This window comes from Zingiber officinale, chromosome 6B (genome assembly GCF_018446385.1).
Source record: "Zingiber officinale cultivar Zhangliang chromosome 6B, Zo_v1.1, whole genome shotgun sequence".
In the NCBI taxonomy this organism is placed as follows: domain Eukaryota; kingdom Viridiplantae; phylum Streptophyta; class Magnoliopsida; order Zingiberales; family Zingiberaceae; genus Zingiber; species Zingiber officinale.
Window position 1 is genome coordinate 24,790,803 of NC_055996.1, and position 72,089 is coordinate 24,862,891.

At 36.5% G+C, this 72,089-nt stretch overlaps 2 protein-coding genes, 1 long non-coding RNA gene and 1 pseudogene across 5 annotated transcripts; 2 read left to right on the plus strand and 2 right to left on the minus strand.

Annotated features, from left to right (window-relative positions):
* Positions 1 to 17,251: 17,251 nt before the first annotated feature.
* On the minus strand, positions 17,252 to 18,872 carry LOC121990851. The gene is made up of 2 exons (XM_042544912.1): positions 18,475 to 18,872; positions 17,252 to 18,386 (listed from the first exon to the last, which is right to left on the minus strand). Exons 1-2 carry the CDS (start codon positions 18,870 to 18,872, stop codon positions 17,252 to 17,254), a joined length of 1,533 nt encoding a protein of 510 aa, XP_042400846.1.
* Positions 18,873 to 39,593: 20,721 nt separating this feature from the next.
* LOC121990852 lies at positions 39,594 to 42,169 on the plus strand (annotated as a pseudogene).
* Positions 42,170 to 47,758: 5,589 nt separating this feature from the next.
* On the minus strand, positions 47,759 to 48,145 carry LOC121990854. Its single transcript, XM_042544913.1, has one exon. The coding sequence runs from the start codon at positions 48,143 to 48,145 to the stop codon at positions 47,759 to 47,761; it is 387 nt and encodes a 128-aa protein (XP_042400847.1).
* Positions 48,146 to 56,933: 8,788 nt separating this feature from the next.
* Positions 56,934 to 59,317, plus strand: LOC121990017. Of its 3 annotated transcripts, XR_006114407.1 has the most exons (6): positions 56,934 to 57,073; positions 57,237 to 57,275; positions 57,408 to 57,471; positions 57,822 to 57,896; positions 58,104 to 58,287; positions 58,380 to 58,441. It is a non-coding gene; the product is annotated as an uncharacterized LOC121990017 (long non-coding RNA). The 3 variants fall into 3 exon arrangements; XR_006114408.1 differs by adding an exon at positions 59,275 to 59,317 and having other exon boundaries at positions 57,822 to 58,440; XR_006114406.1 differs by having other exon boundaries at positions 57,822 to 58,287.
* Positions 59,318 to 72,089: the final 12,772 nt, after the last annotated feature.

Here is a 72,089-nt window from a genome sequence, read left to right on the forward strand (position 1 = left end):
GGACATGTCAAGGGCATTATTTGTGTGCATTATTGTATGTATAAAATACAACAGGAGCTGTATTATTTTTTAGAATTTTATTTTTGTTCGATCTAAAATACATGTACATTCCCTTGTGGAATATAGGATCGATATATGTAAAATTCTATTTTTGTTGCGGATCGGATTCTTGCGAGGCATGGTACTTTTGGAGCACCAGAGGCGCAGTGGAATAAGAAGCAAGCTGGATGCGACAACTCGACCCGATGGCGGTGGCTAAAGATGGCAGCAGCTAGGGTTGGAGCATACTGAAGACAGTGATGGAAAATGCCATAATAGTTGGAAAATTAATTTCTAAATTTATTGCTTTTATTTACTGTGATGTTTATATGCATGTGATGTATGCTAGGATAGGTTAAAAATCCTCATTTTTAAATAACTAAGTGGGAGAGGAATTTTAATAAATCTCATGGTCTCCATTATTGGTTTGTAAGTGATGCAACAAGCCTGCGTGTTGGCTCTGAGTACCTCCCTCCACAACGGATGGGTTTGTTGTGGATCACTAGATCAAACTTCCTTTTATGGATGGTTATAGGAAATTATTTAGGAGGGTGTGATCTTCTCCAACTGAAGGTACACAATCTTATTTAATGGACTTAGTATCAAGTAATGGTATACACTTAGACGCATTCAATAGTATCCTTCCTAACGGAGTCACTGCTATTGTCTTGTGTGACCAAAGTGAAACCTACTATTAATTTTATTTGTCATAAAGTTAGGATGACAAGATAATAAAATTAATGGGTCACACCCTCCTCTTACAAATGATGAATTTGTATACGTCCACACTAACGTGGCATGCAATATTCACAGTGATTTGAGGTGTTGGTTAATTTAAAATAGTATTGTTTGAGAAATCAATATTATTCTAAATTTAGAGTCTTGACCAAAGTTTATTTTTTGTGATTCTTAGGATGACTTTCAACCCACTAGCCATTATACCGAAAGAGAACAAACTTACTGGTCCCAACTATATTGATTGGAAAAGAAACCTGGACATTGTTCTTACTGCTGAAAGCTATAAGTTTATACTGACTGAGGCTTGCCCTGATGCACCTGACGGTGACTCTACCCCAGAGGAGATTGAGTATCATAAGAAATGGGTAAAAGTTGATGAGATGGTGCGGTGTTATATTTTGGCATCAATGTCAAATGTATTGCAACATCAGCATCAAGATTTACGAACAACTTATGATATAATGAACAATCTCAAAGAACTCATTGGGCACCAGAGTCGGACTGCTAGGCAAGAGGCAATGAGAAAGCTAATGACAGCCACCATGTCTAAGGGGACACCCGTAAGGGATCATATCCTCAAAATGATGGCTTATCTGAATGAAATACAAGTCCTTGGAGGAGAAATCGATGGGGAAACCCAGGTTGATATAATTCTCCAAACGCTACCCAGAAGTTTTGAGCAGTTCCGCCTGAACTATAACATGAACAAAAGAGAGTATACGTTGGCGGAACTTCTGACAGAACTACATGCAGCAGAAGGAATATTTCGTCACAGTTCTCAGATTCACTATGCTGAAAATGGTTCTACTTCTAAGTTGAAAGGCAAGAAGAAGAAGAAATAGGTCTTTTCAGCAAAGAAGGTGAATAAACCTCAGAGTACATGACAGAAAGCTGGAATGCTGGACATTGGAAAGCGGACTGTCCTCGTAGGAACCAGAATAATAAAGGTATATCTCATACTCTAGTAGTTGAAACATGTTTAGCGGTGTTATCTACCAGCACCTGGTGTATAGATATGGGAGCCACTGATCATGTCTGTAATTCTTTGCAGGGGTTCCAAAAAACCTGACGACTATTTGATGGAGAGATAACTGTCTACATGGGCAATGCTACTAAGGTGGCGGCTGTTGCAGTGGGAGACGTCTACTTATCTTTTGATAGGAATATAAATTTGATTTTAAGAAATTGTCTTTATGTATCTAGTTTTAGAAAGAATTTAATTTCAGTTTCTAAACTGTATTTGGATGGATATTCAGTTTCCTTTAGTAACAATGTCGTTATAAAGAGAATAAGGTGATTATCTATTCTGGTGCATTGGTTGGCAATTTATACACTTTAAATCCAATTTCTCCCACAAAGCAAAATATGGAAATTAATAACACATCTTCTAACTCTAATAAGAGAAAAGAACCTTCAGAGATGAACCAAACGTATCTTTGGCATCTAAGACTTGGACATATTAACTTAAGTAGGATTCAAAGGTTTGTAGCCGATAGACTCTTGGGTTCATTAGAGTTGGAAAACTTTCCAACATGTGAATCTTGCTTGGAAGGGAAAATGACCAAGAGACCTTTTAAGGCCAAGGGGTATAGAGCCAAAGATGCATTAGAACTGGTTCATTCTGATTTGTGTGGTTCTATGTCTATCCAGGCAAGAGGTGGTTATGAATACTTCGTCTCTTTTATAGACGATTATTTAAGATACGGATACATTTACCTGATGCGCCGCAAGTCTGAATGCTTTGACAAGTTCAAAGAATAAAGGGCTAATGTGGAGAAACATCTTAGTAAAAGTATCAAGACACTACGGTCTGACCGTGGTGGCAAATACCTCTTTGGAGAGTTTATGAATTGACTGCACCTGGTACACCCCAACAGAATGGTGTGGCAGAACGAAGGAATAGGACTCTTATGGAAATGGTTAGATCGATGATGAGTTATTCAGAATTACTAAATTCGTTTTGGGGATATGCTTTAGAAACAGCAGTGTACATTTTGAATATGGTACCTTCTAAAACAGTTCCTTCTACTCTCATGGAATTATGGAATGGGCGTAAGCCTAGTTTGAATCATATCCGGATATGGGGTAGTCCAGCACATGTGCTGAAGGGAGATACTGACAAGTTGGAATCATGTACAGAAGTTTGTCTGTTTGTGGGATATCCTATGGGAACGAAAGGTGGTTTGTTTTATAATCCTAAAAATCAGAAGATCATTGTTAGCACCAATGCTCGATTTTTAGAAGAAGATTATGTAATGAACCATAAGCCCATGAGTGAAATAGTTCTAGAAGAAATTAGAGAGGGCACGTCTACTTCAGTACCAATAGTACAAGATGAAGTACCACAAGAGACTGCAACACGTGTCACACATGATACACAACCACAGACGATGCTTCATCGTAGTGGGAGGGTTGTATGGCAACCTGAGAGATTAATATTTTTGGGAGAGTCTTCGGACTTGATCCCGGGTAAACATGAACCTGATCCCCGGACATATGATGAAGCACTCCAAGATATAGATGCAGTATCTTGGCAAAAGGTAATGAATTCTAAAATAGAGTCTATGTACTCTAATAAGGTCTGGGAGCTTGTAGAACCATCTGATGGTGTAAAAGTCGTTGGATGCAAGTGGATCTACAAAAGGAAAAGAGGGATAGATGGGAAGGTAGAAACATTCAAAGCAAGGCTTGTTGAGAAAGGGTATACTCAAAAAGAGGGAATCGACTATGAGAAGACTTTTTCGGCGGTAGCCATGCTTAAGTCTATCCGGATACTCTAGTCTATTGCTGCTCATATGGATTATGAGATTTGGCAAATGGATGTCAAGACATCTTTCCTTAACGGAAGTCTTGAAGAAAACATCCATATGAAGCAACCAGAAGGGTTCATTGAAAAAGGCAAAGAGCATCTAGTGTGCAAGCTTAATCGGTCCATTTACGGATTGAAGCAAGTTTCAAGATCTTGGAACATCCGGTTTAACGAAGTAATACAGTCATATGGATTTATTCAGTGTCCGGATGAGTCTTGTGTATACAAGAAGTGTAACGAAAACGTGGTGGTATTTCTTGTACTATACGTAGATGATATTTTGTTAATTGGCAACAATGTCAAGGTATCATCGGACGTAAGGGTATGATTGTCCAAACAATTTGATATGAAGGACTTATGAGAATGTGCACACATTCTTGGGATCAAAGTTATAAGGGATTGTAAGAAAAGAATGTTGTGTCTATCCCAAGCTTTATATATAGATACAATCCTTGCTCGTTTTAGCATGCAAAACTCCAAGAAAGGTTTCTTACCTTTTAGGCATCAAGTAGTCTTATCTAAAGAGATGTCCCCGAAGACATCAAAGGAGATTGAGGACATGAAGGCAGTTCCTTATGCTTCGGCTGTAGGAAGCCTTATGTATGCAATGCTGTGTACGAGACCTGATATCTGTTTTGCCGTGGTCATGGTTAGCAGATATCAAAGTAACCCTGGACAAGGACATTGGACTGCTGTGAAGCATATTTTAAAGTACCTGAGAAGGACTAGAGATTATATGCTAGTCTACCAAGCAGACGATTTGCTCCCTGTGGGTTACACGGATTCAGATTTCCAATTAGATAGGGACAATAGTAAGTCTACGTCAGGCTATATGTTTACTCTAGGAGGTGGAGCCATTGCATGGAGGAGTGTTAAGCAGAAATGCGTCTCGGACTCAACCATGGAAGTTGAGTATGTGGCAGCCTCTGAGGCAGCCAAAGAAGCTATATGGCTCATGAACTTTCTAATGGACTTAGATGTGATTCCTAGTTTGCCCAAAATCATCATAATTTATTGTGATAATAGCGGTGCAGTTGCAAACTCGAAGGAACCACGAGCTCATAAGGCAAGTAAACATATAGAGCGTAAGTACCACCTGATACGAGACATCGTCAAGCGAGGAGAAGTTGTCGTCGCCAAGATTGCATCAGAAGATAACCTAACAGATCCTTTCACAAAGGCCTTTCCGGCGAAAGCTTTTGATCGGCATGTGGAGGGGATGAGAATAAGATGTAAGGCAACAAATATGGCAGCTTAGTCTTTTAGTATAAGTGGAAGATTGTTAGAGTGTATACTAAAAGTCTAGCTTTTGTAAACATTTATTTGTTGAAATAAAAGAATCACATTGGTCAATATTTGTATTTATTTATTAAATGTAATTGTTCAATTAATTTATATAGTAGACAACATGGAGTGTGGTGTTACACTCAGAAGATCATGTTGTCGGTTCTCTATAAATTATAAATAGTTGCTCGCGACTAAGATGGAAAGGAACAAACCATCAGAATAGTCGTAGTGTAATTAAGTATTAGTTTATCTTGACTAATAAATTACACTGATACACTTTAAGTGTATTGAGTAGGATCATTTAAGTAAGTTCTTTTTGTACTGACTTAGTAAAAGAACTAAACCTTAGTTATTATGGAAGTGTGTGCTCTTAATCCTAATATAATAACAAGCACATATATTAAATATTTATTTCTTTGACTTATCAAAGGGTGAGGTTTAGCTAGATAAATCAATATGCCTGATAAGTTGGGAAATGATATTACTTATAGTGTGTGTTGTTGATTATAGAAGGAATCTGTGTCCTAGGTATCTAGGTTGAGAATGTCCCCAAGAGGAGCTCATAAGGATTGCCATGTTAAACCCTGCAGGTGGACCTAGTCCGACATGATAATAAAGTTGAGTGGTACTACTCTTGTAGCTAGATATTAATTAAGTGAGTTGTCAGTAACTTACTTAATTAGTGGACATTCGTAATCTTAAACACAGTGAGACTAACACACTCATGATAAGAAGGAGTCCATAATGTAATTTGGGATTGGTGCGGTAGTGCAGTAATAACTCTTTAGTGGAATGAGTTATTATCGATGAACTTGAGTTGTGTGTTCGGGGCGAACACGGGATACTCAAGCTCATCGGAAGGTCAAAACCAATTTCTCCTCTAGGTCCCTGTCGTAGCCTCATTATAGCGTCAAGTCCATCCAAATGTAAGGCTCTTTTTGGTGTCCAAGAAGTGGGCCGGTCCAATGCTTGGTGACCAAGCAAGGGCCGGCGACATCCTCTCCTATAGGGGTCGACCCTTTGCTTGGTGACCAAGCATGAAGGGGCGGGCCACAATATTCAAACAAGGAGGGTTGTTTTTGAATTTTTAAAATCTTCTCTTTGTAGAAAACTATAAGTTTTAAAAGAGAGATTTTAATTTTTTAAAATTTTCCTTATTTGAATTTGACCACATGTTTTAATAGAGAGTTTTAAAAGTTTTAAAACTTTCCTTTTTTAACCATCCTCATGGTTTAAGAAAAAAGGAAGATAAGTTTTAAAATTAAAATTTTCTATCATCATGTTAAAAAAGGAAATTTTATAAGAGAGTTTTTAAATTTAAAACATGGTTTTAATTTTTAGAAACTTTCCTTTTTTTTAACTCCTACTTTAGGAAAGAGAGCTTGTAAAATTTTATAAGAGTTTTTTCTTGTAAAATTTTATAAAAAAATTATTATTCCTTTCCTAAATATAGTGGCCGGCCACCTTGCTTGGTCCTCAAGCAAGGGGTCGGCCAAACTTAATCCTAAACCATATAGGATTGATCACAACCATTGATTGGTGATTGATTCAATCAAGAGGAAAGAAAAGGAAAAATAAAAAGGGAAAAGGAAAAACTCTTGGATGATTTTATTTTTTGTAAAAGGTTTTTCCTTATTTGCCTTGGGCAAGTAATATAAAAGAAGGAGTGAGGGGACTTCATGGGAGACAACTCTTATTCTATTGCTTGGAGGTCATTTGGTGGCCGGCCCTCTCCCTTCTCCCTTCTCCCTTTCCCTTTGCTTTCTTCTCCTTGGTGGTGGTGGTGGCCGAATCTTAGAGGAAGAGGAAGGACTCTTTTGGGTGGTGTTCATCTTGAAGGATCGTCGTTCACACGACGTCCAAGGCGAGGTGAGGAATACGTCAGAAGATCTCGAGGTCATTAGCTTACAAAGAGAAGATATAACTAGTAATTTTCTTCTGCATCATACTAGTTATTTCTTTGTAAGAATTCTAAATACAAGAGGCAATTAGATCTAGTTTTTCGAATTTATTTTTCGAGTTTGTGTTTTCTTCTTTTTCGAACTTGTGATTCGATTGTTCCTTTTGGTTAACCTAGAGTTATTTAAGGAAATAAATATTAGTTTTCCTTAAAAGGCTTTGCCTAGGCGGTGGTGGTTGCTCCCATATCCAAGAAGGCCATGTGCCTCGCCATGTAGTCTTGGAAGCCAATTTTGGAAATTAATATTTATGGAATTAATAACCTAGGTAGATTTGAATCAATAGTGTTATGTTCCGCTTACAATTCAAATCTAAACCATTAAAAACATATAAGTTAAATTTGGAGTCAATGATGTTAAGTTCCATCTACGATTCCTAATTTAACTTCTAAAGAACACAATAGGTTATTTAAGGAAAGGTTCGACACTTGTACAAAAATTTTTGTACAGTGGAACCGGTACATTTTCCTTGGATTAACCAATAGCAATCATGCGAGATGATGCATGACACTAAGCATGGCAATATCTTAAACCTATCCATCTACATAATGTGTACCTTAGGACAAAGAATCAAATCAAAGGTCTAGGTACACAGATCAGATAAGGTATAAAAACCTAGGTCCTGAACATAATGAAGCATGGTTATGTCACTACCCCTATAAGCATGTATAATCTGGTAGGTACTAACATGAAGTGCATAACAAGTAACAAAACAAGCATGTAACAGGTATCGGATAGTGACCAACTAATGCAGATAAGAAACATAATCATTACTATTTGTTAAAAATATTACTATGCATATCAAATGACAAATCTAAAAAGATAAGTCAAAGTACTCGCCTCCAATAAGAGGATCGTATCCGAAATAGATCCCTCATCGAGACACCGTCTCGAATCAAAGTCCTGCATTATCAAACATATAATTTTAGCTAATTCTGATTTGTATCCAATAGCTAAATTAAATTCCTATTAAACCAAGAACCCTAATCCACATCACACTATTATCATCCTTTATAGAAATGAAATAATATTAAGACTCACCCAAATCCGTATACCCGGCTGTTGAGTCACTACCGGAGACGCGTGCCTTGGGGGTATAGTGATCGGATCTAGGAGTTGCTGCTGTGGAAACAAACAGTGACAGAATCCACTGTGATCAGCCAACAACTCAACACAAACATCTCTAATTCAATAGTTAGGAATTCTAACAATAATTTTCCCTAATTTACACTGCTGTGGAAGTTAATAAAAATCTTTACGTAACTTCCTCTTCTTCGGTGATGGCAGCAAGAAATCAGTTGCTGGTGGTGGCATAGGTCAAAAGACGCCAACACACAATGAGCTCCTGTCCGAATATGATTCTCTTCGGCAAAGGCAGAGGGTAAGGAAGGGGAAAACAGCGATGCTAGGTCAAAGTTGGTGGCTACTGAGGAAGTGAACCGGAGCAGAGGGACGACGTCGACATAAGGACCTCGAATAGTGGCCACGGCAAGGGCAGAGGAGTTGAAGCTTGGCCGGCGATGGCTCGAAGAGCAAGAAGGTCAGCACAGCGAAGGTCGGTGACGATGCTGCTCGGCGCTAGGCGGTGGCTCGGCTTCACAGAGAAGAGGAAGAAGAGGAGATAGCCGACGGTGTCGTCGGGTGGAGAAGGAGAGAAAGAGAAGATGGCTAGGGCTCAGTGAAACAAGCGGTGGCTCGGCGCTTGGGCAGGGACGGAGGAGAAGAGAGTGAGAGGATTAGGCAGAGGCGAGGAAAGCGTTCGGTTTCGACCACGAAGAGGAAGAGAAACCCTTGGCCGAGGGGTTTAATAGCGAGGGGAGGAGCGTCGCGGCAACAGCGGTTGGAGAAGTTAAGGCACAGCAGGGTTTGGCGGTGGGGAAGTGGTGTCTACCATATTACATGTCACGTGGTGCATCAAATTAATTAAAATTAGAACGTTTCAATACTTAAGATAAAAGGTGTAGTATGGAGTCCCAAGTCGTATTTTACCAAGGGTAACTAATAAGTGTGTGTTCGAATTGGATTAAAAACTCTTTTTGATTTTTTTTTTTTAATTTATTTATTGCCTACAGAAGACAAAACATTTAAGCTAAAAATCAAATGACACAATCCTGCACTATTGCATTATGATCCCTACTCATAAATCTTGGTTGTTCCTAGCCAATCAAATTGTTACATGGAATAAAAACAATTCAAGACATTACATTCTAAGATGAACTAACTGAATGAAGCTATTAGAAAACTTAAACAACTGAAATGTAGTTGACTAGTAAAAATTAAAATTCATGAACTGTAAAATTCCTAATCTAGTATCAAGAATTGAATTCAGACATTAAATCTAACTAAATTCTCAACTAACCCAAAACTAAAACAATACTTACCCTAGAGACAACTAAGGAAAACAAAAGAATCTAAAACTTAGAACACTTAAGCTAAATGACTCTTTAGACACTTCAATTTCAAATCGGAAATTAACTGGTACTAATTAGTTGATTAAAACTAAGGACACCTGACAACTTTCTCTAACAAAATTCACTGTTAAGTTGCAGAAATCAAAAGATGTAGGAATAATAATTCAGAAATAAAGTCTATCCTAAAAACGTATTAACCTTGAGCTCAGAAATTAGCCTAACTACTGTAATTCCATAACAAACAAACTTAAGAACACTCTAGATCAATTAAACCAGCTAAGACCACTCAATTTACTACTACATATTTGATGTAAAATGAAAAACTGCTAGCTAAAAACATAAACTGTGGACAATGGCAATCTAATTTCAATTAAACAACTGATCTAAGTGCTAGTAGACAGACGCATACTAAACTTCTAATCATCATATCTAAAACAGAAACTAAAATTCATATCGACTGCAGCTTCTAACTATTACAGAAACGAAAACAGAGTTCTAAAATCTTCTCATCTAGACTTTCAAATTTCAACTGGGATATGTTTGTATGGTAAGAAATACTAAATCAACAACTCTTCTGTAATCTGAATAAAGATCTAGGTCATGAAAAACATTAGAAAACATTCACAAACTCCAAATCCCAAGACTAAATTCCTTCTCGTCGCTGATCTGCGAAGGAGACTCAGAGAACGCCCATATAGCTCTCAACAACATCTTCTGAAATCTTCAGCCAGTGATTAAGGATCTTAGGAGCTGTAGAGAACGCCCATCTAGCTCGGGATCCTGTCGTGTGAAGAACAGAGGAAGAAGATGGCGATCGGAGCTTCAATCGGGTGATCGGCCCGATTTTCAACAGCTCCGATCTAATGTGGAAGCGGTATGATTGCTGAAGCTTCAGGAGAACTCCTGTTAACCATTGCAAATGCTGAATCCTCAGATCTAGAGAACGCCCTAGGATCTGAGGAGGAAGCGGAACTGCGGAGGAAGAAGGTGTCGCGGATCTAGAGAACACCCTTGGATCGCGATGCTGCTCTTCACTTGTTGATTGCCGTTGATTCCTGAATTCGCCGTTGAAGTTGGAATCGAGACCGAGATCGGGAGGAGGTGAACGGGGCCTGCGTCGCGTGCGCGGAGGAGGAATCGGCACGATGAACAGTAGCGCAAGCCACTGTTCACCGTGCCATTCCTTTTTTTTTTATCTCAGTTTCAAACCTGGTTCAGTAGATTGGTCCGGTTCAGATGCAGCACCAGCAGTTGATTCAGTCCACCAAGTTCAACAGTAAGTCGGTGCGGTTCAACTCCATGTTCAAGCTCACTACTTGAGTGCATCCAATGTGATCTATGAGCCCTAATTCTTCACCTACAACCAAGATTCAAATGTATAAGGCACAAATCATTCATAAAAAAAAACTAATTGAACTAGCTCAAAATGTAACTTGAAGAACAAAATCTAGTTCCAAAGTCAATTACTTAAACTACACAAACCCAAAAACCCATCAATTCGAATCAAAATATAACGCCAATCTAACAACTCATCAAAATCCCCCACACTTATTCTTGCTTGTCTCAAGCAAGTTAAGAAAACTAAAGTCCTATTTCAATGGCACCCCCCTCTAAACAAATTCCTAAACATGCTTAGAAAATAAAGAAAATAAACTATCAAAGATTATCACATTCCAACATTTCAAGCATTCATGGACTTAAAACTTTACTCTCGGTTAACAACATAATACTTTTCATCCATCATGAATAAATTGAAATTGATTTCAAACTAAAAATCTCACAAGATAGAGTTTTGTGGCTCTCATCCTATTTCACATGTAATCACAAAAATGGAGAGCACTCATGCTACTTGTGCTTCTTGCAATACCATATGCTTGCTTATCTTCTACTCTCTACCATGATCATGAATACAAATCATGATATAAAGGTTAATCATGAACAAAGAAATGTAAAGAGTATGAATTAAGTGCACATCAAAACATTAATTGCAAGAAAAGATTAGAAAAGGAAGAATTAATTCAAAAGAAAGATAAGAAAGAATGTATGGATTTAAGTTCTAGTGGAAGACATGGATACAAAGAATGCTATCTAATGAATACCGACCATTCTTCTCTTCGTCCTTAACTTTATTCCAGTTGCACCAAATCAACATCAATAAACAATTCAGTTTCTCATTTCTTTGGTTTCAATGAATGCATCTCTAAGAATTCAATTCAGCTTAGCAAGGTTATTCTTCTTTTCATATTCAGAATTTTGCTGAGATTACATCCCTAAAAACTAACCCATGAGAAACATTTCATTCCTTCCCAATTCCAGTAATATTCATAAGCCAATTCCAGTAACTTCAGTTCTTAATCTTTCACAATTCCGGCACAAAAACTGCACAATTTCATAAGCCACACTACCTTCCTGAGCCTGTAAACTTACTGTCAGCTGCCCACTTCTTGTACCAGACAACATTTACCTTCAAATAGCTCCTCACTGGATTTAAGATTAATGATATCAAGTTGATACAACTTTGACATTCCTTGACACTAAATTCTGTTTTGTTTCTTGAAATTTAATTCTGTTTTCAACACTGGATTGAACACTGACAGAAATTACAAGTTTTCTGATTTCTGTACAGTTTCTAAATTTTATATCAACACATCATTTGGCCTCTTAAAATACCTATCAACTCATTCTCCACAGATTTCCTGATTAAATCAACTTAAACTTACTGCACTTATTTTCCAGAGTTTGTACAGAATCTGAATTGTTTCATTTCTAGCATCAATTAATTCCAAAATTCAAATCCACTTCTCAAACTCTCCCCCACACTTAAACTTCATTCCGTCTCGGATTGAATTAAGATGACATCAAATGCTATTCAGTTTAGATTATAAACAGACTCAGCAGCAAACTTCAACTCCAGGTCTCTGTAAATTTCCAGACTGTGAATTTTTTTATTTTTTATTTTTCTGAATTTCCTGAATTCTGTTTTTTTTTTTTTGATATTTTAATACCATTTGTCTATTCATGTTGACAGATTTCCCTTGAACTCTATCTGATGCTTGATGCTACTTTCAAATCTTGATACACATTTGATACATAAACTTCCATTTCTAAAATATGCAAAACAACTTCAACATCTATTCTGCACATAGCAGTTTCTGCATTTATTCTGCTCACTACTTCTCTTCAGAATTTCTTTATCCATTCTTCAAAAACTTTTGCTCAAGATTGATAACACTTTAATATTCTTCTAATCTGAATGACTGAACTCAAATTTGGATTCCCACTTGCTGTGAATTCAGTAACTAGACAAACTTTGGTGCAGAAATTTCAGAATTGAAACCAGCTACTATAATCCCAGTGTCAGAAATTTCAGTATTACCATTCTAGGATTTTAATTGTGTATCTTAAATCTATTGCTAGAAACTTCTTTACTACAACTTAAGCAATCGAAAGGAATTAACAATAGTGTAGTTGAGCACAGAATTATCCACCATTTGTACTGTGAATACATAAACTTCATTGCTTTTCCCTCACTCTTTGAAAACTGAAAATTCAACCACACCAACTCTGTTACACACCTCAATTCCATTCAAGATTTGATTGCTTAGTGTATCAATCCCCATTTTTCCTTCCTGTACTAGATTGGATTTGGCACACAACAATTGCAAACTTAACACCATTTCTTTCCTGCATTTTGATCTCTCATATCTCTGGAATTACAACTTCATGTCCAGCAAAACATGGCCTGGATCCCCTTTCAATTCTTGCATTCTTTTAAATTTGAAACTAAGCTTACAGCAGGCATCCAGTCCCAGAAATTGGAGTTTCAGAATATACAGAATTCAGCGCATCAAAAATGTAATATACTCATATCATCCAAAACTCTTCCCCCACACTTCAATTTAATCCACCTTGGCCAAAATATCCATCATATAACAAACAATGTGTCCATATCCAAAAGATTTACAATTGAGAAGACATAAATTGATATGATGATTATCAAGAAGAATAGCAAGAATTTGTGTGGAAGATAGAATTAAGCAAAGTTATTAACCTTCACAAACATGATTCAATCCATTGAATTGTGGTTTTGAAAGAATCAAAGCAAGTTTTAGAATACAATAACACAAGTGCATCACTTAATTAAGGCTCATCCTCACTAGGCATGAAAAAATATCAATCCAATTTACCAATCAAGTGTCTATCATTAGGTAGAAACTTTGAGAAAATTAAAAGTCCATTTATGACATTAAGCCCAAAATAACATTCTCAATTCTAGCTCACATTCTCTACTTCTAATATGCTATAGAAACATTGCTAAGGGGGGTGCCATTTTGATTCAAACTCTCAAAACTAAGTTCTATAAAGAAATTATTCACAGTAGAGAATTTATTTTCCTACACTAAACTATTATTTGTAAACCACACATGCAATAAGGAACGAACGAAAATCTAAGTTGTGAAAGCAAAGGATTATTATTGTGAAAGCAAAAATAACAGCTAAGTTGAAACGAACTCCCCTTTAATTGGGTAGATGGCATCAACGTGCTTCACTATCTCCATTTCCATTTGGTTATTGGCTTCATGAAAAACTTTAAGTCGATGCCCATTCACCTTGAAAATCCGGCCCGTAGACTCCTCCCTAATCTCAATAACTCCATACGAGAAAACATTAGAAACAACAAATGGTCCTTCCCAACGAGATCTCAATGTACCTTTTATAAATTTGAGCCGTGACCTATATAAAAGCACCTTGTCACCAATATGAAATTCCTTACCCACAATGTGCTTGTCATGAAAGTTTTTGGTCTTCTCTTTGTAGATCCGTGAGTTCTCATAAGCTTCCAACCGAATTTCTTTCAGTTCTTGAAGTTGTAACTTCCTTTCTTCTCCTGCTAGGCTAGCATTGTAATTACAAGCCTTAACCGCCCAAAATGCCTTATGTTCAATCTCCACTGGAAGATGACAAGCTTTATCATAAACCATCCTGTAAGGAGACATTCCTATAGGAGTCTTAAAAGCCGTCCTGTAAGCCCAAAGAGCATCATTCAATCTCTTGCTCCAATCTTTTCTATCAGGCCTCACAGTTTTCTCAAGGATTGCCTTCACTTCTCTATTTGACACCTCAGCTTGTCCATTTGTTTGAGGATGATAGGAAGTAGAGACTCTATGCAATACCCCAAATTTACTCAGCAAAGCCTTCATGTGTCTGTTACAAAAATGTGTCCCTTGATCACTAATTATCGTCCTAGGCACTCCAAACCTGCAGAAAATGTGTGACCTAACAAAACTCACAACAACAGAAGAATCATCAGTCCTGGTGGGAATGGCTTCCACCCATTTAGAAACATAATCAACTGCTAGCAAAATATATGAAAATCCAAAAGATACAGAGAATGGACCCATGAAATCAATGCCCCACACATCAAAAATCTCACAAAATAGCATGTAATGCTGGTACATTTCATTCCTAGGTCCTATGTTCCCGGTTCGTTGACACCTATCAAATGATTTACAAAAGACATAGACATCATGAAAAAGAGAAGGCCAGTAAAAACCACATTCCAAAACTTTCCTAGCAGTCCTTTAAGGTCCAAAATGCCCACCAAACTCAGATGAATGACAAAATATAAGTACAGACTAAAACTCACAATCGGGTATGCATCTCCTAATGATCTGATCACTACAAAATTTCCACAAATAAGGATCATCCCACACATAATATTTTGAGTCACTTTTCAATTTATCCTTTTGAATCTTTGAAAATTGTGCAGGAAAAACATGACCTACCAAAAAATTTACCAGATCTGCATACCATGGTAACTCACCATGCATCCGAAAGAGCTGCTCATCTCTAAAGTCATCATCGATAGCCGTATAGTCCATGTCTCCTTCAATTCTGCTCAAGTGATCTGCAACCAAATTCTCCTTCCCACTTCTATCTTGTATCTCCAAATCAAACTCCTGGAGGAGAAGCATCCATCTAATCAATCTGGGCTTGGCATCTGGCTTCTTGAGGAGAAACTTCAAAGCTACATGATCAGAAAATACAACCACGTGAGAACATAATAAATATGATCTAAATTTATCTAAAGCAAAAACAATGGCAAGAAGCTCTTTTTCTATCGTAGTGTAATTTGCTTGAGCCGAATCTAAGGTCTTCGATGCATAACAGATCACATGTGGTGCTCCCTCTACTCTCTGTGCAAGTACTGCCCCTATGGCAAAATTCGAAGCATCACACATCAGCTCAAAAGGTAAAGCCCAATCTGGTGGCCTGATGATAGGTGCAGAAATCAAAGCCTCCTTCAATCTCTGAAAAGCTTCCTTACACCTCTGATCAAACTGAAACTCCACATCTTTCTGAAGTAACTGAGACAGTGGAAGAGCGATCTGACTGAAATCCCTAATAAATCTCCTGTAGAATCCTGCATGGCCCAGAAAAGCTCGAACATCCCGCACGCATGCGGGGTAAGATAAAGAAGATATAGCACTAACTTTAGCAGGATCTACCTCAATACCTTTCCTAGAGACTATGTGTCCTAAAACAATACCATGCTCAACCATAAAATGACATTTTTCAAAATTAAGTACCAAGTCAGTCTCAATGCATCTATCTAAAACCCTAGACAGATTTTCTAGACATGCATCAAATGATGAACCATATACAGAAAAATCATCCATGAAAACTTCCATGCAATGCTCTAATAAATCACCAAATATGCTTACCATGCATCGCTGAAAGGTTCCTGGAGCGTTGCATAGTCCAAATGGCATCCGTCTGTAAGCAAATGTACCGAAAGGACAAGTGAAGGTGGTCTTCTCCTGATCCTCTGGGTCGATGCAAATCTGAAAATATCCCGTGTATCCATCAAGGAAGCAATAATGTGACTTGCCCGCTAGTCTCTCCAACATCTGATCAATAAAAGGTAGGGGGTAGTGGTCCTTTCTGCTTGCTTGGTTCAACTTCCTATAGTCCACACAAACTCTCCAAGAATTCTTCACTCTGGTGGGCACTAACTCATTCTCTTCATTAGCCACAACTGTCACCCCTGATTTTTTTGGAACCACATGGATGGGACTTACCCACTTACTGTCAGAAATAGGGTAAATGATACCTGCCTGTAGAAGTCTAGTCACCTCTTTCTTTACTACATCAAGGATCAGTGGGTTAAGTCTCCTCTGGGGTTGTCTCACTGGTTTCACATCCTCCTCCAAATAAATCCTGTGCATACAAATAGAAGGGCTGATACTAGGAATATCTGCTAAAGTCCATCCAATGGCCTTCCTGTGCTGTCTCAGAATCTCCAATAATCTGCTTTCTTGTTCTGGCTCTAAATTCTGGGCTATGATGACAGGCAATTGCTGGTTTTCTCCTAAGTAAGCATACTTTAAATGTGAAGGCAATAGCTTCAACTCATCCTGTGTCTGATCAATAGAAGGCAATCCTAGGGGTAATGCTTTTCCTAAGCAATCCCCTACGCATACTTCTTCTTCTCTGGGCGATCCTAGGGATAAAGCTTCTCCTAAGCAATTCCCTACGCATAAATCATCTAACTCCATCGAAAATAATTCACATGACTTAACATACACCCCCAAATCTGAAACGTCTTCAAAAGCTGTAACCGAAACATCACCGGAACCAATCTCTACAAAATCTGCATCAATCTCTGAAAAGAAATCCACACTATCCAGCTCCTCTGAGATATCCAAACTAAGAATAGAATGATCCTCTCTAGGATGTTTCATAGTGTCAAAAATACTGAATTTGACCACTGTATCACCTATCTCCATAGAAAGTGTGCCCGCATGAACATCAATTTTTGTCCTCGCAGTCTTCAAGAATGGTCGTCCTAGAATGAGTGGAGATCTACTGGCCAGATAGTCTCCCTCCATATCAAGGATATAAAAATCTATAGGAAAAATGAGTTCTCTCACCTTAACCAATACATCTTCAATAACTCCAGCTGGATGAGTCTGACTGCGGTCAGCTAATGGTCCAATGCCTAAAGTCTAAAAAATTGATTTTGGCATCACATTAATTGAAGCTCCCAAATCTAGCATGGCATCCTTAAAAAGACTACTTCCAATCTCACAAGGGATTGTAAACACACCAGGATCTTCACATTTATGAGGAACTGGTTGAAGAAGTGCAGATACATTTTTTCCCATGCTAATCAACTCATTCCCCTTCAATTTCTTCTTGTGCACACAAAGATCCTTCAAAAATTTTGCATATTTTGGAATTTGCTTGATCATTGTGAGTAAAGGAACATTTACTTCCACCTTGCTAAATAAATCCACAAGCTCTTGGAACTCCTTTGCTTTCTCCTCCTCTACATTCTTCCTTGGTTGAACTTTGCGTTGAGGGAAAGGCAATGGAATGCTCGGCTCTGAATTCTGAAATCCTGCATTTCCAGATTTGCTACTTTCTGGAGTTGCTGCTGCTGGAAACTGCTCATCTGGAGAAAACTTGCTGGAAATTTCCGGAATGCAACTATTTCTTCCTTGTTCATGCTCCAAATCCAAAGGATCCTTATGAATTTGAGTGGAACTCGACATTGGCACATTCCGAACTTCTGGAATTTCTTCACTGCTGAAATTGAATTGCTGCATTTTTGGAAAATTTTTAGCAACATCCCCTTCTCTGGAAATATCTGAAACTTTTCTCCCACTTCTCAAAGTCAATGCACTAACGTTTCCTTTAGGATTAGGAGTCGTTTGTGAAGGCAATTGACCAGATCCCTGAGCTTGAATTTGATTAATGCTGGAAGCTAATTGTCCAATCTGCCTCTCTAAGTTTTGAAGAGCAGAATCTGTTCTTTGCTGGTTCTGATTTTGCAGAAGAATTTGCTGCATCAATTCCTCCAATCTAGCTTGTTGTGGATCTGAATTTGAAGCATTATTGGAACCTCCTTGAGTTAAACTCAACCTTGTAGGTGCTGGAAGTGCTGGAATTGCTTGCTGGAAATTCTGATTTTGAGATTGATAATGCTGATTCTGATTCAAATTGCTGATAAGGTTGATACGATTGCTGATATTGATTTGCAGGTTGGTAATGATGCTGAAAACCTTGCTGGAAATTCTGATTATGCTGCTGGAAACCTTGCTGAGGTTGCTGGAAATTGCTGGAAGTGTGGCTGAAATGCTGATTTGCATATGGATGTTGATAGAATGAATTGCCATACTTCAAATTTGGATGATCTCTCCAACCCGGATTATATGTAGATGAATACGGGTCATGTTTTTGTTGGAACTGGGCTCTAGAGAATGCTGCCAAAGATTCATCTTGATGGAGATTTGGACAAAGTTCTGAAAGGTGATCTTGACTCGAACAAATGCTACAAACTATGCTTTGTTTACATGGAAATTGCATATTTGGAACAACAAAAGGTTGAGTAGCATTGTTCAAGGATAATTGTTTCACCAAGGTTGTCAATTCCATCAATGAATTCCTTATCTCCTTTTGTTCATTAGAAACCATTTGAACTTCACCAACTCTTCTAGTAGTAAGTGCTCTACTTCCAAATTGCTGTGAATTTTCAGCCATATTCGAAATTAGCTCCCGTGCTTGTTCTGGAGTTTTGTTCACTAAAGCTCCTCCAGCTGCTGCATCTATCATACTTTTGTCCATAGGTAATAAACCTTCATAGAAATATTGGACTAGTAACTACTCACTAATTTGGTGTTGAGGACAACTTGAACATAGTTTCTTGAATCTCTCCCAATAATCATAAAGTGTCTCTCCCACCACTTGTTGAATCCCACAGATGCTATTCCTAATAGTTGCAGTCCTTGAGGCTGGAAAGAATTTCTCCAAGAAAGCCTTCTTCATTTCAATCCAAGAAGTAATAAATCCCGGTGGCAAATAATACAACCAATCTTTTGCTACTCCAGTAAGTGAAAATGGAAAAGCCCTTAGCTTGATATCCTCTTCTGAAATTCCTTGTGGCTTCATAGTTGAACAAACCACATGGAATTCATGCAAATGTCTGTTTGGGTCTTCTCCAGATAATCCTTGATATTTTGGAAGCAAATGGATTAATCCTGATCTCAGCTCAAAATCACCAGCTAGAGTTGGATAAGTGATACATGAATACTTGAAAGCCTCATCAGGAGCTGCAAGCTCCTTCATTGTTCTGCTATGATCAGCCATGGGGGTATCTGAAGATGATAAAGAACTTCCTGAGTCCTTTGAAATTTTCTCCTGAATTCTCAAAGCTCTGAAGGTTCTCTCAATCTCTGGATCTAACTCAAACAATTTGTCTGTCGAAGATCTGGTCATGAAAAATAATTTAATTGAACATTCAAGTAGATATCTTATAAAAACAAAGGAAATGCAGAACAAAGAAACTAAAGAGATGCACAATCTAAATACAAACACACATTACTAGATGTTCCCCGGCAACGGCGCCAAAATTTGGCGTCTACCATATTACATGTCACGTGGTGCATCAAATTAATTAAAATTAGAACGTTTCAATACTTAAGATAAAAGGTGTAGTATGGAGTCCCAAGTCGTATTTTTTCAAGGGTAACTAATAAGTGTGCGTTCGAATTGGATTAAAAACTCTTTTTGGTTTTTTTTTATTTATTTATTGCCTACAGAAGACAAAACATTTAAGCTAAAAATCAAATGACACAATCCTGCACTATTGCATTATGATCCCTACTCATAAATCCTGGTTGTTCCTGGCCAATCAAATTGTTACATGGAATAAAAACAATTCAAGACATTACATTCTAAGATGAACTAACCGAATGAAGCTATTAGAAAACTTAAACAACTGAAATGTAGTTGACTAGTAAAAATTAAAATTCATGAACTGTAAAATTCCTAATCTATTATCAAGAATTGAATTCAGACATTAAATCTAACTAAATTCTCAACTAACCCAAAACTAAAACAATACTTACCCTAGAGACAACTAAGGAAAACAAAAGAATCTAAAACTTAGAACACTTAAGCTAAATGACTCTTTACACACTTCAATTTCAAATCGGAAATTAACTTGTACTAACTAGTTGATTAAAACTAAGGACACCTGACAACTTTCTCTAACAAAATTCACTGTTAAGTTACAGAAATCAAAAGATGTAGGAATAATAATTCAGAAATAAAGTCTATCCTAAAAACGTATTAACCTTGAGCTCAGAAATTAGCCTAACTACTGTAATTCCATAACAAACAAACTTAAGAACACTCTAGATCAATTAAACCAGCTAAGACCACTCAATTTACTACTACAGATTTGATGTAAAATGAAAAACTGCTAGCTAAAAACATAAACTGTGGACAATGGCAATCTAATTTCAATTAAACAACTGATCTAAGTGCTAGTAGACAGACGCATACTAAACTTCTAATCATCAGATCTAAAACAGAAACTAAAATTCATATCGACTGCAGCTTCTAACTATTACAGAAACGAGAACAGAGTTCTAAAATCTTCTCATCTAGACTTTCAAATCTCAACTGGGATATGTTTGTATGGTAAGAAATACTAAATCAACAACTCTTCTGTAATCTGAATCAAGATCTAGGTCATAAAAAACATTAGAAAACATTCACAAACTCCAAATCCCAAGACCAAATTCCTTCTTGTCGCTGATCTGCGAAGGAGACTCAGAGAACGCCCATACAGCTCTCAACAACATCTTCTGGAATCTTCAGCCAGTGATTAAGGATCTTAGGAGCTGTAGAGAACGCCCTTCTAGCTCGGGATCCTATCGCGTGAAGAACAGAGGAAGAAGATGGCGATCGGAGCTTCAATCGGGTGATCGGTCCGATTTTCAACAGCTCCGATCTGATGTGGAAGCGGTATGATTGCTGAAGCTTCAAGTGAACTCCTGTTAACCGCTGCAAATGACTGAATCCTCAGATCTAGAGAACGCCCTAGGATCTGAGGAGGAAGCGGAACTGCGGAGGAAGAAGGTGTCGCGGATCTAGAGAACACCCTTGGATCGCGATGCTGCTCTTCACTTGTTGATTGCCGTTGATTCCTAAATTCGCCGTTGAAGTTGGAATCGAGACCGAGATCGGGAGGAGGTGAACGGGGCCTGCGTCGCGCGCGCGGAGGAGGAATCGGCACGATGAACAGTAGCGCAAGCCACTGTTCACCGTGTCATTCCTTTTTTTTTATCTCAGTTTCAAACCGGGTTCAGTAGATTGGTCCGGTTCAGATGCAGCACCAGCAGTTGATTCAGTCCACCAAGTTCAACAGTAAGTCGGTGCGGTTCAACTCCATGTTCAAGCTCACTACTTGAGTGCATCCAATGTGATCTATGAGCCCTAAATCTTCACCTACAACCAAGATTCAAATGTATAAGGCACAAATCATTCATAAAAAAAAACTAATATAACTAGCTCAAAATGTAACTTGAAGAACAAAATCTAGTTCCAAAGTCAATTACTTAAACTACACAAACCCAAAAACCCATCAATTCGAATCAAAATATAACGCCAATCTAACAACTCATCAGGAAGCGAGGCGCGGGTAGAAGGGAATCAGCGACTAAGGAAGAGGAAACGAAGAAAAAAAAGAAAAGAAAAATCAAACATTTTCTCGCTAAAACGGGATGGCCTAAACAGGCTCTCCAGGGGTCCATTTTTATCCCCGTAAACTCGTCCATACGGTCTCCGAAAAATTCCAGAAATTTCTCTTATGGTTATTCACCCTACATAATTCATCCAATTGTCCACTCACGACTAATTGTGTAACAGAACTAATCAACTAACATGGATAACGAATTAATCAAGTAAATCTCCAAATAAGTCCTCCATAAATCTACAAATCTACCCACTAATCCATGCATTATCACAAACCTCCATTTACATTAACTTGTACAATCAAATTAGTAACCTAAATCAACTTGTACAATCCAACATTACTAATGCAATATAATGTAGAAATGGAATCACCTCTAAAACTCACCTAAATCCGAATGTACCACTGTTGATCCACCACCGAAGAAGTCGTTGCTGAGGATTCATTGCCAAAGCTACATTGCAATCGCTGCCCCAAAACAAACCAAAGTAGCAAGAAGAACAAACATCCTTAGCTATACTTGAAATCACCAAAACTTCTATCCCGGAGCTCAATTCATCAAGAGGAATCGATCTAAACCAAAACTGTAAATGTCTTACCCAACCTCGGTGTCCACAGCGCCCTCTCCGGTTGGAACCCGTAAGGATGGCGACGAGGAATCGAAGCTAGGGTTCAGGCTTTCCCCCTCTTGGACGAAGGTCAACCCGCGAGTGGAGGCGATGGGGTCGGATACTATTGCGGCTGTGGTGCTCGCGTGAGGAGAAGCCGGCGGTGTCCAGGGATGCTCGTGCGAGGGGGAGCGAGCGACGAGGTGCGGGAACTTACGAGAGGGAAGGAAAGGCCTGTGGGGTGCGACGTTGCTGGTGCTCGCGTGAGGAGGAGAGTCGGCGGCTGTGGCTCGAGAGAGAAGAAGAGGTCGGCGGTGTGGTGTGGGATCTCGCGAGGAGTGTCGGCGTCGGGAGCACGGAAGAATCGGGAGAGGGAGAGGGAGAGGGGGTTCGGGCGGCGGTGTTGGCTAGGGCACGAGGAGGATTAAAATAATTAATTTAAACTTAGGTCTGTTTAATTGAGGCCTAAGTTCTTTTCTCAATCAACTCCTAACTAAAATAAGTATTCAAGCAGGCTTTCTTACAACCCATTAATTGATCCCCTTAAGATGTGTCATATGAGGTCTGATTAAATCTCAAAAAATTTCTAAAATTTTCTAAATATTCCATTAAGATTATTTTCTTAAATAACCCTATTATTTAATTATTAATTGTTCAGTATTTTACATTCTCCCACACTAATAAAAATTTGATCCCCAAATTTACTGCTCCACTCAAGGATCCTCATCCATGGATAGCAATCATGCAACATACTCATATACTATTCTATCCAAGTATCATGAACAACTCTCCAACCGTAAAGGATGACTCTGTGGGTTATGGACTCATCTTGCTTCCACTACGCCATTCTGATATTCTGCCTTCACTTGTTGAGACACAGAGAATCAAACTTCAAAGTTCACAATATTATCCTTTGCATTTTCCCTTTCCATAATTGCTATATATATATAGGGAGCCTTAGACCTATGAAAGAGTAAGTCGGTCTCCTATTGATCAAGCTAATAAGAGTAAATCAGTCCTCTACTAACCAAACCAACGTGAGTAAATCGATACTCTATACATCGGGTCCATAAAAATATCTAGGGCACTGCAAACCTGAATAGCAATATCAAGGACTCCTCATGTCTGTACAACAACATACCCAAAATAAGATCACTGGCACAAAGTCTGTAATCTAACCTTCAACTAAAATCACCAACTCTATAAATATCAAGGCATTATACTCTTTGATTTACTATCAAAATCAAAGACTAAATAATAGATCATCAAGTCTAATATCCACTAATAGATCATCAAAATACAACATATCACCATATCTGATCTAACCAATGACTAACACCACACAAATCATACATGGTATAAACACATGGTACAAACAACTACCCAAGTACTAATAAATATGTATGATAATAATTTACAAACATACCTCCTATAGCTTGGAGATGTCCTGCCGCTGCCTGGTCCCAAAAGTCAAAAATCACATCGCGAAACCAACTCACGAAAATCCATAACACGAGAAACAAAGAACAGACATCGTGACCTGCTCTGATACCACTAAATTGGTATCAGATTAACTCGAAAATCGTAATCAAAACAAGATCAAAAATCCCCAAAACACAAAACCCAGCATTTGACTTGAACCATGCTCTGATACCATAAAATTGGTATCAGATTAACTCGAAAATCCAAAATACGAAAAAAAAACAAGCATCGCAAACCCGCTCTAATATCATAAAATTGTCATGCCCAGAGGAGTCCATGTCCGAAGAAATTTTGGCAACATCTCTCCTGTATGGATGACAATCTGAAGCATTTCTACATACAAAATATACATCAGCCACATTCGGCTGGAATATATACACAACCACGCAGTTTATATCATCAGCCCACTCAGCTGGAACAAAATAAACACAACAACGCGGTTTAATAAGCCTACATGGCTGAAAGTAAACACACAACAACGTAAACGTAGCGGAAAACACAAAACAATATGAACATAAGACCAACAACGACACTAACAAAAATACCCGCAACCACCAGACTAAACTCCAAAAAATCCACATTGACTTGTTCAAAAGCAAAATACGCAAAATTAACATGTCACCCAAACAGTAACAAAATCCAAAAAGAGAACTATCCTCGTGTGTGACGTGGGACTGGCAGCCGGGACTCTCCAAGCATCCATGACTCATCTACTTGTTACCTGGCAAAATAAAACCAAATTGCGAGGTGGTGAGTATTGGAACTCAGCGGGTAAAGATAAGATAGTGCATGAATGTAATATACAAATAAAAAGTGAGCCAAGAGTTTACAGTCTCATAAGAGGAAATAGCAGATACTACAATAGAATCAAAATAAATGCTCATACCTGAAACCATATCCTAGACTAGGTATAGTAGATCAGAACTGGTACTAATCTGCTACAGTACTGCTCATAACTACAGAGGTAATAAGCAAGGTATATACAAATTTCCAATAACTAAACATCTACGATGAGAATATATCTCAACACAAGTAAGCATATTAGCATATGTGAACAACAGTAGTAAGTAAGCAATAACAGCATATATAGACAGCAGCAGTCAAAACAAATATAATAACAACAGCGTATGCATGGATGGTCACTCCCGCCCACCTCTCTGCACCATGCCCCTGTATGGTCGAGAGGTCAGGTAAGTGATAGATTGTACACCACTCCAACTACCACTCACGTGAGTAGCTGAGGGGACAGTTGCATAGTAGCTAACTAGCTACATCTGCGATGGGGTCCCTGCTGCTCGTACTCCATCTACCACTACCCATGAGTGGCCGAGTGTGGCACGACAAGACAAGCGGCATCAACTCCAGCTACCACCCTCTCAAGTGGCCGAGGATGCGGCCCTGGTCAATGACTCTCTCGACCGCAAGAGAGAATTGGTCGTTGGCATGCATGCCATGACATGATGCACTAATGCAACAATCATCATACAAATATAAGTAGAAATTAGGTATGCTACATGAAGCCAGCATGCTCAATACGGCACATAAACAAACAACAGTAAAAGCATACAAACATGGTATCTAGTATATATTGGTTGCTACTCAGAAAACCTAGAGGTTCAACTGTACAAAAATTTTATACAAAGGTCTGAACCTTTTCCTAGCTACCATGTGTTCTTTTAAATTAAATTTTGGATCGCCTGCGGAACTTAACACGTTTGATCCAAAACTTAATCTATTCGTTCTTTTAGGTTTTGACTTGGGTCTCCTGCGGAACTTAACACGTTCGACCCAAATCACCTTAAGTTATTAATTCCATTAAATATTAATTTCCATAATTGGTTCCCAGTACTGACGTGGCGAGGCACATGACCTTCTTGGATATGGGAGCAACCACCACCGACTAGACAAAACCTTTTATGGAAAGCTAATATTTACTTTCCTAAAATAACTTTAGGTTAACCGAAAAGAACAATCAAATCACAAGGAAAAAAAAACAAAAGAACACAACATCGAAAACATATTGAAAATACTAGAACGTAGCCTCTTGTATTTGGTATTATTTCCAAAAATAACTAGTATGATGTGGAAAGAAAAATTACTAGTTATACCTTTTAGAAAGACCTCTTGATCTTCTACCGTATTCCTCTTAACCTCGGACGTTGTGTGGCAACGATTCCGAGATGAGAAACCACCAAGCACCTTCTCCTTTCTTCAAATTTCGCCAAGCACAAAGCTTCCAAAAGATGAAGATCTTTCCACCAACCAAGCTCAAGGGATATAAGCTTTCTCTTTCTCAAGCTAGATCCGGCCACCAATTAAAACTCCATGGCGTGAAGAGGTTAGAACAGAGAAGAAGAAGAGAAGAAGGAAGGCCACACCACCAAGGAAAAGAGGAGAAAAATAGAATAGAGGCGTTAGCCTTGAAGCCTCCTCTACCCCTCTTTTATAATCCTTGGTCTTGCAATAAGGAAAATTTAATAAAACCTTCCTTAATTTTTTTTGAAAAGGAAAATTTATTTAATTAAAAATAATTTTCTTTTCTTAATTTCAATGGCCGACCACAAGAAATCTCAAGCAAATAAAATTTTAAACACCAATTAAAACTTCCTTATTTGCTTCGAAATTTATAAAATTTCTCGAATAATTTAATCCTTTCATGATTGGTTTATAAAAGGAAATTTAATAAATTAAAATCTTTCTTTTAAACATGGATAAAAGAAAGTTATCTCTAAAATTAAAATCTCTTTAATCTACAAATAAGGAAAAATATCAAATCTTTTGTCAATCTTTTGTAGAACCTAATAAAAGAGAATTATTAATTTTAAACTTTCTTTAAATCGTGAACATGATTAAAAAGGAAAGTTTTCTTAAAATTTAAAATCCTCCTTTAATCAACAAATAAGGAAAGATTTCAAATTTTAAACTCTCTTTTAAACACGTAGATGATTTACAAATAAGAATTTTTACAAAAATTAAAACCATCCTTTTAAACTACAATAAGGAAAGAGATTAATCTCTTCTCTTAATCTTTTATGAAAACTATAAAAGGAAATTTTAATTTTAAACTCTCTTTAAAATCATGATATCCACATAAGAAATAATTTTAATAAAATCCTTTTAATATTCTAGTGGCCCCACTATACGTGCTCATCCATTGTCTGGCCAGCTTGGGTTCCAAGCTGGCCCCCATTGGATGAGTAAGAAGGTGGATTGCGGTGGTATAAATCTCCATATACTAGAGGCTACGATAGGGACCGAGAGGAGGAATTGGTTTTGGTCTCCAGAAATTAGCGTCCGTGTTCGCCTGAACACAAACTTAATTTCATCAATAATAATTCGTTCCACTAAAGAACTATTATTGAACTACCGCAATCCCAAATTACATTTTGGGGCTCCTTCTTATTATGAGTGTGTTAGTCTCCCTCTGTTTAAGATAACAAATGTCCACTAATTAAGTAAGTTCGACAACTCGCAATTAATATCTACTCCAAGTAGTAGCCACTCAACTTCATCGCCACGCCGGATAAGTCCACCGCGGTTTAACGACAATCATGAGCTCCTCTTGGGGACGTTCTCAACCTAGATCACTAGGACACAGGTTCCTTAATCAACCACACTATAAGTGATATCGTTTCCCAACTTATCGAGCTTATTGATTTATCGAACTAAATCTCACCCATTGATAAATTAAAGAAATAAATATCAAATATATGTGCTTGTTATTATATTAGGATTAAGAGCACACACTTCCATAATAACTGAGGTCTTTGTTCCTTTATAAAGTCAGTATAAAAGGAATGACCTCAAATGGTCCTACTCAATACACTCTAAGTATACTAGTGTAATTATATAGTTAAGATAAACTAATACCTAATTACACTACGACCTTCCAATGGTTTGTTCCTTTCCATCTTGGTCGTGAGCTACTGTTTATAATTTATAAGGAACCGATAACATGATCTTCTGTATGTGACACCACACACCATGTTATCTACAATATAAATTAATTGAGCAACTACATTTATCATAAATATAGACATTTGACCAATGTGATTCTTATTTCTAGATAAATATTTATACCAAAAGCTAGGCTTTTAGTATACACTCTAACAGTATATGCGACTAATCATGGACAACAACAAGACACTGTATCGATATGGAAACGAATATCTCAAAGATCGAGTGGAAGTATCAAGCACTAAGCTTGAAAAATAAGAGTGGAGTCAAGGTAACAGACCTTTGTAACACCCACTAAGATTTTAAGATAAATATGATAATGATGAACTTGCCTTAGAAAAATATTAGTAGAATGTTGAACCAAAAAGAAATAAAAATAGGGAGTGGTCAAGGATTGAACCTTGAAACTCTCATGATGTAAATGATAGGATTAATGGGTGATAACCAGTTGGGATAGGAATAATATATTGATAGCAAAGGAGGGAAACTCATGATAAGGGTGAGAGTAAAAGCTAGCCAAAAGAAAAGAAGCAAGAGAAAGGCAACTTGCCTTCCTTCTTTTCTCTCCTCTTCTTCTTCTTCGAGATTAAAGAGGGAATTAAGGATTCGTTCCCCTTGTTTCATCGTGAATGATGAGAACAAATAAATAAATAAAATAAAAAGAAAAATAAAAAAGGGCTAAGGGAGAAGGAAAGCAAAAACCAATTTTACTTTCCCCCATAACATAAAAGAGAATATGTAAAGAGAAGATGTTATTTTTCTCTCATTTCTCTCATTCTCTCCTCTCCATCACCGAGAACCTCAGTCCCCTCTCCTCCATCTTCGGCCCCAAGCCAAGGTTTTCTCCTAAGAAAGCCTAAGATACAAGGAGGACTTAGTAAGAGAATCAAGGGAAGGGAACTAGAAGAAGAGGCTACTTCTTCCATCACCACACCTTAGATCCACAAAAGAAAAGGATGTAAGCTTCCTCTCACCTGTGGTACAAGGCGTTTTATGTACTTTTCAGATTTTATGAGGATTAGAAAACCTAGAATAGAATTTAAGAAAAATTCGGCCAAAGAAGAGTTTTCAAATCTAGGAAGGTTTTCCTTCATGTTTTTATACCTATATGATGCTTGGTCAGAGGAGTACCTAACCCTAGAATTTCGGCCAAAAATATTTTAAAGAGGTTAGGGAAATCATTGTTTAACCAAACTAGTACAAGATTCCCTCCATGATTTACTAAGGGTCTTTTTATTGATTTTTCTTGCTTGAAAGTTACTTGGAACCAAAAGAAATCCACTCATATGTTTCGGCCAAGAAAAGAGCTTAGGGTTAGGAAGACCTTTAAATTTAGGTAACCATGTTTATATGATAGAATATAGAGTTCTCTTAAAGAATTGCATGTCGAATATTGCTAGAAATTCATGAACTCTTCATTAAGATTTTCGGCCATGATAAGATGGATAGCTTAGAAAAGCTTAAACAAAATTTTAACATGCTCAAGACCTCTGTGATATTAAGATATGAAAGTTGTTTAATGCTCTCATGCTTAATTAGGGTATAGAGAATATAGTTACATGATATATGACATGTAAGATCACAAGGGTCCTATCTTGTTTATGAACCAAATTTGTATATGATGTTCTTAGTAATTTTTGCCATGAAACTTACTTAGGTTTTCCATGCTTTAGGCCACTTAAAACCTAGTTTAGAGATTGGTAGATTTTGGCCATGAGGAAAAATAAAAGAAAAAGGAAAGAACCCTAGGAAGCCTAAGACACAATTCACATGTATGTTTATTATGCTTGTCTTTATACATGCTATGAAACTTGTATGACTTCCAATGCTTTTAGGCTATTTGAAGCAAATTTAAACACTGATGAGTCTTGGCCAAGTAGGGTTTAAATGACCTAGACGCCTTAGAATTGAAACCAATTGTGTTAAAAATGCTTCTTATGGAAATATGATAATATGTTGATTGTGTCACATGCTTGTATAATTTTTCCATGACCTAAATGGACCATTGTATGTTTCGGCCATGAAGGGATAGATGCCCTAGAAACCCTAGAACAAAAATTAAATATGCTCATGTCACTCTACATGAAATATGATAAGTAGAAAGCCAAAGTTCTCATGCTATATGTTGTTTAATGACCTAAAATGAGGCTAGGGTAAGTTTCGGCCATACCCATTGTATGATGCCTTATTATGAATTTATACATGATGTTAGTTCAAGTTCACATGCTTGTATGCTTGCTTTTAGCCCTAATGAATACTTGTTAAATTTCGGCCATGACATATGTTAAGGGCTTGAAGAACTTAGGAACTAGCTCAAATATGCTTACTATGTTACTTGGAAAAAATGCTATAAATATGGTTTAAGGTTTCCATGCTTTCATGACATTTGGGACCTTGTTTCACACCTGATAGGGTTCGGCCACATGAAGTTTAGGGACTTGGAGAACTTAGAAACCAAGTTAATCATGCTTATAATGCTTCCTATGAAATTGATGTGATGATAATTTAGGTTCCACATGCTTGGAGGTTGTTTTTACCTAAATTGAGATCTAAGGGGGGGGTTCAGCCATGATAAGAACCCAAGGGATTAGGAAGCTTAGAACCCAAGCTAACTATGTTACCATGTTTCTTATGATAGTATAATCACATGATACACCCTTATGCTTAAACATGTATGCTTGTGATTTATACTTTCCATGATATGATATGTGCTTAAAATATGCATGCTTTCATGCTATGCTATGTGGATAGAAATATGCATGCTTTGATGATATGCTATGTGCTTAAAATATGCATGCTTTATTGATATGCTATGTGGATAGAAATATGCATGCTTTGATGATATGCTATGTGCTTAAAATATGCATGCTTTCATGATATGCTATGTGGATAGAAATATGCATGCTTTGATGATATGCTATGTGCCTAAAATATGCATGCTCTTATGATATGCTATGTGGTGAAAATATGCATGCTTTTATGACATGATGTATGCCTAAGTGATGCATACTTTTTATGACATGATGTATGCTTAAGTGATGCATACTTTTTATGACATGATGTATGCCTAAGTGATGCATACTTTTTATGATATGATGTATGCCTAAGTGATGCATACTATTTATGATATGATGTATGCCTAAGTGATGCATACTTTTATGACATAATGTATGCCTAAGTGATGCATACTTCTATGATATGCTATGTGACTAAATGATGCATTTTTATACATGCTACTTTACTTTGTAAGGCTTGTACCAAGGGTGGGCTCCTAATCAGCCCCTAGGCGTTTGGCTGTGTGATCCAGGCTAGTAAAAACAAAGGGATGGGCTCCTTAGTATGCCCCTAGGTCTATGGCTGTGTGATCCGGACCTAGTTCCTAGTATGATTCAAGACTTACTACCTTGGATATACTTAGGAAGCGCACATATCTACGTGATTCATCTATGTGTGGTACAAGCCGGGGCCCTGATTATGTTGATATTATGTTCAAGTATATATGTAAGAAGAAATGGTTTTAAAGATCATGAGACATACACATGTTTTTCGGATACATGTTTTCAAAATCATATTGCATATACCTTATGATCATGTTGTGATGATGCTATGATTTATGATATGCTATGATTAGATATGATTATGTTATGTTTCATGCTATGCTTTAAGAGCTTGATATGCCATGCCACCTTATGATGATACTATGATATGCCATGATTAGATATGATTATGTTATGTTTCATGCTATGCTTTAAGAGATGATATGCCATGACTAGTTATGATTTTGTTATGTTGCATGATATGCTTAAAGAGTATGATATGTTATGCCATGACTAGTTGAGATCATGTTATGTTGAGACATTCTTTGATCATGTGATGATTTTCGATTTTAGTGAGTAGGAAAGGAACTTACTGAGCCATGAGTGCTCATAGCTTACTTTCCTTGTACCACAGATAAAGGAAAAAGCTGGATGAGCTAAAGGAGCAGCAGGAGAGGCCAGGAGATGTGTGTGGCAGTGGCTAGGCAACCAAATAAGAACCTGCTTTAAAAACTTTTAAAGAACTATGCTTTGGTATCATGAATTGTAGTACCGTATGTGTGACTTGATGTTATGTTTCTACTAATTTTGATATCATGTTATTGATGCCGTGATAGTGTAGTTCGGATCTGATGAAAAGAAAAACAAAAGAAAAGTTTTTATTAAACTAAGAAAATTATTTTAAGTCTTCCGCTGTTTTAAAAAGAAAAATTTGTACATGGAGTATCGTAGCCCCGTCCCTTAGGGTTAGCAGGGAGGGCGGGCGTTACAGGTTTTATCAGAGCGAGGTTTTTGCCAGCTCACTACACACACATCAAGCCTCCGACCTGCCGCTCCAAGTAAGAATGTTTATGCTTAATTTTCTTGTTATATGCTTATGCTTAGTTTCACGTGATATGACTTATGCTTTATTTTTCTTCCTTGTTATATTGCCTATGTTTTATTTTCTTTGCTATGTTGCTTATGCTTTATTTCCTTATGTCATATTGTTTGTCACTCTATTCTTTATTTTTCCTTATGTTGCTCATGCTTTATTTCTTTATGTTATATTGCTTGTCACTCTATTCTTTATTTTTCCTTATGTTGCTTATACTTTAGTTTCATGTTCTGCTTGCTCATGATTGATGCTTTATTCTATGCTTTTAGTTATAATTTAGATTAGGATTACATATTAGTAGGTTAGGAATAAGACCAGAACAAATAGATAGAAACAAAACAGTACGTTAGATTAGCTAAAAACGATAACCACTTACACTAGTCTATTTGTCATTATTTAGATCAACATGGTTAGGACACGCAATGCCCGAACCGAGGGGACAGTGACTCCACCAGACCTGACACAGGTAGTCACAGACCTCCAGCATCAGATCACAGAACAACAGCAGCTAATCACTACCTTAATGGGTCAGCAAGGCAACCCAGTTACCCATCGAAATGTACTACGGTTATACCTCGACGCGGTGCCCGCGGCCCCTACTCCGATGGTCGGCAAGAGGCCTATCGATTCGATGGCGAAAGGCTTAAGCGGAAGCATTCTCGGAAGCTGCGAACCATGGGATGCGAGCACGGCTTAAGACCGTGGAGAGCGTAATGGAACCACTGGATGGCTCGAACACGAGAAGGTCGAATGCGTCGTTACGCCTTCGGAGATGCCGGATGTGGTGGGACCGAGTAAAAGCAAAAGACAAATAAACCGATCGGTGGACGGATTTTGAGACAGAGTTCTTAGAAGAATTCTTCCATATGCAAGTGACCAACAAGCACTACGATCTGAGTTTCGGCAAGGTGATCTGTCGGTTAATGAAGCCGTCAAGAAGTTCAACCGCTTAGCACGTCTGTGCCCAGAACTAATTGAAAAAGAAAGGGTTTGGTTAATGTTAAAGATGCTCAGGCCGAGATCGCTCTGAGCGTGGCCGTGGCGGAGTTAATAGACCGCATGCGGAGGAGGCTAGTCGGCGGTGCCACGATTACCGAGCACTACCGGAAAGCAATGAACAGGCAAGAACCAAGCACTAACCGGGAGGACAAAATCGCAGCAATACGAACCATTGGAAAGGAAACTCGGTGGAAAGAGGAAGCGGTGGAACAACACAAAGGTGGTCCGGCGAATAAGCAAACCAAGTACCCTCAGTGTGCCACGTGTGGAAAGATGCATTCTGGAATCTCCTAAGTACCAGAAAGTGCTACAATTGCGGAAAGGAAGGTCGTTTGGAAATTGCCTACTCGGTCTCGAGGCACTACCTCTGCAGGAACAACGGAATACGAGTACCCTGCGACCTTCACGGATGCACACTTTCCAGAAGGGACCTCGATCAGCGAGGAAGATTGAGGCCCTCCTTATGACGATGCAGTCTACTCTCTCGCTCAGGATGACGTGGCGAAGCCTCTGCCATCGTCTCAGGTCAGCTACCTAATTTCAATCAATATGCTAAAGTTTTACTTAATGCTGGAAACGAACCAATATGGGAATCCATCGAGGAACCGAGACGTGTTTCGTATCCTTGGGTCGAAACTATGTCCGGGCGACTTTCTACCCTCACCATAACACCAACGTTATTTGAGAGTATATTAGAAAAGCAAACCAGTTTGGACTTCAAGGGAAGCTGGTGTCGATATACCTGGCAGAATTCGCCTACAATAATAGTTACCAATCTACTATTAAAATGGCACCTTACGAAGCTCTTTATGGGAGGAAATGTAGATCCCCTATATGCTGGTATGAAAGTGGTGAAAAGAAGGAAATGGGGTTCCGAACGGAACTTATTGATGACACCACCCGAGCTATACAAAAGATCCGTCAACGAATAGAAACTGCTCAGAGTCGGCAGAAGAATTATGCCGATAAACGGCGCAGGCCGCTAGAATTCAACATCGGAGATTTGGTATTCCTTAAGGTATCCCCCATGAAAGGGATAATGAGGTTCGGAAAGAGGAGCAAGTTAAGCCCACGATACGTAGGACCGTAACGGATTTTAGAAAGAGTGGGCCAAGTCGCATACAGACTAGAACTACCTCCAGACATGGCAGTCATTCACAATGTGTTCCATGTATCGATGTTCAAGAAGTGTACTCCCAGCACAGATCAAGTAATTGAGCCACAGTCGGTACAGGTTCAAGAGGACCTAAGTTACGAAAGTAGACCTATTCAGATCTTGGACCGAGAAGTCAAGAGGTTAAGGAATAAAGAAATAGCCTTAGTAAAGGTTCTATGGTGGAATCAACGATTTGAAGAAGCCACCTGGGAACGCGAGGACGATATGAAACAAAAGTACCCGGAGCTATTTTAAAGTTCGAGGACGAACTTTTTATGAGGTACGGGGTACTGTAACACCCACTAAGCTTTTAAGATAAATATGAGAATGATGAACTTGCCTTAGAAAAATATTAGTAGAATGTTGAACCAAAAAGAAATAAAAATAGGGAGTGGTCAAGGATTGAACCTTGAACCTCTCATGATGTAAATGATAGGATTAATGGGTGATAACCAGTTGGGATAGGAATAATATATTGATAGCAAAGGAGGGAAACTCATGATAAGGGTGAGAGTAAAAGCTAGCCAAAAGAAAACAAGAAAAGAGCAAGAGAAAGGCAACTTGCCTTCCTTCTTTTCTCTCCCTCTTCTTCTTCTTTTGCCGTGATTTAAAGAGGGGAATTAAGGGGATTCATTCCCCCTTGTTTCATCATGAATGATGAGAACAAATAAATAAATAAAATAAAAATAAAAATAAAAAAGGGGCTAAGGGAGAAGGAAAGCAAAAACTAATTTTGCTACCTCTTCCCCCTTAACATAAAAGAGAATATGTAAAGAGAAGATGTTATTTTTCTCTCATTTCTCTCATTTCTCTCATTCTCTCCTCTCCATCACCGAGAACCTCAGTCCTCTCTCCTCCATCTTCGGCCCCAAGCCAAGGTTTTCTCCTAAGAAAGCCTAAGATACAAGGAGGACTTAGTAAGGGAATCAAGGGAAGGGAACTAGAAGAAGAGGCTACTTCTTCCATCACCACACCTTAGATCCACAAGCGAAAAGGATGTAAGCTTCCCCTCACCTGTGGTACAAGGCGTTTTATGTACTTTTCGGATTTTATGAGGATTAGAAAACCTAGAATAGAATTTAAGAAAAATTCGGCCAAAGAAGAGTTTTCAAATCTAGGAAGGTTTAAACAAGTCCTCATTTCATGATATTTTTCTATGCTATGTAGGAAGGTTTTCCTTCATGTTTTTATACCTATATGATGCTTGGTCAGAGGAGTACCTAACCCTAGAATTTCGGCCAAAAATATTTTAAAGAGGTTAGGGAAATCATTGTTTAACCAAACTAGTACAAGATTCCCTCCATGAATTACTAAGGGTCTTTTATTGGTTTTTCTTGCTTGAAAGTTACTTGGAACCAAAAGAAATCCACTCATATGTTTCGGCCAAGAAAAGAGCTTAGGGTTAGGAAGACCTTTAAATTTAGGTAACCATGTTTATATGATAGAATATAGAGTTCTCTTAAAGAATTGCATGTCGAATATTGCTAGAAATTCATGAACTCTTCATTAAGATTTTCGGCCATGATAAGATGGATAGCTTAGAAAAGCTTAAACAAAATTTTAACATGCTCAAGACCTCTGTGATATTAACATATGAAAGTTGTTTAATGCTCTCATGCTTAATTAGGGTATAGAGAATTTAGTTACATGATATATGACATGTAAGATCACAAGGGTCCTAACTTGTTTATGAACCAAATTTGTATATGATGTTCTTAGTAATTTTTTCCATGAAACTTACTTAGGTTTTCCATGCTTTAGGCCACTTAAAACCTAGTTTAGAGATTGGTAGATTTCGGCCATGAGGAAAAATAAAAGAAAAAGGAAAGAAACCTAGGAAGCCTAAGACACAATTCACATGTATGTTTATTATGCTTGTCTTTATACATGCTTTGAAACTTGTATGACTTCCTATGCTTTTAGGCTATTTGAAGCAAATTTAAACACTGATGAGTCTCGGCCAAGTAGGGTTTAAATGACCTAGACGCCTTAGAATTGAAACTAATTGTGTTAAAAATGCTTCTTATGGAAATATGATAATATGTTGATTGTGTCACATGCTTGTATAATTTTTCCATGACCTAAATGGACCATTGTATGTTTCGGCCATGAAGGGATAGATGCCCTAGAAACCCTAGAACAAAAACTAAATATGCTCATGTCACTCTACATGAAATATGATAAGTAGAAAGCCAAATTTCTCATGCTATATGTTGTTTAATGACCTAAAATGAGGCTAGGGTAAGTTTCGGCCATACCCATTGTATGATGCCTTATTATGAATTTATACATGATGTTAGTTCAAGTTCACATGCTTGTATGCTTGCTTTTAGCCCTAATGAATACTTGTTAAATTTCAGCCATGACATATGTTAAGGGCTTGAAGAACTTAGGAACTAGCTCAAATATGCTTACTATGTTACTTGAAAAAAAATGCTATAAATATGGTTTAAGGTTTCCATGCTTTCATGACATTTGGGACCTTGTTTCACACCTGATAGGGTTCGGCCACATGAAGTTTAGGGACTTGGAGAACTTAGAAACCAAGCTAATCATGCTTATAATGCTTCCTATGAAATTGATGTGATGATAATTTAGGTTCCACATGCTTGGAAGTTGTTTTTACCTAAATTGAGATCTAAGGGGGGGTTCGGCCATGATAAGAACCCAAGGGATTAGGAAGCTTAGAACCCAAGCTAACTATGTTACCATGTTTCTTATGATAGTATAATCACATGATACACCCTTATGCTTAAACATGTATGCTTGTGATTTATACTTTCCATGATATGATATGTGCTTAAAATATGCATGCTTTCATGATATGCTATGTGGATAGAAATATGCATGCTTTGATGATATGCTATGTGCTTAAAATATGCATGCTTTTATGATATGCTATGTGGATAGAAATATGCATGCTTTGATGATATGCTATGTGCTTAAAATATGCATGCTTTCATGATATGCTATGTGGATAGAAATATGCATGCTTTGATGATATGCTATGTGCCTAAAATATGCATGCTCTCATGATATGCTATGTGGTGAAAATATGCATGCTTTTATGACATGATGTATGCCTAAGTGATGCATACTTTTATGTCATGATGTATGCCTAAGTGATGCATACTTTTTATGACATGATGTACTCCTAAGTGATGCATACTATTTATGATATGATGTATGCCTAAGTGATGCATACTTTTATGACATAACATATGCATAAGTGATGCATACTTCTATGGTATGCTATGTGACTAAATGATGCATTTTTATACATGCTACTTTACTTTGTAAGGCTTGTACCAAGGGTGGGCTCCTAATCAGCTCCTAGGCCTTTGGCTGTGTGATCTAGGCTAGTAAAAATAAAGGGATGGGCTCCTTAGTACGCCCGTAGGTCTATGGCTGTGTGATCCTGACCTAGTTCCTAGTATGATTCAAGACTTGCTACCTTGGATATACTTAGGAAGCGCGATTATCTACGTGATTTATCTATGTGTGGTACAAGCCGGGGCCCTGATTATGTTGATATTATGTTCAAGTATATATGTAAGAAGAAATGGTTTTAAAGATCATGAGACATACACATGTTTTTCGGATACATGTTTTCAAAATCATATTGCATATACCTTATGATCATGTTGTGATGATGCTATGATTTATGATATGTCATGATTAGATATGATTATGTTATGTTTCATGCTATGCTTTAAGAGCTTGATATGCCATGCCACCTTATGATGATACTATGATATGCCATGATTAGATATGATTATGTTATGTTTCATGCTATGCTTTAAGAGATGATATGCCATGACTAGTTATGATTTTGTTATGTTGCATGATATGCTTAAAGAGTATGATATGTTATGCCATGACTAGTTGAGATCATGTTATGTTGAGACATTCTTTGATCATGTGATGATTTTCGATTTTAGTGAGTAGGAAAGGAACTTACTGAGCCATGAGTGCTCATAGCTTACTTTCCTTGTACCACAGATAAAGGAAAAAGCTGGATGAGCTAAAGGAGCAGCAGGAGAGGCCAGGAGATGTGTGTGGCAGTGGCTAGGCAACCAAATAAGAACCTGCTTTAAAAACTTTTAAAGAACTATGCTTTGGTATCATGAATTGTAGTACCGTATGTGTGACTTGATGTTATGTTTCTACTAATTTTGATATCATGTTATTGATGCCGTGATAGTGTAGTTCGGATCTGATGAAAAGAAAAACAAAAGAAAAGTTTTTATTAAACTAAGAAAATTATTTTAAGTCTACCGCTGTTTTAAAAAGAAAAATTTATACATGAGTATCGTAGCCCCGTCCCTTAGGGTTAGCAGGGAGGGCGGGCGTTACAACCTTATCCAAAAATAGCTCATGCGCTGAGTTCAAAGAACTAAAGAGAGAAAGTAAGAAGTACCCGCCTGTATTTGTCGATCGCGCTAGGTTGTCTCCACTTCGGAACACTTGGCTCATAGCAGTGTCCTGCAACAAATCATATGATTACAACCAAATCCCCTCATATCTCCACTAGCTACCTAAACCAATCCAAACCGAAAAATTCTAATTGAACCAATCCATTATACCATCTACAACACACCATGAATCAACCCAACATAATTCATCCAATTGTCCACTCATGACTAATCGTGTAACAGAACTAATCAACTAACATGGACACTACAAGAAAAACTCTCATAGACATCGGTGGAACAATAGCAGTTTTAAACAAAAATCGATGTCTTTGAGTATTTTACACCGGTTTTTCCAAAAACTGGTGTCTATAAGCGCAGATTTTCGCTCATAGACATCGGTTTTTTAAGCCGATGTCTATGAGCGCCTTTTTTTTCGTTAATAGGCACCGATTTTAACAGCGGTTTTTAAAACCCGGTGTCTATGATAAAATAAAATAATTTATTTTTCCCACCCATACTTAGCCAAAATTTGCAACACTTCACTCTTCCCTCCAAACCTAAACCTATATCGCACCGTCCTCCTCACCGCAGGCCGTCCAACCATCTCTCTCAGTTTCATCCTCCTCTTCCCCTTCTTAGATTGACGCCTCTTCCTCTCCCGATCAGGATTTACTCACAACGCATCTCCTCCACCTCCTCCCTTTGGGTAAGAAGAGGAACCTTTCTTCGCATTTCGAGAAAGGAGAGGTGACGAGTTGGTCTTGTTTTCTAGGGCTTCAGAGTAGTAGCGGCGGAGGGAGGCAAGATGAAGACGACTAGGGGGAAAGGTGATACTAAGTTCCACCGATCCGATGAAGACGATCAAATCGTGCCTTTTATTTCTAAATTCTAAGTTTGCAGGAACCTCACCGCTGCCCTCTTTCCTCTCTCCCTCCTTCCCTGCCGGCCTACCCCGCAACCTCCTCTCCGCCTCCGACGATGGCGCCGTGTGCATCTTCAACACTGATCCTTTCTTTCACCTAAAGATCATTCCCGTCTACTGAAATGGCGTAATGGATCTCTCCGTCCACCCATCTGGCTGTGCTGCGATCACGGTCGGCATACAGTGCATGATTCAGAGGACGCGAAGATGATCCGTGAATTGAACGGGTAGAAGAGGGTACTTTGCATCGCTCCTGCCGAGGTACCCTTACTGTTTCTTTAATGGCGCCCTTTTGCTACTATTTAGTTAGATATACTAATGATCAAGATTTTCACCTCTTTTTAGGATATTTGTCGGGGAATCTTTTCCATGTCCTTTGCTAGAGTTATATTTAGGCATATCTCCTTTGAAATTTATCGAACAAGAGCAAGTGTTAGTACATCAGATATCAATCTTCTCTTTTCAGTTTCCCTACTGATAGTTCAGAATTACTGCAATTTGGTTCAATCTCCCTATTAGCTATTTTTGAACACACCAGTGAATTTTCACTTGAACAGGAAGTGGGCTTGTTTAAAATATGTGCTTGTACTTCGATGTGGTTAACCAAATTTTGCAGCTTGCTGATTGCAAGACAGTACTAGCGATTTGAAATTTTGATGGATTACTAAGTTGCAAGACGAATCTTAGAAGGCTTGTTGAACTTCTGGTTGATGTATTATTGCTCTGGTGAATGTTCTCTAGATTAGCATATTATGTGGTCTTCGATAATAGGATGCTAATAAGTATAACACCCATATAAAAGTTAATTCATTAGTTCTTGCACTGCAATATATTTTCTAGTATGCATAGTTCTTCAATTTGAGGAAACTGGTGCAATGTCTTTTACATGTTAAGATTAAGTTTTGATATGTTCCATATTAGTATAGCCCATGAGTTTTTTCTTATGCCACATGATATCAGAATGGAGTGCTGTTTACTAGTAGACAGGACCGCTGTCTCAGTGCTCTGGGGATATGAGAAGTGGGGAAATCGCATATAGCTTTGAAAATGCACATTCAACTCGGGTGAAAGGACTTGTTGTTTTGAAAAATAGAAGCAAGTCCGAGACTTTTGATGAATCAAATCTGATTGCTTCTGCATCCTCGGATGGTATGATACGCGTGTGGGATGCTAGGATGATTGCTAAAGATAAACCAAATCATTTGGCTGAGGCTGATACGAAATCTAGACTAACTTGTCTTGCTGGTTCATTTAAGAAATGTGAGTTATAGGAGCTTTCTGCTTTATATATATATATATATATGCTTTTGTTATCTTCTTGCCATTAAACATTACTGCTGTGACATCATTATTCAAATCTTTCTGAAATATTTGTGCAAGGTTACTAAACCAATAGGTTCATTGCTAATGATCTGGTTGTTCAAAGATTCAGTAAGTCCCTATATATGTCAAGGGAAATTTCATTTTACCATCGAGGTTTGATTGCTTTTTAAAAATGCCTGCTATAATTCTAGGATTTTCAAAATACCCTAGGATATGAAAAGTCTTGTTATTTTACTCTTTCACCAATGAAACTGTTAAATAACAACAAAATGGTGACTTGGTAGTGTGTGGATGAAGTGTAAAATGATCAGAGACTCAAGAATTTTCAAACTCTAAGGGCCTTTTGACCATCTTAAATTTCTGCAAGGCATTTGAAAAAGTAGGTAAAAATTTTAGGGATTAACATGAAGATGCTGAATATTTACTTGCATTATATATCACAGTGCTCTTTGTAATAGTCTGCAGTGTGTAGAAAACTAATTGTTCATACAAGAAATGTTTGAGATATTTCTAGGCCATCAACAAAATTAAAGATCACCTTTCCTATCATACTAAAAATGTATTTAAGAAACTGCTGAAAATCACATGTCATAAAAAGAGGGAAAAAGATCACATGTCATATTTTCTAGGCCATCAACAAAATTAAAGATCTTGCCGTAAGCATAGAGAGAAAAAGTCTTGAAGAGAAGAAATCCTTGCTGGCTAAATGTGCAGCTACTACACTTTCTTCAAAGTTAATTGGTTGGGAGGAGTTTTTTGCAAACATGGTTGTGGAGGCTATCCTTGCAATTGGCAATGATGATAGGCTTAATTTGATTAGGATAAAAAAGGTTAAGCTTGTATTTCTAACATTCTTAACCAGTTCAGTTGATTTGGATTTCATATTACAATTTTTATACTTAATGGTAGATTGGTAGTACTTGTATACTGCCCCTGTGTTATGTGACGCTAACTATATAGATTTACCATTTTTCAAGTGAAGAACTATTTTCACAAATTTGACTGACTTTGATATTGCCCAACGCTAGCAACGGCGGCGGCGGCGGAGGCAGCAGCTGACGAGGAAGAAGGAGAGCAGATTGTGTTGTTCGCTGTTGTCGGTGAATAGGGTTTGATTTCTTCTCTTCTGGAGGTGTCCACCTCTCGATCTCTCATTTTCGTGTCGACCACAAGTTCCCACCTCTCGATCTGTTTCTTCTCTTCTGGAGGTGTCCAGTGTAAGCTCAGGGTTTGTTGTTGTTCGAGCTGATGCTTTCTCTAGATTTCGACTGTATTTGTGTGGCTAATCACAGTGATTTTGCAGAGTGCAACAAATCTTGTGCTATAATCTCTCTTGTGGTTACCAGAAGATTCCTCCTTTCAGCAACAATCATTTATATGAATCCTTCTGGGACTTCATCTAAAGACTTCTTTTTTCTGGTCGGCAACATTAATCTTTCACTAATACATGTTTTGGCATATTGTCTTTCTTTTCTGCATCAAAATCATTTATTTGGTCGCTGTCAGTTCCTAAATTAGGCTAGCTTCACTCAGAAAATTCTATCATTTCACTGCATATTTTTTGGTTCTGTTCTATTTGCTCAACTGTATTAGATCCCAATAGAGCCCAGTGCTCTCATGGGCTCCGTGTAAACAAATATTTCTTTTTCTTTTCCAATTTGGAGCTAGTGTGCTATTATGCTTTCATTTTGTTTGAAGAAAGCTATACTAAAAATTGGGCAACCTATTAATCCTTCATGTCTTTTTCTTGCTATGAAGGGCTTCCCCTCTGAACGTAGGACTCCATTAAGGAAAAATATTATGGCAGCAGGTGAGTCTCTCTCCTACAATATAGTGTGGTCCTATGTGGTTGTTTACAAGTTAAGATTCTCAATTAATTTAATCTCTTTTTTCAGTGGTTATTGCCTTCTTGACTTTGCCAAATGTAGATGTCAAGCTGCTTCTAATTTATTGATCCTACAGTGATTAGACTAGGTTTCTAGCTTATCTTTTTGTAGACTTTAAAACATTTTATCCAACTTGCTGATGCACCAATCAAACTTTAAGACATCACCATCTTATGAATTCTTTAAAACGTAAAATGTGTTTTATATGTTTTCCTTCTTTTATTCTCCAATCAAGATTGAGTGTAGATTGTTTAAGGATCATATGCAGAACATGTCTTTATCTCCTCATGCTGGTCATGGGATTCCTACACAGTCCTTTGAGGAAAATCAAGGGGGCAGAAATTAATAGATGCCAGGAAATAGGTGATAGTATTGGAAATATGTTGTCAACATGTAAGTTTTTTTGCTTCTTTTCTTACCTTTGTTGAAACATGGATGTATTTTGATGTGGCAATACAATTCCCACTGATTATATACATGAAGGGCCTTGAAAATGTATAATGTGGAGGCGGGAAGGAAAGGGAAAAAACAACCAACATGGGTAGTTGTCAAGGTATGTCCTTTTGATTAGCAACTGTTTCACTATCCTCGAAGGAGTTATTCCAATATTTCTTTTCTAACATAGGCTCCTCAACAACCGGATGCGGAGTAATGTGGTTTTTATATCATGTGATATATGAAAGATATAATTGAAAATTTTGGAGTTAACTACAAGGATTCACTTCCAGCAATGGTAATAATATAATATCTTACATTTTGCATATAAGCCCTAAAGAAAATTTGTTGCATTGTCCAACACTACTTCAGTATCATATTCGTTGCTCTAGTTGTTGCGCTTGGGGTTTATGAATCCAACAAAAAGTGTTTTGGGGTTTTCTTGATTTTTTTTTGAGAGACCTTACCGTTCAAAGATTCCATTGATTAGTTGCATGCACTAAAGACAGTGGGACAAGAATACATATCCTCTCTTGTTTCCCTATTTCAAGTAATTTCTATGTGATTAATTACCACTTCATTCTTTTATGATATGATCTACACATGCACATTATAAACAATATACAATAAGCAATGATGATATATGGTGAATTTACTTCTTTACTTATTTCTTGTTTTACTTGATGTATTATTGAGCATCCTCATCCATATATTATAAGCCATGGAAATTATATACAGTTATATATTGACCACAATATTAGTAATTTGATTATCAAGTTGATCTCATAGTTGTGTTGGTTCTAAAGGAAATTTATTCTTTGTCACTTTTTATACGTACAAGAGTTTTGGATTGTTTAGGGGAGAGAATTACAAGTCAGAAAAGCTCAAGTTCTTTAGTGGATATATACAGTTGTTTGTTTCACCTTTCTTGATCTCAATGCACACCAATCCCTTAGTTTAGGGAGGTAGTTCATTTTGTTGAGTTGTTGTTACAAATTAATCCCTTATATTTATGTGATAATTGATGAATGTTTTTTTTTAAACATTTCAGTTAGTCATCTTGTTACCTGGTGCCCTTACTACTTTTTCAACTATGATTTTTGGTCTTGGTTTACTAATATATTATTTATGTGTTTTTACAGTTTACAAATCTCAAGTACTCCAGAGTTGAAATTGATGAAGTGCGGTTCGAGTAAGCTGAATGCATGCTAGATTACATTTGAAGTGCGGTTCTACCTTGATGTGTTGTTAAAAGAATGTTCTACCTTGATTCTGATATCTATTAGCTTTTGATGTAAAAAGAATGTTTGTGTATTTTATGGATACTGTTGTAAGAAGATTATTTATGTAATTTGTGAATATTTGTGTATTTTATGGATACTGTTGAATGAAGAATATTTGTGTAATTTGTGAATATTTGTGTATATTTTTTTGGTTACTGTCGGTTTTTCATTGTTTCAGAAATCAAATTTGTGCTGTTAAAAAATACAGATATTACATCGGTTTTCCACCGCTGCAAAACCGGTGTTATTAACTAATTTTACATCGGTCGTAGACCACTGCCAAAACTGGTGTTATTAACATATAATATTACATCGATTTTACACCATTGATGAAACGGTGTCGTTAAGTGATACTACACCGGTTAATAACCGATTCGAACACCGATGTCGTTAAGTGATACTACACCGGTTTTAACCCGATGTCTAAAATGGCAGACCTTTTACATCGACTTCATAGACATCGGTCGAAAATGTAATAGACACCGGTGAAAAACCGATGTCTATGAGGGTTTTTGTTGTAGTGGGATAACGAATTAATCAAGTAAATCTCCAAATAAGTCCTCCATAAATCTACAAATCTATCCACTAATCCATGCATTATCACAAACCTCCATTTACATTAACTTGTACAATCAAATTAGTAACCTAAATCAACTTGTACAATCCAACATTACTAATGCAATATAATGTAGAAATGGAATCACCTCTAAAACTCACCTAAATCCGGATGTACCACTGTTGATCCACCACCGAAGAAGTCGTTGCTGAGGATTCATTGCCAAAGGTACATTGCAATCGCTGCCCCAAAACAAACCGAAGTAGCAAGAAGAACAAACATCCTTAGCTATACTTGAAATCACCAAAACTTCTATCTCGGAGCTCAATTCATCAAGAGGAATCGATCTAAACCAAAACTGTAAATGTCTTTCCCAACCTCGGTGTCCACAGCGCCCTCTCCGGTTGGAACCCGTAGGGATGGCGACGAGGAATCAAAGCTAGGGTTCAGGCTTTCCCCCTCTTGGACGAAGGTCAACCCGCGAGTGGAGGCAATGGGGTCGGATACTGTTGCGGTTGTGGTGCTCGCGTGAGGAGAAGTCGACGGTGTCCAGGCCGGATGCTCTTGCGAGGGGGAGCGAGCGGCGAGGTGCGGGAACTTGCGAGAGGGAAGGAAAGGCCGGTGGGGTGCGACGTTGCTGGTGCTCGCGTGAGGAGAGTCGGCGGCTGTGGCTCGAGAGAGAAGAAGAGGTCGGCGGTGCGGTGTGGGATCTCGCGAGGAGTGTCTGCGTCGAGAGCAAGGAGGAATCGGGAGAGGGAGAGGGGGTTTGGGCGGCGGTGTTGGCTAGGGCACGAGGAGGATTAAAATAATTAATTTTAAACTTAGGTCTATTTAATTGAGGCCTAAGTTCTTTTCTCAATCAACTCCTAACTTAAATAGGTATTTAAACAGGCTTTCTTACAACCTATTAATTGATCCCCTTAAGACGTGTCATATGAGGTCCGATTAAATCTCAGAAAATTTTTAAAATTTTCTAAAAATTCCAATAAGATTATTTTCTTAAATAATCCTATTATTTAATTATTAATTGTTCAGTATTTTACAGCATGTCCTGTTATAGAAGTATTTGCATATTGTTCTTGGGTTGTATATTGTTGTGATTTGGCTAAAGATGCTCTGTAAGCTCTGGAGGATAGAGCAGAACTCGTCAATCTTTTAGTAGCCCATCTGTCAGTCTTCTTTTGGTAATGCTGAAGTAGAGCTGAACGTTGTGTTGTAAAAGAAAATGGAAGGAATCTGGTACCCATATCTCTAGGCCAGTTGATTTTCTCTGTGTATGTTTCTCCTGCTAGAAGATACTCATTTGGGTCTTATAATTTATCCCAGGACCACTTAGCTCCTTGGACGGAAGCTCGCCAATGCTTCAATTGGTCTGGTAAGGGTGAGAAGACTTCCCAGTCGATGTCAAAGTCAAAAGTATAGTCATCAAACTCAGGTTGGCGACCATTGAGGTCGTCAATATCTATTTTGACAAGGTGTTGAGCAGGCTCAATCTTTAATCTTATCCATTCTGGAGGTGAACTTTCAAAAGTACCTATAACAAATGTTTCTTCTTCTTCTAGAGCAATGACTATGATTTGTCCAAGTTTCTATGGAAAATCCTAGAGAGAGTCGGGGTCATGTACCCATAGTTTGTAGGGCAAACCATAGTCCATTAAAAGGAATGGAGTAATAGCTCTTCCTTTAATTGTTGGTGGTTCATATGTGTCCATGTTTGTATGTATTTTTCGAAAAGTATATAGGAGGTGGCATTGACATCCATATTTTTCTGAAGTCTCACAGGCTTTGGTTCTTTTGTGACGCGACATTTCAATTTGGGGCTGCTTTTTCCTTCATAAATGATTGTCATCCTCTTTGAGATCTGTTCTTAATGTAATATTTTTAAAGCTTCATATAGTTCAGCAAAAGTTTGAAACATAGAATCTTCTACAAGACGCCTTATGTATATAGAAATTTCATAAGTGTGGAGGAGTTCAAATTGATATATACTATCATATTATCAGCTTTGGTTTGCCCACTGCTGTAATCAATTTAATTGATATATACTGTCTAAATAAATACTTATTAACTACATATAGTCTTTAATTTTTTGCGGCAATGGTTCTCGGACTTATCTCTATTATTCATGAATTGTAAATAAGATGGATCTCATGTATGCATATATTTATAATTAGAAGAATTTGAAGGAATGAGAAAAAAAAATCAAGATCAACGTAAATAATAAATACAAAAAACAAGTCAAATACGAGTCAAGTTTATAGTTATGTCACTATGCCTTTACTCGGTTGTATGCATATATATAAGAATCTGAAGGAATGAGAAAAAAAACAAGATCAACGTAAATAATAAATACAAAAAAAAAAAAAAAATCAAATACAAGTCAAGTTTATGGTTATGTCACTATGCCTTTACTCGGTTGTAATTAATTACGAGAATAAGAAATAAGGCATGCAAAAATTATCAAGGAAAAATAAAATTGCTTCTTCACATGCATTAATATTAATCCATTAAATTTGATATATAAAAACTAATTAAATTTACAGTTTAAGGGACAAGTCAATCTCTCCGGCGGCAGCATCGTCGGCGGCGCCGGTGGTGGTCGAAGGGCAGAGAAGCGATCCCTTCCACGTCGTTCTCACCACCTCCCTTTGTCTCTCCTCCGCTCCTCCGCCCTCACAATTACCTGCAGCGGAATCACGCCGACCCCGGTGGCCGTGTTCCAGCTGTTCCCGGCGGCGCTTCCTCTCCAGCTTGTGCGCGTTCTGGTGGCCTCCGAGGGCCTGCGAGTTGTGGAACTTGCGGTCGCAGTAGTGGCAGGTGAAGACGAAGGGCTGCGGCGGAGAGTCCGCCGGCCCCAGCGCCTGGAGACGCAGCTCCAAGCTGATCACCCTGCGGCAGCAATTCTCTTGCTGATCTCCCTCCATGAACGGCAGTGAGGGATAAATTAAGTCCGAGGAAGGAGCTAGGAAACCTTAACTTAGCATATGACGATAGACTTTTAGTTATTTCCTACCATAATTAGTAGCCTATCACTTGTTAAATTCGGTCCCCAGCCAAATTTGGTTCTGGATGTTAATCTTCCGGCGGTCCCTCTCAAACTTTTATCGCTCTAATCGGCATGCAGGTCGTTATCTTGTCTGGTAAAGAACAGAGACCATGTGACTAACTAGAAATTAAAGTCAATTTTTTTTTAAAAAAAAATAAAAACAGATTCAATCATATCACCTGAGAATGAGTTAATTAATTAATTCAACATAACATTTATATATTTTTTTAATCAATTATATTGGTTAGTGCATATAAAGTTGGGTCTCTCAATCTCAATCGATATCAATCGTTATACTTCAATATTATTTAACATTTCATCCATAATAATTGTGTGATTGCGCTCTTCTTATTTAACAATGATATCGACCCAAATGATATTGTTTTAAAATCCTTTAAACTTAGAAATATTAATGGGTACAAAGGTGTCGAAGTCAGGGTTGAAGAATATATTAGTTAAACACAATCGCAAGACTAGCTAATGAGAACTCGTGTTTCATATGTTTTAGGTCATTAAGAAGAGTTGTGACCAAAACACTCATTAATTTATTAGTTAAACAATTTTAAAGGTTGTTTATAGAAATACATGCGTTTTGGTTTTCATAAATCGCCAATTTTTTTGACGATTAATCTGTATGTCCGCATATAGGCTTGTGCATGCCGCGCCTTGCGTTTTAAGACTCCGTTCCAACTAGAGGCTCCCAATTGAAGAGTCCTTACTAGAGGCTACCGACTGAGAAAAGAAGATACCGAGGTATGCTTTCAAATATTTTCTTTAAAATATATTCGTCCTAGTCCAATTAAAGTCATTTATTGCTCATTAATATGTCCACTTAGGTAAATATTACCCGGACTCCGGTATTCCATAGGTTATTCTCATACACGAGTCATCAACTTAGTTCAGTATAATCCAAGCTCTAGATTTGCACCCTCTCTCATGCATTTGTTCACATCATCAATCCATGTGCAACAATATAAATAACCATAGTGTCTTAAAACTTCTAATGTGGGACTAAACTCATACACAAAGGAGTCTCCTTCCTCCTTTTTCTATTCATATTTCTAACAGAAGTAAACAAAATTAATGGCCAGAGGGCAACAGGAAGACAATAAGTTGGTCCCACATACACTACAAAAAAATACAACTTTGGGGACAAACATTTGGAACGAAAAAAATTCGTCCCAAAATTGGAACAAATTTAGGGTCGAAAATAAATTTTGACCCAAATAACCAACAAAACTTGCAACAAAAAAATTTCGTTTCAAGTTTGCAACATAAAAATAATTCGTTGCTAAATTCGTCCCCAAATCTGGAACGAAAAAATAATTTGTCCCAAATTTAGGGATAAATATTGGATTCGTCCCAAATTTAGGAACAAATCGAAGATTCATCCCAAATTCTGGGACGAATCTAGGATTTGTCCCAAAATTTGGGACGAATCCAGAATTCGTCCCAAACCTAAAATTATTTTTAAATAATTAAAATGAAACATGTAAGGCTTAAATATGGACCTAGAGACCTCGGAATTTGATGAAACAAGTTTCTATGCATTGGTATCATTGAGCTAATCGTAAATACGTCATCATCCATAATTTTTAATTATTATTTTCAGTGATTTGAATTTTTAACACCAAATAAGGTCAAATTGGGATTAAAAAATTCCAAATATATATATATATTTGTTAAAAAATATTTTTATTGATATATTTATGATCATGACAATGAGACGAGCACATAGAAACTTGTTTCATCAAATTCCGATGTCTCTAGGTCCGTATTTAAGCCGTCCAAGTTTGTTTATTTTTTAATAAAATGATTAAATTTTTGGGACGAATCCTCCAAATTTTGGGACGAATTCCTGGATTCGTCCCAAAATTTGGGACGAATCCAGAATTCGTCCCAAACCTAAAATTATTTTTAAATAATTAAATTGAAACATGTAAGGCTTAAATATGGACCTAGAGACCTCGGAATTTGATGAAACAAGTTTCTATGCATTCGTATCGTTGAGCTGATCGTAAATACATCATCATCCATAATTTTTAATTATTATTTTCAGTAATTTGAATTTTTAACACCAAATTAGGTCAAATTGGGATTAAAAAAATTCCAAATATATATATATTTGGTAAAAAATATTTTTATTGATAGATTTATGATCATGACAATGAGATGAGCATATAGAAACTTATTTCATCAAATTTCGATGTCTCTAGGTCCGTATTTAACTCGTCCAAGTTTGTTTATTTTTTAAAAAAATGATTAAATTTTTGGGACGAATCCAGAATTCGTCCCAAACCTAAAATTATTTTTAAATAATTAAAATGAAACATGTAAGGCTTAAATATGGACCTAGAGACCTCGGAATTTGATGAAACAAGTTTCTATGCATTCGTATCGTTGAGCTGATATTAAATACGTCATCATCCATAATTTTTAATTATTATTTTCAGTAATTTGAATTTTTAACACCAAATTAGGTCAAATTAGGATTAAAAAATTCCAAATATATATATATTTGGTAAAAAATATTTTTATTGATAGATTTATGATCATGACAATGAGGCGAGCACATAGAAACTTGTTTCATCAAATTCCGATATCTCTATGTAGATATTTTTTAAAACATCTATAGATTGATACTAACTAAAAATGTGTTGTGTACTGAACGTTTGTAAATTAGTGTCCGAAAACTTAAATAAGGATCTAGAGACCTCGGAATTTGATGAAACAAGTTTCTATGCATCCGTATCGTTGAGCTGATCGTAAATACATCATCATCCATAATTTTTAATTATTATTTTCAGTGATTTGAATTTTTAACACCAAATTAGGTCAAATTGGGATTAAAAAATTCCAAATATATATATATATATGGTAAAAAATATTTTTATTGATAGATTTATGATCATGACAATGAGGCGAGCACATAGAAACTTGTTTCATCAAATTCCGATATCTCTATGTAGATATTTTTTAAAACATCTATAGATTGATACTAACTAAAAATGTGTTGTGTACTGAACGTTTGTAAATTAGTGTCCGAAAACTTAAATAAGGACCTAGAGACCTCGGAATTTGATGAAACAAGTTTCTATGCATCCGTATCGTTGAGCTGATCATAAATACATCATCATCCATAATTTTTAATTATTATTTTCAGTGATTTGAATTTTTAACACCAAATTAGGTCAAATTGGGATTAAAAAATTCCAAATATATATATATATGGTAAAAAATATTTTTATTGATAGATTTATGATCATGACAATGAGGCGAGCACATAGAAACTTATTTCATCAAATTCCGATGTCTCTAGGTCCGTATTTAAGCCGTCCAAGTTTGTTTATTTTTAAATTTTGGGACGAATCTACGATTCGTCCCAAATTTAGAGACGAATCAGAGATTCGTCCCAAACTTAGGGACGAATCCTGGATTCGTCCCAAATTTGGGACGAATCCAGAATTCGTCCCAAACCTAAAATTATTTTTAAATAATTAAAATGAAACATGTAAGGCTTAAATATGGACCTAGAGACCTCGGAATTTGATGAAACAAGTTTCTATGCATTGGTATCGTTGAGCTAATCGTAAATACGTCATCATCCATAATTTTTAATTATTATTTTCAGTAATTTGAATTTTTAACACCAAATAAGGTCAAATTGGGATTAAAAAATTCCAAATATATATATATTTGTTAAAAAATATTTTTATTGATAGATTTATGATCATGACAATGAGACGAGCATATAGAAACTTATTTCATCAAATTCCGATGTCTCTAGGTTCGTATTTAAGCCGTCCAAGTTTGTTTATTTTTTAATAAAATGATTAAATTTTTGGGACGAATTCTGGATTCGTCCCAAATTTTGGGACGAATTCCTGGATTCGTCCCAAAATTTGGGACGAATCCAGAATTCGTCCCAAACCTAAAATTATTTTTAAATAATTAAAATGAAACATGTAAGGCTTAAATATGGACCTAGAGACCTCGGAATTTGATGAAACAAGTTTCTATGCATTCGTGTCGTTGAGCTGATCGTAAATACGTCATCATCCATAATTTTTAATTATTATTTTCAGTAATTTGAATTTTTAACACCAAATTAGGTCAAATTGGGATTAAAAAAATTACAAATATATATATATTTGGTAAAAAATATTTTTATTGATAGATTTATGATCATGACAATGAGATGAGCATATAGAAACTTATTTCATCAAATTCCGATGTCTCTAGGTCCGTATTTAACTCGTCCAAGTTTGTTTATTTTTTAAAAAAATGATTAAATTTTTGGGACGAATTCTGGATTCGTCCCAAATTTTGGGGCGAATTCTGGATTCGTCCCAAAATTTGGGACGAATCCAGAATTCGTCCCAAACCTAAAATTATTTTTAAATAATTAAAATGAAACATGTAAGGCTTAAATATGGACCTAGAGACCTCGGAATTTGATGAAACAAGTTTCTATGCATTCGTATCGTTGAGCTGATCGTAAATACATCATCATCCATAATTTTTAATTATTATTTTCAGTAATTTGAATTTTTAACACTAAATTAGGTCAAATTAGGATTAAAAAATTCCAAATATATATATATTTGGTAAAAAATATTTTTATTGATAGATTTATGATCATGACAATGAGGCGAGCACATAGAAACTTGTTTCATCAAATTCCGATATCTCTATGTAGATATTTTTTAAAACATCTATAGATTGATACTAACTAAAAATGTGTTGTGTACTGAACGTTTGTAAATTAGTGTCCGAAAACTTAAATAAGGACCTAGAGACCTCGGAATTTGATGAAACAAGTTTCTATGCATCCGTATCGTTGAGCTGATCGTAAATACATCATCATCCATAATTTTTAATTATTATTTTCAGTGATTTGAATTTTTAACACCAAATTAGGTCAAATTGGGATTAAAAAATTCCAAATATATATATATATGGTAAAAAAATATTTTTATTGATAGATTTATGATCATGACAATGAGGCGAGCACATAGAAACTTGTTTCATCAAATTCCGATATCTCTATGTAGATATTTTTTAAAACATCTATAGATTGATACTAACTAAAAATGTGTTGTGTACTGAACGTTTGTAAATTAGTGTCCGAAAACTTAAATAAGGACCTAGAGACCTCGGAATTTGATGAAACAAGTTTCTATGCATCCGTATTGTTGAGCTGATCTTAAATACATCATCATCCATAATTTTTAATTATTATTTTCAGTGATTTGAATTTTTAACACCAAATTAGGTCAAATTGGGATTAAAAAATTCCAAATATATATATATTTGGTAAAAAATATTTTTATTGTTAGATTTATGATCATGACAATGAGACGAGCACATAGAAACTTGTTTCATCAAATTCCGATGTCTCTAGGTCCGTATTTAAGCCGTCCAAGTTTGTTTATTTTTTTAAAAAATGATTAAATTTTTGGGACGAATCTCTGGATTCGTCCCAAATTTTGGGACGAATCCAGAGATTCGTCCCAAACTTTGGGACGAATTCCTGGATTCGTCCCAGAATTTGGGACGAATCCAGAATTCGTCCCAAACCTAAAATTATTTTTAAATAATTAAAATGAAACATGTAAGGCTTAAATATGGACCTAGAGACCTCGGAATTTGATGAAACAAGTTTCTATGCATTGGTATCGTTGAGCTAATCGTAAATACGTCATCATCCATAATTTTTAATTATTATTTTCAGTAATTTGAATTTTTAACACCAAATAAGGTCAAATTGGGATTAAAAAATTCCAAATATATATATATTTGTTAAAAAATATTTTTATTGATAGATTTATGATCATGACAATGAGACGAGCACATAGAAACTTATTTCATCAAATTCCGATGTCTCTAGGTCCGTATTTAAGCCGTCCAAGTTTGTTTATTTTTTAATAAAATGATTAAATTTTTGGGACGAATTCCTGGATTCGTCCCAAAATTTGGGACGAATCCAGAATTCGTCCCAAACCTAAAATTATTTTTAAATAATTAAAATGAAACATGTAAGGCTTAAATATGGACCTAGAGACCACGGAATTTGATGAAACAAGTTTCTATGCATTCGTATCGTTGAGCTGATCGTAAATACGTCATCATCCATAATTTTTAATTATTATTTTCAGTAATTTGAATTTTTAACACCAAATTAGGTCAAATTAGGATTAAAAATTTCCAAATATATATATATTTTGTAAAAAATATTTTTATTGATAGATTTATGATCATGACAATGAGGCGAGCACATAGAAACTTGTTTCATCAAATTCCAATATCTCTATGTAGATATTTTTTAAAACATCTATAGATTGATACTAACTAAAAATGTGTTGTGTACTGAACGTTTGTAAATTAGTGTCCGAAAACTTAAATAAGGACCTAGAGACCTTGAAATTTGATGAAACAAGTTTCTATGCATCCGTATCGTTGAGCTTATCGTAAATACATCATCATCCATAATTTTTAATTATTATTTTCAGTGATTTGAATTTTTAACACAAAATTAGGTCAAATTGGGATTAAAAAATTCCAAATATATATATATTTGGTAAAAAATATTTTTATTGATAGATTTATGATCATGACAATGAGACGAGCACATAGAAACTTGTTTCATCAAATTCCGATGTCTCTATGTAGATATTTTTTAAAAATGATTAAATTTTTGGGACGAATCTCTGGATTCATCCCAAATTTTGGGACGAATCCAGAGATTCGTCCCAAACTTTGGGACGAATTCCTGGATTCGTCCCAAAATTTGGGATGAATCCAGAATTCGTCCCAAACCTAAAATTATTTTTAAATAATTAAAATGAAACATGTAAGGCTTAAATATGGACCTAGAGACCTCGGAATTTGATGAAACAAGTTTCTATGCATTGATATCATTGAGCTAATCGTAAATACGTCATCATCCATAATTTTTAATTATTATTTTCAGTAATTTGAATTTTTAACACTAAATAAGGTCAAATTGGGATTAAAAAATTCCAAATATATATATATTTGTTAAAAAATATTTTTATTGATAGATTTATGATCATGACAATGAGACGAGCACATAGAAACTTGTTTCATTAAATTCCGATGTCTCTAGGTCCGTATTTAAGCCGTCCAAGTTTGTTTATTTTTTAATAAAATGATTAAATTTTTGGGACGAATTCTGGATTCGTCCCAAATTTTGGGACGAATTCCTGGATTCGTCCCAAAATTTGGGACGAATTCCTGGATTCGTCCCAAAATTTGGGACGAATCCAGAATTCGTCCCAAACCTAAAATTATTTTTAAATAATTAAAATGAAACATGTAAGGCTTAAATATGGACCTAGAGACCTCGGAATTTGATGAAACAAGTTTCTATGCATTCGTATCATTGAGCTGATCGTAAATACGTCATCATCCATAATTTTTAATTATTATTTTCAGTAATTTGAATTTTTAACACCAAATTAGGTCAAATTAGGATTAAAAAATTCCAAATATATATATATTTGGTAAAAAATATTTTTATTGATAGATTTATGATCATGACAATGAGGCGAGCACATAGAAACTTGTTTCATCAAATTCCGATATCTCTATGTAGATATTTTTTAAAACATCTATAGATTGATACTAACTAAAAATATGTTGTGTACTAAACGTTTGTAAATTAGTGTCCGAAAACTTAAATAAGGACCTAGAGACCTCGGAATTTGATGAAACAAGTTTCTATGCATCCGTATCGTTGAGCTGATCGTAAATACATCATCATCCATAATTTTTAATTATTATTTTCAGTGATTTGAATTTTTAACACCAAATTAGGTCAAATTGGGATTAAAAAATTCCAAATAATATATATTTGGTAAAAAACTATTTTTATTGATAGATTTATGATCATGACAATGAGACGAGCACATAGAAACTTGTTTCATCAAATTCCGATGTCTCTAGGTCCGTATTTAAGCCGTCCAAGTTTGTTTATTTTTTAAAAAAATGATTAAATTTTTGGGACGAATCTCTGGATTCGTCCCAAATTTTGGGATGAATCTAGAGATTCGTCCCAAACTTTGGGACGAATTCCTGGATTCGTCCCAAAATTTTGGACGAATCCAAAATTCGTCCCAAACCTAAAATTATTTTTAAATAATTAAAATGAAACATGTAAGGCTTAAATATAGACCTAAAGACCTCGGAATTTGATGAAACAAGTTTCTATGCATTGGTATCGTTGAGCTAATCGTAAATACGTCATCATCCATAATTTTTAATTATTATTTTCAGTAATTTGAATTTTTAACACCAAATAAGGTCAAATTGGGATTAAAAAATTCCAAATATATATATATTTGGTAAAAAATATTTTTATTGATAGATTTACGATCAGGACAATGATACGAACGCATAGAAACTTGTTTCATTAAATTCCGATGTCTCTAGGTCTGTATTTATTCCTTTTGATTTTTTCCCTTTTTTATTAAAAAAAAAAATAAATTCTGGGATGAATCCTGGATTCGTCCCAGATTTTGGGACGAATCCAGGATTCGTCCCAGATTTTGGGACAAATCCAGGATTCGTCCCAGATTAGGGTCGAAATTGGGAACAAAAAAATTTTGATACTAATAACCCTATGTCTACATCCCATTCCAATTCTTGTTTTCTTCCCCATTTCTTTCTCCCCCGTTCCCCTTCCAACCTGCGATTTCCAGGGTTTCGGCCACATCTCCAACCGACGATGGCGGCGTGATATGCGACGACCGCTTGATCTCCGGCCGTGGAAGGTTTTCGATTGGTAAGCCCACTGCTCTCGAATCTCCCTCTCTCGGATCTCCCTCTCTCCGGCGCGTGCTGGCCGCCGCTAGGCGCTGCCTGCTGGCCACTGCCAGGCGCTGGCTGGCCGGCGTCTGGCCGCCGGCGTGGGCCTTGCCGTGGCTAACCGCCGTCTCCCTCTGCAGTTGAAGAAGAAGCCCAAGATCATGCAGCAGCATCTTGATGTAAGTTTCCTATAAAAACATGCTTGTTTTCCTAAATTTGGTTTGATTTCTCGCACTTGACTTAGGATTGATCTCTTTTCTGCTCTTTACCATTGATATGCGCCTTCTCTTATGCTTGATTTGCCTCTGCAGTATTGTTTCCCTGGTTTATGGCTATCCAAGATAACTCCTCGATCCTACAAAGCCAATGAATAAGGTTAGTTTTATTTGTCCTCGATTCTGCAAGGGTTAGAGATCGTTGATGAGGGTTTTAGTTCTAGAAACTAGTAAGAGCTCAGTTAAATGATTTTAGATTTGCCATTTATTTATTAAGAATCGTTTCAGATAACTCAGAGACTCTTTGACGAGATGACTAATCAAAATGGTATATCCAAATCTTTGCTAAGAAATCAACACCAAGTACATTGTTCAGGATTTCATTGTGATTTCTTCAATAATATGTTTTTAATTTTTAGTTTCTATTTTTTTTAATGAAATGAGAATTGAATTATTTGTAGAAAATATTGACTTTCATGCGTATTAATCAGTACATGTTTTCAATTGCAGACATGTGTTCTTATAGTCCGTATACATTGTGAAGGTTGTAAGGATAGGTCAGGAAGAAGGTGCAGAAGGTTCAAGGTAAGTTGTGGGGTTCAGTTGTATTTTATTCGTTGTTTAATTGGTTTATTGTTTGGCTGGGTTCATGTGGTACATGGAAGCAATAAATAACATATTGTTGTAGGAGCTTTGTTGATTCTTTGAAAATGTGAACTCAATTTTACTCTGTTTCAATTATGTTTCATATTCTGTTATTTACTTGAGTTATGCTTGTATTGTAATTCAAAGAAGGAAAATGTTTGTCTGGCAAACTCTATATCTGAAATGCATAAATTTGGAGCAATCTATAATATCAAATGGTTCTCATACTTTGGCACATGAATCCAATGATTTGGGTAAAAAAGATAAAAAGAAGAAAGGAACAAAAAGAGGAAGGCACTTTGATAGAGATTCTCGAGCTACTAATCCAGAGGTTCGTTTGGAGTCTCTAACTAGGCAATATGAATGAAGTCTCTAATACTCTAACTTTATTTTTGTCCTGATTTGATAATGTTGTTTGTGCAGGTCTCAATTTGGTGTGATCTCACTGTAGTTGAAGACAGCTGTATTTGTTCACCTCTTTTCGGTATTCCTAAGTTCATTAATATGCATTTACTGATCTATATATATAGTTAGCTTTAAATAATTATGTTATAGTTGTTTAATTATATAAAGTTAACTTTAAATAATTATGTTAAAGTTAGCTTTAAATAGTTGTTTAATTGTGTTCCTTCTTTTGATAAGCTGCTCTTTCTTGTTTTGTCTTCAATGATAATGATGCATAAAAGTTCTGAATTTGATCTATGTACAGTCTCAAAACTATATAGATACATAAAAGTTCTATATTTCATCTAGAATTACATCACACTATTCTAAAATTCTTTACTAGATAACGATGCATCCTCCTACCTTAATATTTTGCAAAGAGTTGTTAAAAATGTGCTAAAGTTATTCATATGAAATTGTCAACTAGTTAACACAATGAAAGGAACAATTATTTTAAACATCCTTTAGTTTACATTAAATACCAACCAAAGACAAAACTATAAATTCAGCAAATTAAAATGAAAAATAAAGTTAACTAAGTGAGAAAATTTGAACCCTAATACCATACTTCACAAGATCTCTCTCTCTTTCTCTCTATATGATGTGCCAATTATATTAGGTTGTATCATAGTTACGATACATGTACTTAGCTTCAAAATAATGCTTATAATTTTATTTACCGTTGCTATGACATGGATGATTCATATCGTTGGTAAATATGACTTTTATTAGAATTAGGGCTTTTATTAGAATGTTTAAGGAATTTCACATTTATGTTTTGTTTCCAATTATTCTTTTTACATGGCCATATCGTATACTATTTACAATATTTCTTGTTACACATAATCTAGTTTATTTGTTTGTTGTTATGTAGGCAAAGGAGATTTGATGGGGATCAAAGATTTTGTGGCACACGAAGATGACTATATGTATTCTTAGTGTTGTTGGATGGATGATGGACTTATAAAACATTGGGTTGTTGAACTTGTAAACTTTGTTGAACAAGATGGATTTTATAAACTTTGTTGAAATCTTTATATTTTTTGAATTATGAGTTGATGTGTTGAATGTTAAATTAGGATGTGTTGAATGTTAAATTAGGATGTGTTGAATGCATATTATTTGTTATTTGAATTTGGTTTTTATGTATTTGGATTGTATTGCAGAAATAAATTGAAGGTGGAAAAAATATTTGATATAGGGACGAATTTGGCAACGAAAATGATTTGTCCCAATTCTATCGTAATTTGGGATAAAATTATTTTCGTCCCAGAATTCGTCCCAGATTCTGGGACGAATCCACAAAATTCGTCCCAAAATTTGTCCCAGAATCTGGGACGAATCTACAAAATTCGTCCCAAAATTTGTCCCAGAATCTGGGACGAATTCTGGGACGAAAATTGATCTTATGATTATCAAAGAATTTGGCAAGTTTTTGTTGCCAAATTCGTTGCCAGTTTTGCAACAAATTTATTATTCGTTGCAAACTTAGGAACAAAAATGGCAACAAAAAAAATTTTGTCACCGAATTTGTCCCCAAATTCGTTGCAATATTAGGGACAAATTTGGCAACAAAATATAATTTGTCACCGAATTCGTCCCCAAATTTGTTGCAAAAATAGAGACAAATTTGGCAGAAAATTTATGTGAATTCGTCCCCAAATTTGTTCCTAAGTTTGCAACAAAAATAATTTTCGTTGTAAATTTGTATACTTTTTTGCAACGAATTTGGGGACGAAAATTTTATTCGTCGCCAAATTCGTCCCCAAATTCGTTCCCAAATTTGCAACAATCCCTAATTCGTTCCAAAAGTTGGCATCAACCATTTTGGGACGAAAAAATTTTCGTCCCAAATTTTGTCCCTAAAATTTTTGCAACGAATTTTTTTTTAAAATTCGTCCCTAATTTTGTCCCAAAATGTCTTATTTTTTGTAGTGATAGGAATTGAGCTCATGCTAATATTATACTTGATGGTGTAAGTACCTCGTAGTAGTTTTGATGTGATCAACTAAGTAAAGTTAGGTCTTGTTGGTATTTAACCCTTGTGTCTAAGTGTGCAGGAACTTAGGAGCATACGAAGTCGAGCGAAAGACGCAACTAGCGAAAAGGATGGTGCGGGAGAGAGCCAACGGGCTCGATTCATTCGAGGTACGAGGTGCTACGGAAGAGTACACGGGCGGATGAGAAGGAGGCGAACGATGTTTCCGAAGGACGAGAAGCCAGAGTGGAAGTTTGCTCGATGGTCGGAAAATGGGTTTGGGTGAGCTCTATTCCGGATGGCCAAAATCACCCAAGGGAGTAGAGCTGGAGCAGAAAACCTGGACCAATGTGAGCGGAACTGAAGCAGAAGGTCGGGATAATTTTTTGGACGTCAATTAATTTGTACGTCCGCATGCAGGCTTGTGCGTGTCGTGCCGTGCCTTGCGTTTTACGTTTCCAATGGCAAAACCACGTACACAACCAGGCACTGGTTGTTCGGGATGAACTAAGAAATTACCTGATTGCTATCACGGGTAAATCAACGATCAGAAATGCTTAGTGGAGAGAGGATTTGGGAGAATGAAGATAGAGGAAAATCATTACTATTAGCTCTGTGTGTCTTTTGCTCTTGATCACAACCTCCTTATATAGGAGCTTAGACCCTTACAGTATTCAATAACCAAATTAAAGTCATTTACTGCTCATTAATTCGTCCAGCTCAAACGACTAAAGGTTACAGATTCTTCATTAATCATCGATTAATGCATCTGTTACATTTAAATTGACAAGCGAAAATGCTCAGTGGAGAGAGGATTTGGGAGAATGAAGGTAGAGGAAAATCTTTAATATTAGTTTTGTGCGTCTTTAAACCCTTGTAGAATTCAATAACCAAATTAAGTCATTTACTGCTCATTAATCCGTCCAGCTTAAACGACTAAAGGTTATAGATTCTTCATTAATCATCGATTAATGTATATGTTATATTTAAGTAAAAATATTTAGGTGGTAAAATATTGATTCATTCATTTAAGTAAATATTACCTGGATCGGTCTAGTATTCGACGTGCATAAGTCATGCTCACACACGAGTCTTCAACTTAGTTAAGTGCAATCTAAACCCTAGATTTATAATCCCCCCTCTTGTATATCCACACATGTGCGAGAGCCTTTCTCCATGCATATGTTGAAATCATCAATGCATGTGCAATAATATAAATCAACCATGGTACCTTAAAACTTTCAATGTGAGACTAAACTAATACACAAAGGAGTCTCCTTCTTCCTTTTTTCATTCACATTTCTAACAGAAGTAAACAAAATCAAGTGCCCGAGGGCAACAGGAAGACCATAAGTTGGTCCACATAGGAATTGAGCACGTGTTAATATTATACTCGAGGGTAATTGCCCCAGGCCCGACTCAAGGCATAGGCCATTAAGGCCTATGCCTAGGGCCTCAATTTTCTTGGGGGTCCATTGATTAATTAATTAAAGATATTGAAAAAAATTAAATTAGCATCATTAATACTAATTAATTATAAATGTCTTGCTAATTCATTAATGACACTTTGTCCTATTTATACCTTGTACTTATCTTTATTTCCTCATTAATTGCCTATCATAATTTTATATGAGATTTTATTCTACCTTAAATATAATTCATTTTTAAATTGACATATTTCTTTTTTTTTTATTATTACTCCGATTCCCATTTTATTTTACAATTAGTAATACTATTCTTATAAAACCAATTCTTTTTTCCTCAATATTTCTTAAAAATCCTAATAGTTCTCTCATGAGTGCATTTTGTCCTTTTTCTTTTTTCATCAGCGATGTTACATGTTTCTCCTTCCTCACCAATGATACTTGCAGAGAACGTCCTTCTCTTCCTTTGCTGATAATATTTCTTCCTCGCTCTTTCTTTTTATTTCTCGATAATAATATGATTTCGAGACTTTTTTATCATAAAATACAAAGTAAAATGCATTAGCAAAAATAAATTTTTTAAAATTAAAATGAATAAAGTCTATTTGACATTCTAACTAAAAATATTAAATAATTCAATAATTTTATTAATAAAAAATAAAATTATTATCAAAATATCCATAAAAAAAACTAAATTTTATATCAAAAAATAGTTTTTTTAAAAAATAATATTTAATTCTTTTTAATAACAAATTTTAAAAATATTTTTTTAAATTATTATTTTCGATCCCAAATCTAAATGAAAAATGTTAAAGAAAATTAAAAATATATTTAAAAATTTTGTCTTTAAATTTTTTTTGTCTAGGGCCTCAAGAAATCTTGAGACGGCCCTGAATTGCCCACATGGCATGTGTTGATCATTGCTACCACGTGTCCAGTGCGCACACAAATGTGCACTAGGGGACACAACGGATCAATTATATATAGAGAGAGATCGATCTTATCAATTTTTTTGATCTGAGTTTAACTTTAAAAACAAAAGCTTTTAAATTATAATATGCGTTCATATTTTTTTTAGTTTCATAATATTTTTTTCAAATTAAATCAATATATCAACAATAATATAAAAAATTAAATAATATTTAAAATATTTTTATTATAAAATAAACATATCCATAATGATCACTAAAAAATAGTCCGTCTTACAATTTTATAGCTAAAAATATTAATCAAGTTTGTATATTCAAGTTAGGCCAGAAATTTCTTTCTTAATTGATAGAAATTAAAAAGAATATTAATTATATACACTTTTATTTATGTTCCAATTTTATGATATATTTATTCAAATATTTTTGACCATTTCTTTCGTACACTTTATTTTCGCGTTTCGTCATGTTCTTTTCTACATAGTTAGTTAGTAGTAGTGGAAATAATAAATCAAACAATAAGAAAGAACACGCGGGATTTACTTGGTCCTCCCCAAATATCAGTACATCCAAGGCCTAATCATGGGAGGCATCCGTCCACTAGTGGTTTCCTTTCCGGAAGTTTTCAGGAGGTGGAGAACCCCGTCTTACAGTTTGAAATTCAAGCACAAATAAAAAAAAAATTAAATACAACTTAAAATAATCAAATCAAACAAAAGATGATGGTAGATCTGGAAGTCCTGAGTGCAGCACACCCTTCCTGGAGCTTCCCCGGTCGCAAAGCTTCGCAGCACGTTCGTCTGAGCGTAAAGATGAAGAGTAGGATGAAAGAATGGTTGTGTTGAATGTAGAGCCTTTGTCTCCTTTTATATAGGTGGATTAGATCTTTATTTGGATTAACTCTTATCTGGATAAAGCTATATCTGGATGAAGTCTTATATCTCTATCCACATCATCTAGCTTATCCTCATCCTAATCAAAATCATAAAGATGAGCTTTTGTCACATTATCTTCCATATCAATATTTTTAACAACTCAGCAATCTAGACCGAACCCAGTTGGTCTATTGAATAGCTGATTCGGTCTCCTAAATTGGTTTGGCTCCGATTCGACTCGAGTCAATTCCAGTTCATCCATTTGCATTTGTCTACTATCTACCTCTAAGTTCCTGTAAAATAACTATACAAACACAAACAAACAACCTAGCCTGTATCTGTAAGTCTACCTAATTTACTAGGTTTACCTTTTGTTTGGAGGTCCCTCCTCTAAGTCTACCACCTAAAGGTCAATCCCTTATGATCAAGTCGCACTCTTGTAAGTCTACCCGACCTACTAGGCTTACCTTTTACTTAGAGGTCCCTCCTCCAAGTCTACCACCTAAGGTCATCCCTTAGGATCAAGCCGCACTCCTGTAAGTCTACACTACCTACTAGGCTTCATGCTTGGACTGTATCCAAGACTTTACTATTACCTAAGGTTACCTCTCCCTAGGATTTCCACTGCCTAGCTTCACTCATTAGGACTTTCGCCACCTAGGGTTACCTCCTCCTAGAATTTCCATTGCTTAGCTTCACTCACCAAGACTTCCACTGTTAGTATTAGCCCTAGTACTAATTATGAGATAATTATAAAAGACTCATTTTGTATCATATATCATTATTAATAAATGGCAAAGTTGGCTATTATATTTATTTCAGTTCAGTGCTAATTGAATAAGTATAATAATGCCCTTGGATAGTAGGTTCTTATCTACAATATATCAATTGGTTGAATTGATAGTGAGATATTGTAGATATACATGGACACCTACTCTTAACTATTCCTAGTCAAGCATTAATATGCAACGACAATATTAATGTGTTAAGGCTAGCATGTAGGTCAACAGATGACTTAATCTCACAAGTCATGGATATAAGATATCAGGTTGACACATGGGTATATATTAGAGAATATATACTGAATGACCCGCTATGAGAATGTTTCATGGATCATTATATGAGTGTCATAAACATTCTCATGTGACTATTTGTATGAATAGACCTTAGACCTGAAGTCACTACAGTTCCCTAAATAAGGAGTTGTGTACTTTGGTATCGGTAAACACCACCTGTAACAAGGTGGACAATAATGTCGATCACTGGGTATGCAATAAATTATGCTGAGAGATGTGAGTGATGTAGATGGGATATATCCCTTTCATATGACGGAAGTGATATATGTGGGCCCCTTGATTAGTAGGACACAAGAATGTATGGTCATGCTCAAATGAGTCAATATGTAATATTAAGCTTATTTGATTGAGTGTGTCTACATAGAGATCAAGAAACACAAAGATTGATAAGAGGATGACATGTTCTATGCCTCATTGATCAATCTAGATATCAAAGATAGAAGGATTGAGTCATACAAGATAATAGACACGGAAAGCTTAGGTTAGATCTCGACATTCTTGTCACTTGGGTAACAATGATGCATTGTTAGATGCCAGTCATTGCTTATGTTTCTAAAATGATTTTAGATACATTGCCAACGTTACGAGAGCCTATTGGGTCACAAACAAAGAACATGTTGATTTGGAGATGGATTATGGGGTTAAGTTTAATTCGAATTATACACATTGAGTTAGACTCGAATGAATTTGGATTAGACTTATTGAGTAATGGGTTAGACTCATTAGTTTATTGGGTTAATGGCTTATTGGGTTAATGGTTAATCCAATATTCTAAATCCAACCTATTAAGATTAATGAATATTAATAGAGATTAATATATCATTAATCAAAAGGAAGATCAAGAGACAAAAATATTTTGTATTCATTGGATGAATACAAAAGCCATTTGTAAAAGTAACCTTTAGGTGAAGTAACCTTTTTGGTAAAGTAACCATTTTGGTGAAGTAACCTATTTGGTAAAGTAACCCTTTTGTGAAGTCACCTTATATAGATGAAGTGGCCTTTTGGGTGGGTGTGCTCTTCTTGGTTTTTGCTCTTCTTCCTTCTTCCACTCTTGGCCAAAACTTCCACAAGAGGTTGCTAGCACAACCTTTGGTTATTTCTTTCTCCATTTTGTAAGTTCGTGAGAAGGACGGAGAACGTGTTCGTGTGGATACCATAGAGGCGCGGGCGTGTTGATCACGCTGAGATCTACATCCTAAAGAAACGTTGTTGTTGGGATTGCGAAGGGCACACAACAAAGGTATAAACTTTCTCATGTAGAAAATTAGTACTTAGTATATGGTTTCCTTTTGCATGGATCTCCTGGATAGGAACTTATTTTTCCTCTGCGCTTTTCGGCGTGTTTAGCACTATAGTTCCTTAGAGTGATATCAGAGCCACTTGCAAAGGCATATACTAAGTTGTAGATTTTGATATGCGATATATAAATGCATGAGACTTTACTATGATTTAGATGATTATGAGTAAGATTTAGGCCAACGGTCTTGACTAAAGTTTTGTGGGTAGCGGGGTCTCGGGCATGACAACAACTCATACAATGAGTATGCAACTCTAGGGGCGCTGCCTCCTTGAACCCGCCCGCTAACTGGCTAGCGGGACCGTCGTGGCGTTGCGACTCATAAGTCTTTGTTTAAATCATAGTAGATTTTATGTCATAAAATATTGTGAATGTTATGCGACATGGTGCATGGTTATGGCACTTTACCCCGATGTGATTGGATGTTTGTTGTAATTCATAATACAGCCTGCGTGTCGTGCCTCTCCTCTTTCACTCCTATTGTAAATTTAGACTACCCTCGAATGTAACTCGAGGTTTCTTTAGATTTAATAATATACAAATTAGAGAAGAACAAGTTTACTGGACGACGGTGAAAAGGGAGGAGGATAACAACACATGACGACCAAGGAAGCACTTGAAGAAGATGCTTTGACCTAGGTTGACCTTACAATCTTCTCATTGGCTTGAGAAGATCATAGAAAATGGGGCCATAACCATGTCACGTTATTTTATGCATATATGTGATGTATGCCATGATATGCTAATTTTGTATGTGATGCTTGTGTAGTTTAATCGTGATTAGGTCTTTTTAAATATGGCTACCAAAGTGCGATACTCACTACTACCTCGATCATTTGTAGTCAAGTTTGCCAAAGAAAAGTGACTCGTTTTATCTTGGTAGAGTGCGATAGGACAATAATGATGTCTGACTATTGAACTTTGGGTATGACTTAACTAAGTTGAGAACTTAGAGGCATATCTCATACAATGTAATTCAATTATACTAGTCTTGGGTGATTAGCCAAAGCTAAATCAAGATGTGTTATAATGTGGATTTCATAAGATGGGCAAATGAACAAATAGTCTTGTTCACCTAATGATACAAGAGTTACATAGGATGTAATTGGTAAACGTTGTCTACCTAAGTTATACAAATTTTGGGCGATTTGCCCAAGCTAGCTCAAGAAAAGGTATAATATGGATCTTGTCCAATTGGTACACGTTACCTACCTAAGTTATACTAAGTCTTGGGTGATTAGCCAAAGCTAACTCAAGATGAGGTATAATATGGATCTTGTCCCATATTAATGTTATCGCAATTGGATTTGAAGCTGGTAGTATGGGTAAAACCACATCCATGACTTGCTTCTACCAAAGCTTTACAATTTAGTGGGAGAATCATTTAATTAAAGTCCTAGTTAAATGATCAAAATATGATACTTATTTCTACATTTTATTGTTATAGATCACCATGTCATCAAATACGTCAAATACTCTCTCTCTGCGATCTGTCCTTGATAAGGACAAGCTCAATGGAGCTAACTTCCTGGACTGGTATAGAAACCTTAGAATAATTCTCAAACGAGAAAGAAAACTGTACGTCCTAGAGCAGCCCATTCCTGAAGCACCCCCACGACTGCTACTAGAGCTGATAAGGATGATTATAAGAAGCATCATGATGATGCATTAGATGTATCATGCCTTATGCTCGCCACCATGAACTTTGAGCTTCAGAAGCAACATGAGAACATGGATTCTTATGATATGATTGAATATCTTAGACAACTATATCAAGGATAAGCAAGGCATGAGAGATTTGAGATCTCCAAGGCTTTATTTCAATGTAGAATGCAAGAAGGAAGTCCCGTAGGGCCTTATGTGCTCAAAATAATCAGGTATGTGGAGAACCTACAATGATTGGGAATTCCACTAGGCTAAGAATTGGCCACTGACCTTATTTTGTAATCATTGTCTGAAAGCTATAGTCAATTTGTCATGAATTATAACATAAATGAAATTGACAAGCCATTGCTTAAGATGTTGAACATGTTGAGAACTGCTGAACTCAACCTTAAGAAGGTAAAGCCTAGTATCATTTTGATGGTGCCAAAGGGAAAAGGCAAGTGGAAGCCTAAAGGTAAGGGTAAGACCCAAGCCAAAGGCAAAGGCAAGACTCATGCACTGAAACCTAAAGGCGGGGTAGCTAAGGAAGGAACTTTCTTCCACTGTGGTGAAAAAGGACACTGGAAGCGGATCTGCAAGTTGTACCTAGAGGAAATGAAACGAAAGAAAAGTGAGACTTCTGCCTCAGGTATAAATAGTATAGAAGTCAATCTATCTATTTCTTCTTCATGGGTATTAGATACCGGGTGTGCATCTCACATTTGTACTAATGTGCAGAGGCTGAGAAATAGTAGATCTTTGACAAAGGGCGAAGTGGACCTACGAGTAGGCAATGGTGCAAGAGTTGCTGCTATAACTGTAGGAACATATTCCTTATCTTTGCCCACTGGGCTTGTTTTAGAACTTGAAGAGTGTTGTTATGTGCCTGCCTTAACTAAGAACATCATCTCTGTTTCTTGTTTGGACAAGAAAGGATTCTCATTTGTAATAAAGGACAAATCTTGTTCCGTTTATTCCAATGATATGTTCTATTGTAGTGCACATCTCGTGAATGGACTCTATGTTCTAGACTTTGACAACCCTATCTATAACATAAATACCAAACAGTTCAAGTCTAATAATTTGAACCAAACATATCTCTGGCATTGTCGCTTAGGTCACATAAATGAGAGCCGCATATCCCAACTCCATAAGGATGGACTTTTGGACTCATTTGATTTTGAATCATATGAAGTATATGAATCTTGTCTTCAAGGTAAGATGACAAAAACTCCATTTAGTGGATATAGCGAAAGAGTTAATGACTTGTTAAGACTCATACATACTAATGTATGCAACCCTTTCAGGATAGCAGCTAGAGGAGACTATCATTACTTCATTACTTTCACTGATGATATTAGTAGATATGACTACGTGTATCTGATGAGACACAAGTCAGAATCCTTTGAAAAGTTAAAAGAATTCAAGAATGAAGTACAAAACCAACTTGGTAAGCATATTAAGATACTTCGATCAGATCGAGGTGGGGAATACGTTAGCCAAGAATTTCATGACCATCTCGTTGAGTGTGGGATCATATCTCAACTTACTCCACCCGACACAGTATAATGGAATGGTGTATCAGAAAGGAGAAATTGTACTTTATTAGATATGGTGCATTCGATGATGAGTCAAACAGAACTTCCTACTTCCTTCTAGGGATATGCTTTAGAGACAATCACTTTCACACTTAACTGTGTTCCATCTAAGGCTGTCATAAAGACACCATATACAATATGGACTGGGAAGAATCCCAAGATGTCTTTCATGAAGATTTGGAGTTGTGAGGCTTACGTTCGATGACAAGTCTCAGATAAACTAGGACCCAAATTAGAAAAGTGCTACTTTGTAGGATATCCCAAGGAAACAAAGGGATATTACTTCTATAATCCCACACAAGGCAAAGTGTTTATTGCCAGAACTGGTGTCTTTCTAGAATAGGAATTCATTTCTAGAAAACTAGTGGGAGTCAAGTTGATCTTGAAGAAATTCAAGATACACAAACTAGCACCGAAGCCTTAATGGAAACTGAACAGGTACCACAAGATATTGTGGATCATGATTTTGTTACACCACAAGAAATTATGGAGCAACAAACTGTTCAAGTAGCACAAGCTCTACACAGATCTGATAGGGTCTGTCGTCAACCTGAGAGATATTCTTTTCTCTTGTCTGACAACGGTGATGTAGTGCTAGTTGGTCTCAATGAGCCTACGTCTTATCAGGAAGCTGTACAGGGCCCAGATTCTGAGAAGTGGCTAGAGGCCATGAGATCTGAAATGGAATCCATGTACACTGACCAAGTATGGACTTTGGTTGATCCACCTAAAGGGATCAAACCCATTGGTTGTAAGTGGGTCTTCAAAGTGAAGACTGACATGGATGGGCATATGCATACCTATAAAGGTAGATTGGTAGCTAAAGGTTTCAAACAAATTCATGGTATAGAGTATGATGAAATTTTTTCACCAGTTGCGATGCTCAAGTCTATTTGGATTTTGCTTGCTATTGCAGCTTACTATGATTACGAGATCTGGCAGATGGATGTCAAAACTACATTTCTTAACGAAAATCTACTCGAGGATGTCTACATGACACAACCTGAGGGGTTTGTGGATCCAAAGAATGCTGGAAAGGTTTGTAAGCTGCAAAGATCCATTTATGGATTAAAGCAAGTTTCTAGAAGTTGGAATCTTTGTTTCGATGATGCAATCAAAATGTTTGGTTTCATTAAGTATGAAGATGAAGCTTGTGTCTACAAGAAGGTTAGTGGAAGCATAGTCATCTTTCTCATATTATATGTAGATGACATACTTCTCATTGGAAATGATATCCCTACTCTTCAGTCAGTGAAGACTTGGCTTGGGAATTATTTTTCAATGAAAGACTTAAGTGAAGCAGCCTACATTTTAGGCCTTAAGATCTATAGAGATAGATCTAAAAGATTGCTTGTCCTAAGCCAGAGTACATATATTGACAAGGTGCTTAAACGTTTTGCCATGGAGAATTCCAAGAAGGGATTCTTGTCGATGTCGCATGGTGTGAGCCTTTCGAAGACTCAATGCCCCTCTTCTAAGAAAGAAAGGGACCGTATGGATCAGATTCCTTATGCATCTGCTATAGGGTCTATCATGTATGCCATGTTTTATACTCGCCCAAATGTCTCATATGCTTTAAGCATGACGAGTAGATGCCAGTCAAATCCAGGTGAAAGTCACTGGACAACAGTCAAAAATATTCTTAAGTACTTGAGAAGGACTCAAGATTATTTCTTGATCTTTGGAGGTGAAGAAAAGCTTGTTGTAAAGGGTTACACCGATGCTAGCTTCCAAACTGACAAGGATGATTACAGATCGCAATCAGGGTATGTGTTTTGCTTAAATGGTGGTGTTGTGAGCTAGAAGAGTTCAAAGCAAGACACAGTAGCTGATTCTACAACAGAGGCCGAGTACATTGCTGCTTCAGCTGTAGCAAAGGAGGCTATTTGGATCAGGAAGTTCATCACAGAGCTTGGTATTGTTCCTAGTATAGCGAACCCAATAGACCTCTATTGTGATAACAATGGGACTATTGCAAAGGCTAAGGAACCTCACTCTCATCAGAGATCCAAACACATACTACGTGTTGGTTGCTACTCGGAAAACCTATAGGTTCCACTGTACAAAAATTTTGTACAAAGGTCTGAACCTTTTCCTAGCTACCATGTGTTCTTTTAAATTAAATTTTGGATCGCCTGCGGAACTTAACACGTTTGATCCAAAACTTAATCTATTTGTTCTTTTAGGTTTTGACTTGGATCTCCTGCGGAACTTAACACGTTCGATCCAAGTCTCCTTAAGTTATTAATTCCATTAAATATTAATTTCCATAAAAGGTTCCCAGTACTGACGTGGCGAGGCACATGGCCTTCTTGGATATGGGAGCAACCACCACCGACTAGACAAAACCTTTAATAGAAAGCTAATATTTAATTTCCTAAAATAACTTTAGATTAACCAAAGAGAACAATCAAATCACAAGGAAAAGAAAAAATAAAAGAACACAACTTCGAAAAAAACATATTCGAAATTCTAGAACGTAAGCCTCTTGTATTTAGTATTATTTCCATAAATAACTAGCATGATGCGGAAATAGAAATTACTAGTTATACCTTGTAGAAAAAAAACTCTTGATCTTCTACCGTATTCCTCTTCTAACCTCGGACGTTGTGTGGGCAACGATCTACCGAGATGAGAAACCACCAACCACCTTCTTCTCCTCCAAGCAAGGTTCGGCCACAAAGGAAGAACTTTACCAAAGAAGAAAATCAAAATACTAACCAAGCTCCAAGAGATGCTAGCTTTCTCTCCTTCTTCTTCTTCTTCTCCAAGTAGTATCCGGCCACCACAAGAACTCCAAGAAAGATGAAGTATTCGGCCACCACAAGAGGAAGAGAGGGAGAGGGTAATGGCCGGCCACAACACCAA

Excerpts from the sequence above, each read along its gene's own strand:
- LOC121990851 (XM_042544912.1), bottom strand. The coding sequence starts at position 18,872 with ATGGACAAAAGTATGATAGATGCAGCAGCTGGAGGAGCTTTAGTGAAC. Across the intron at positions 18,387-18,474 it reads TTCCAACAAAAACATGACCC|CATTTCAGCCACACTTCCAG; the intron begins GTATTCATCTAC and ends TATGCAAATCAG.
- LOC121990854 (XM_042544913.1), bottom strand. The coding sequence starts at position 48,145 with ATGGAGGGAGATCAGCAAGAGAATTGCTGCCGCAGGGTGATCAGCTTG.